Source organism: Mus musculus, chromosome 3 (genome assembly GCF_000001635.26).
Source record: "Mus musculus strain C57BL/6J chromosome 3, GRCm38.p6 C57BL/6J".
NCBI classification, from domain to species: Eukaryota; Metazoa; Chordata; class Mammalia; order Rodentia; family Muridae; genus Mus; species Mus musculus.
In genome coordinates this window covers 149,071,772-149,140,861 of record NC_000069.6, presented here as the reverse complement: position 1 = coordinate 149,140,861, position 69,090 = coordinate 149,071,772, and the positions used below count along the sequence as shown (strand labels likewise).

Genomic DNA, 69,090 nt, shown 5'->3' with positions numbered 1-69,090 from the left:
ACTATTACAAACTCCATCAGTGGGAGCGCCAATGAACTTGCCTGCAGGACTCCACCCCATCTATACTTCAGCTGCCAACTACCAAAGACAGCAAGCAGCACTCAAGACCAAGTTAGACTTACTACAGAGAATTATTGCTTTAGTGATCAACTGTACTTTGATACGAGATGTGAAACAGGACAAGTGGGCTGGCCAGATGGCTCAGCAACTAAGGACCACGCCCATCAAGCCTGATGACATGAACTGGATCCATGAAACCCACACAGAGGAAGGAGAAAACCTATTTCTGCATATTGTCCTTGCACAGTCATACCTGTACCAAGGCTTGTGTGCATATACATGTATATACACACACAGTGTGTGTGTGTGTGTGTGTGTGTGTGTGTGTGTGTGTGTGTGTGTGTGTTACGTGGAGGGGCAGACAGAGAGAGAGAAATGTAAAAAAATAAAACAACAACAAAACATGTAAAGTCTGGCACAAGTGGGTACTTAGCTAAAAGACCCTGATTGGTGGTGGGAGAGGACACAGGGACTCTCTAGGTTACTAGACTACATGATCCACGTGGGAATGTTCTACCTGATTCCTTCGACCAGTACCTCAGAGCAAGCGTTTATAAATATTTGCTGATGTGTGAATGAAAGCATCGGTACATATACTTTACCAGTAGGAAGAGAAAATTGGCAGTTACACACTTAATGATGACTTACACATCCGTGAGCAGCGGAATGGTGAAGGGCTGCGGTGGCGGGTAGGTGGAGAGAGCTGAGTTAAAAACAAGGGGAGGAGAGAGCTCCACTCTCTTTGCTTCAATACTTTAACCATTGCCATGATACCAAGCCAGATGCACAGCCTACTTCAAAGGTTTCTATACCCTTAGTGATTTTCAGTAAATGTTAGCTATTACTCTTATTATTATTATTGTTGTTATTATTATTATTCTAGAAATGGGTAATGGGTTCAGAAGTCATGCAAACTAAAAGCATATTCCCAAAGCACATCTAAGAATAAAAGCACATGACCGTTAAAAAAGCACTCAGTATATGTATCCAATTTATCCAACCAGCTTGGTGCCCTTAATGACTTTCTCTTTCCCCATAATCTGCTCTGTAGACACTTTATTAAAGGTTCCCTAGGCCAGAGTAACTGCTTTGTACCACCTCTTGAGTGCATCCAAGAAAGGCGGGCCTCTATTGAGTTGGGCTTCTCAGGCCTGGGGTGGGCACTGAGGTAGGTCAGGAAATCGTTAGGTATAAGAGTGATAATAATATCCATCAATCACAGAAAGTTTGCTGTGTCCTGCAATTCCACTGAGCACTTTATGCTCACTATTTTATGGACTCCTAAAACGACCTTACTAGCGTGAACAATGAACACATCCATTTTCCTCGTGAAAACTCCAAGGCTCGAAAGACTAATCACCCTTCCCCAAGTTCATCTGTCTCGTTCTGAGTGGAAATAGACAGCGAAGTGAATGGACTCTTCTTCACCACAGCCAGACAGAGGGGGAACTCACGGAGAAGTGCAAGTTCAACCTTGTTGTAGTGAAAGGGATTCAGAACGGGGAGTTATGAGAGACCCCAGAAACAACTCAGCTACAGTTTAGATTCCTAATTTTGATCATGTCCTGTCATGTCCTGAGAGTTGCCTATGTGGCAGGGCTCAACAAGTATAGATACTGTTGTCAAGGCTCTGGATTGTCACAAATTCCCTTGGCTTAGCTCAACATAGGTTCACAGCCTGGCTCTAGCCCACAGCTATGATTTTGTTAAACACTAAGTTGTAGAGAGCCATCATTGTCCCATTGAAAATTACCACTAATGGTTTGTCTTCTTGTCCTGTGATGATATTGGACCTGGTGAATACAGAGTTTCTGGAGTTTCCCCTACATCATTGTCTTCAGGATGTACATCAGACATATTTTCAAATATCTTAATATGTTAAGGACTTCTGAAACCACTCAGCATCATTGATATCTACAGCCAAGGAAACAAGAAGAAGGCCCACTGGATACAACTATCCACTGGGGCTGACCTTGCCATAGAAAGTGACTGAGGTGAAGCAAATATACTGAGAGTGTCTCCCGGAGTGGAATTATGAATATGGTAACAAGAGAACATAGTAGCACCTCTGCGTGTGAACTCCTAAAAGCTTGGAAGTGCAAACAATCAGATACGAATAACTAACCAAGGTTGATGATGCACATCTATAATCACAGGATTCTGGGGGCTTAGGCAAGAAAATCTATAGCCTCAAGGCCAGCCTAAGCTGCACTGCGAGTTTGAGATCAGTCTGGGCTACTTAATGAGATCCTATCTCAAAGAAACAAAACAATAAACAAAAAATAATGGAGCTGGAGAGATGGTCCAGCTGTTAAGAATACTTGTCGCTCTTCTAGAGGGCCTCACAACTACCTAGGACTCCAGTTCTATGAGAGCCAATGCCCTTTGCTTGCCTCACTAGACACCAAGCAGACAAGAAATAAAGATAATACATGCAGGTACAACACTCATATGCATAAGGGATAAGGAAGTGATAATAAATAAATAAATGCACACATTAAAATGTTGAAAACAAGTGAATAAAAGCAAGAACTGAAGATGGCAGAGATGCCTACAACACCAGCACTTGGAAGGAAAAGCAGTAGGAAGAGGCGTTCAAAGTCATCCATGGCTACATATCAACTTCCAGACCTTAGGCTTGCTTAGGTGACATAAGGTATTGTCTTCAAAGGAGGAAGAATGAAGGGAGGGAGAGGAGAGGAGAGGAGAGGAGAGGAGAGGAGAGGAGAGGAGAGGAGAGGAGAGGAGAGCAGAGGAGAGCAGAGGAGAGCAGAGGAGAGCAGAGGAGAGCAGAGGAGAGCAGAGGAGAGCAGAGGAGAGCAGAGGAGGAAGGAAGGAAGGAAGGAAGGAAGGAAGGAAGGAAGGAAGGAAGGAAGGAAGGAAGGAAGGAAGGAAGGCAGGCAGGCAGGCAAGAGAGAGGGACAGAAAAGGGAAGGATTTGATAACATATTATTTTCTAATGGTTTTATGCTTGATCTTATGCTAACTAGGTGCCTCCTCTTGGTTGATACTGATTGATATAAACATTTATTATGCCTATAGAGTAACTGCTGTTACTATTTATGTAACTATCCATGTAATCATATATGCTATATATTTTTATACCATCCCATTGTATAGACATAAGCAAGAACCTGGACTCATCATAAGACTGTATGTCTGCTATTTCCTCCATAGAATAGTTTCTAGCCCAGACAAGTTGAAGAGAATTCTTGCTTACTTCATCTAGCACTTCAATCCTTGCCAATCAAATAGTGCCATGTGTCAGAACCACAGGTATGACAACACAGTTTTAGGTGGAAAGGGTAATGGTCCATTGCTTACAAATATTTAGATGTTATATTAAATTTCTTTACCTCTCAAAGAAATACCATGATGTCTCTTAGCTAAGGCTGAAAGATCATATATATATATATATATGTAATTTAGAAGATAGAAACTATATCACAGACTATATATCACTTGCAAAACTCATTAGAGAGTTCAGGAAGGAAGTTAGCCTTATGTCTCCCAGGTAGAGAAAGTAGATCTAACAGTAGAATTTATCATGCAAGAGAGACCACAAGTTCACACATTTCTCTTAAGACTTTGACAGCTTACACCTAGGGTCAAACCTTCATTTATTGGCTTCTGGTTGAAAAAGACATTAAGGATATTTTGAAAATAATTGGTAATAAACATAAAGGGTGACTCATATAAGCTTCAAGGAAGAAAAATACTGCCCACACACAGAGCCCAACTCTGCATTTCTTCTTGGTATTAGATATATCATATTAAATGCCTACAGGGATTAACAAACATATCCCCTTAACTTATAAAATCAGGTCTGACACTATCTAAGACAATATTTTCAAACTAATGGTTGGTACCCTGAAGCACATTGTTAAATCAATTTAGTGGGTCATAAGCAGTATTTCTCTGGAAAAGGGAAGAGAATAGATTATTGAAAAAATGGAAATATTAGATTGGAATAGAATATATTAGGCTATGTAACACTGTTAGGTAAAGTTAAAGTTTATGTTAAGAATATAAATACCACATCTACTTCTCTTTCCGTATCAAATAGAACAAAGGAAGCCTTGGAATAGAACAGCTAATAGATAAATATTTTTTGGTTAAATAAATACATACACATAAATGGATATGTTTGGGTCACAATGTAAAGCATGCTTCCTACTGCTGGATAGAATGAATATTTTTAGAAATTTGTTACACATAGACATTCATATGCATACGTATGTACATATGCCAACATAATAATGCATACCTGAAAAATGCCATTAGCATACTCTAGTAGAAGTAGACTTGATACAAAGATCTTATATCTGTGCTTGTGTGTGCATGCATGTGTGTGTCTGTGCATGTGTGTAAGTACGCACATGTGCATATGCAGGTGTATGGGAGTGCCCTCACCTGGGCACACACATAAGGAAGTCTGAGGTTCACTTACCTAACCTTCTATGCAGGGTTCTTCCTAAACCCAGAGCCTACCTATTGGCTGGATCATCAGGCCAGAGGGCTCAGAGATCCTCCTTTGTCCATCCCCAACACTGGGGTTAAGGCATGTGTGATAATGCCTGTCTCTTAAGTCAATGTTAGGGATTCAAACTCAGGTCTTCACATTAGTGTAGCAGGTACTTGATGTGCTGAACCATCTTCCTAGTCCCCAGCGTGAGGTTACCATGCAAGATGACATACTGAGTGTTTGTTGGGTCACATCTACAGGGAGAGATGGGCAAGCGAAGGAAAGGAAGCAAAACAGAGCTGAGGGTTTAGAATCTGACTCCTCATCCTCCCCAATATCTGCCATAGGCAATGCTAGACATGGGGAGGGAGGGGGAGCAGGAGGGGGAGGGGGAGGGGGAGGGTAGGGGGAGGAGGGGGAGGGGGAGGGGGAGCGGGAGGGGGAGGGGGAGAGGGAGAGGGAGAAACTAAGCTCAGTGCCTGATTCTACCTCATTCATTTATAATTTACATATTAGCAGCTCAGCTGTAATTTTCAAAACTTAGAATACCGGAGTAGAATACCTTCTAAATAGGAAAAGAGACCATTTCTGTTCTTAATCATACACCTTGGGCTTCAGGTTTCTTTCTCGGCAGCTTTGCCAGATTATTACCTTTTCACAGAGAACCCCGCACACCCATCTCACAGGAGGTGGCATGCACGAGAAGTATGCGTTCAATGTGATCAGCAGCTGAAAGGAACTTTCAAACACACCAAGGCTTTACAATAAGTAAGTGCTTCACAACTCTCAAATTCATAATTGTAAAAAATAATTATATGAAATGGCAAAAGAAGTCAGTTTTGCTATTGGTGTGGAAATAAAATTTATATTTCTAAAGAAAATAATTTGACAGAATCTTAGCCAAGCTAACCAAGCAAGGCACTGTCCAATCTCCCTGCTTCTGTGTGTTCGCTTAATCTTAGATGTTTTAAGTATTCCGGTGACTAATATAAAAGGCCATATGAGCTGATATCAGAGACTTGTGGATCTGAATACATTTATTTTGAAGAATCAAGAAAAATGCCACTTATTCTCACTTTTACAGTATCTTCACATTATTATTGTTTAAAAAGATATGTGTGTAAGCATGTGTGTGAGCAGAGGCTGTGGCATATGTGCGGGGTGGAGGACATGTTTGGGGACTTGTTTCTCACCTTCTGTCTTGCTGAGCAGGGCCTCTCTTGTTTCTGCCCTGCTGTGTACTCTAGGGCAGATGCCCTGTGAGCTTGGGCTGACTCTGCTGTCTGTGCCTCCCAGCTTACCATGGGGTGTTAGAATAACAGGTGTTTACCACTGTTCCAAGACTTTTTACTTGGGTCCCTGGAACCATTTGCAGGGCAGGTAAAGCATTTCCCCTGTGCCTTCTTTAAGAGCCTATTGAGAATTTCGACTCTGCCAACACGAGCCCAAAAATACAGGTTTAATTACATCACCCACCTGTTACATCACTGTCTGGGATAACATACAGTTGAGAGCTCCTCACCCTTCCAATTAGGTCTCCTACAAGTTGCCACATATGACATTTGAATGATGCCTGTGCTTCTGTTTCAGTAACTGTCCTCCCACTAGAACCAGAGCCATGGTGTCCATTTTCACAGCCCCTCCCGCCATCCTCATTCCTGTCTCTGGACCTAATCTGCATCAGAGTTAGAGATCATAGTAGATTTACTGTTCTCTGACACATCTCTGGATGTTGAAAACAAATGCCCTTCTCTCCAGCCCAGCTGTGCCCTTGTGGTCTGTATTAGCATGTCTTAGGTTGTAAAATGCATGCAAATCCCCTGGATCTTGTTCAAGTGTAGATATTGATTCAGTAGGCTGCCTTAGAGCTGTTGATTCAATTCTGCATGTCTAACAGATTGACCGACTAGTCCTGAGCTGCCCGGCTAGGCACCATATTTTAAACCACAAAACTGAGTACTTTGACTCTCAGTTTTTTTCAGAATTGGCCAAGTATAATGTTTCAGCTGTCGATGGATGGCACTTGCCTCCAAGGCTGACACCTTGAGTTTGGTCCCTAAGATCCACACAATGGAAGGAGAAGACCTACGTCTTTGTGTTGTCCTTTGTCCTTCATGTGCATACCATGCTATGCATGTAACAGCGTGTGTGTGTGTGGGGGGGGGGGTGTGTGGGTGTGGGTGTGACATACACAGAGATAAATAAATAAACAATAAAATAAATAAACAAAATTGAATTGTCCAAATCTTGGAATTACTCAATGATACCTGGGTCCTATCCTAGGATATTTTGGTTTTGTGTCTACGAGGCACAAACTGACCTTGAATAGTTTTCGGTTTGTTTGTTTGTTTGTTTATACATATATGCTATTTTCTTCATCTACATTTCAAATGGTATCCCCAAAGCCCCCTATACCCTCCCCCTACCTTCCTCCCCAACCCACCCACTCCAGCTTCCTGGCCCTGGCATTCCCCTGTACTGGGCATATGATCTTCACAAGACCAAGGGACTCTCCTATTGATGGCCGACTAGGAAATCCTCCGCTACATATGCAACTAGAGACCCAGCTCTGAGGGGTACTGATTAGGTCATATTGTTGTTCTTCCTATAAGGTTGCAGACCCTGAGTTTTCGTTTTAAACATTCCCTGCTAGATTCTGATGTACAGTAGAGATTGAGAACGTTGGTCTAACTTCGATACTCACGTTGCTCACTTTCCTCCTTTATTGAACCCAAGTCTTGATGCCTGCAGAGTATCATCGTTGTTATAATAATTGTCGTTGTCACTTAGTAAGCACACCTACTGAGTCATACACCGGAGACCCTTCCCCTCCGTGACTACACATGCTCTTTGAAAAGATGTCCTTGATATTGACTCTACTTCTCTCCTTGGGTCTTTGAACACGAGCGGTGACATTCTTGGCTCTGATGCTTCCCATCCTAGCATGTTTTGCCTGTCCATGAAATACTTATTGCGAGTCATATAAATCAAAAATGAGTCACGCACTGGTATATTCAGCCAAGCCCTTTCCAAGCATTTCTTAAATATCAGGTAATATTCTAGAACCCGGAAATACAGAATTAAACAGAAAAGACCAAGTAAATGCCCCAGGACATTGATGTTTTTAATCCAGCCTGAGAGACAAATAACAAGCAAATGAATATCAGCTGAGTCCAAGTGATGATAAAATAAATTATGAAGAGAAGAAAATTCCAGAAAGTGAAGAAGAAATAGTGGGAAAGGCTCTGTGTGGGTGATTTGGAGTTTCTAAGGGGCAAAGAGAGGCCCTTGTGACTGAGTAGAGTGAACAATGAGGCTTCTGGGGAGTGTCAAGGTGGGTAGGGACTAAATTTCACCCGCCACATTAGACATGTCTTTTCATCCTAAGGCAATGGAAAGTCTTTGGGAAATTTTGGGCACACAATGTTAAAAGGACCGAAGTAGGTATATATAATTTTTTCATATCAAAATCTATTCGACAGTTTTTGCATAACCTTTCACTTGCTAATCTGCCTGAGACTTGTAAGGATATATAGCCACTGAGGTTTATCAGCCCATATCCTTCTCAATGCCTTTCAAAACATTTAGTGCTTAGGCAAAAAATAGCATCATGAACTCTATAGTTGCAATATTTAAAAAAAAAGAGTTTTGTGTAGGCTACATGTTTGTAGATTTCTTGTTCGGCATCTCTTAGATATAGCATGATAATCTTTCTTTAAATAGACCCATCAGATCATTCAGCACATCCCACTTGAATATCTGAAGGCCATTTTAAACCCAGTCAAATGACAGTCATGGCGTTTCTGCCAAATCTACACATCTTTGTTTAGTGAACAGAACCACTTTCCATCCAGTTCTAGAATAAACATTGAGTTCATTCTAAACATTGTTCTAGGTAAGATTGAGTTGACATTATAGACTCCATCTAAAAACCAATTTATTGTGTCACCCTGTCGCCTCTACTTCCAAAATGTCCCATCAGTTACCCTCTTTTATCACATCCACTGCTATGACCTTTGCACCACTGTGTGCTGGGGAGAAGGGAGCCAGAGCTAACCCAATCAACCGTTTTCTCTTGCTCAGAGCAACAAATGTGTTTTCTAGTGTCTTGTTTCCCAGCAGGCTGTCATCTGTAAGGTGACCCATGATGATCTTTGCGGAGCTTAACCATACCAGACTATTTCTCCACTTAAGACCACCAATTCCTCCTCCTTGTGAGGAGATTTATGTAGGCACTCGAACTAATTCTATGTAGAACAAGCACATGGTATTCACCAAAGATGTGGTGTGTGTGTGTGTGTGTGTGTGTGTGTGTGTGTGTTTGTTTGTTTGTTTGTTTAGAAATAAAGACAGTGTTGCACATGGGGTCTCAAGACAATAATTGCCTGGAGGTTGAGGTAACAGGATCCAGTGAGTTCGAGGTCACCATGAGCTGCACAGTAAGTTCTAGGCAAGCTCAGACTAGAGTAAGAGTGTGACACTGTCTCAAACAAAAACAAACACATGATAAATTAATTAATTAACAGGTAAAAGGAATATAAAACAAACTGGTAAAATGAAATCTCCCTCCTCAGTGATTTTTTTTTCAGTTCTATTCTGTGAGAAATGAAGAAAGGGTTGATAGTCAGAAATGAAGGGACTGGGGACCTGTCTGCACATGGCAGGTTCCTCATTTGGCACCCGTGTCTCTTCTTATATTTGCGTGACCATGGCTTTCCTCATGCATTGGCCTGCCTGCCCTGGCTGTAGCCTGGAAAGGCATGGGAACAACATAAGGGAATAGTGTCAATGTGGAGGAGACAGATACCCAACCCAGTTGCTTAGCTTGCTGGTGGAATGTTCTTGAGGTCACTTCCAATTGCTTTCACAAAGGAGTGTTATCCTGGGAAAATAGGCCCTGGTGTGCACAGCATTAACCTTCAATAGTACATCTTTCATTGACTTCTTTGACCTCATTTCTTGGTGCTTCTGGAATGACTTTCTAAAATAAACCATACATCAGGCCCCACACTAAGTCTGTTATGAGCAAAGACACGAAAGCCTAGGCCAGGGCACATCTCTTCCTTGTGTTCTCATAGATTCTCTGCCCTTGTCGCAGGAAGATCTCTGTGACATGGTGAGGCATCGTTCATATCAGTTTCCATCACCCAACATCACAGACTAGGAAACTTACAAACACACATATTTATTTCTCATAATCCTGGAGGCTAGATGGGCAGGAATCACAGTGCAGGTTTAGTGTCTAGCAAGAGCCCTATGCCTGCTCCAAACATGGAACCTTCAGGTAGTGTTCTCACGTGGCAACAATCATGAAGGAAGCTCTTTGATCTGTTTCTCTAAGAACACTGAAATAGTTCATGGGAACCCCTGAACTATACCATGACTTTGAGTCTTAAGATTTCAATTCACAAATTTTGAACTACACACACAGACACACACACACACACACACAGACACACACACACACACAGACACACACACACAAAATCACCCTGTAACATTAAATTTCACCCAGGATGGCCCATTCCTAGAGTCTCCCTGGTGCTTCAGTTCAAGTATTCATCTCTGTCCCACCGTTCTCACACGTCCCCGGTGCTGAAACTGAGCTACAAGTCCATAAGTTGATTGACTGTACGTCTTCTCTCCTCTTCATATTCACATCCATAAAATAAAAGATAATAAGAATTCTTAAAGGCAAATATTCTCTCTGCCGTTTTGCCCAGTCCACAAAGCAGTCCCTAGATGAATATGGGCAGTTAACATGTGTCGGCTGACTGACCTAAGGCCTTAATACACGTACTCGTCTCGTGGCTGTCTGACACTACACTAGGGAATTGCCTTCATATGCTCTATAAATATCAAATGAAAGAAGTACATCCTGGGCGGATGAGAGGTCTCACTGAGCAAGAGTTTTGCCCAGTGAACCTGATGGCCGAGGTTTAATCCCAGGATCTAATGTTGGAGGAAAACAACTCCTGACATCGTAAGCTGACATCCATACATGTGCTGTAGCGTGTGTGTGTGTGTGTGTGTGTGTGTGTGTGTGTGTGTGTGTGCTTTCTCTTTTACCCTCTCTTCCCCATGTGTGTGCGCGCGTACGTGCGCACACACACACACACACACACACACACACACACACACACATACTTTTCTAAGTAGTACATCTTTCAGAAATGTAAATTTGACCAGAAATAAAAAGTTTGAATACTCATGCCCAGGTGTTCAGATACATGTTATAAGTATCATTTACTTTTTAATAATTAAACATTTTTTATTGTTGTCTTTAAACAAACAGATGTCTTTCGGAGTAACATGGGAAATTCTTGTGGGCTTTCTTGATAAAATCCTTGCTCACTGTCCCTTGCTTTAGGGGTACTTTGATGGGAAAGTCGCAAGCCTCCCTCTGAGGGACCCAGCCTCTAATTGGAAAAGGAAGGGAATCCTTATGGGAATGGATGGCTACAAAAACTGTCCCTAATTTTTTCCCTAAGTTTTCCCCTGTTCTCAGGAGCTTTAAAGCCATTACCCATACTTCCCCATTTCCTGGCCCAGTTTTCCCCCAAACTGAGTTCTCTAGAACCATTAATTTATGTTCTCTGGAGACTAAAGGTAATCTGTGCTCAAATAAGAGTCAAAAAACACAGAATAAATGCCTCTAAGCCTTCTACTGTGCATCCTACATTTTCTTAAACCTGTTGTAATATATATATGTATATTTTGGTGTTTAGAAAACAAACAGCCTAACAGCACACTGCTGGCAGACAGAGAGGAGGCATTCCAACCCTGAGCACACAGTGGGGCAGACACCATGCTGGGGACTTCTGCTTACCTATGAAGTTGCTCCATGGTTATTTCTTTTGCTATCAATGAAACAGAACCTGAAAGGCAAGAGTTATAATCTGCTGTTCCTTTTTATTTGTTTTCCTGCTTTGTTTTGTAAAAACCATTTTAGGTACATGTATTTATTATTTACCGATTTACTTACTTATTAATTTGGAAGTCAGAGGATAAGTTTCAATTGTCAACTCTGCTTCTCCACCATGTGGGTCCTCAGCTTATTAACAAACGCTCGAGACACCATGGCCAAGCTCACTCTTACAAAAAAGAACATTTAATCAGGGCTGGCTTATAGTCTCAGAGGTTCAGCCTATTTTCATCACGGTGGGAATCATGACAGCATTCAGTCAGGCATGGTGCTGGAGGAGCTGAGTTCTACATCTTCATCCAAAGGCAGCAGGAGACTGGATTCCACAGGCAGCCAAGAGAAGGTTCCCCCTCTATACTGGGCAGAGCTTCAGGACTAGGAGCCCTCAGAGCCCCCTACACAGTGACACACTTCCTTCAACAAGGCCATGGCTATTCCAACGAGGCCACACATCCTAACAGTGTCATTTCTCAAGGACCATGCATGTTCAAACTACCACACACCCTTACCCACTGAGCCACATTTGTCTGGCTTTTAAAATGTCACTTATTTATTAGTTTTATATGCACGTGTGTGAGTCTGTGTGAAAGTATGTCACATTTGCACTCGTACCCACAGCAGTCAGGTGTTGGATCTCCTAGAGCTGGAGTGACATCTCTTGTGAGCTGTGTGACATGGGTTCTGGGAACAGACTTCAGGTCCTCGGGAGTCACGAGCATCCTTGCTCATGGAGCCATCGCCCCAGCCCCCAGGCTTTAGATTCTCCTGCAGGGTTTCATGTAGCCCAGAATGGTTTCGAACTAGCTTTGTAGCCAAGGGTGGCCTTGAACCCACAGTCCTCCTATTTCTACCTCCACAATGCTGGGATGACCGGTGCCCACCAAACACTCCTGCATTATAATCTTCCGTTTCTGAAGAGCATATCAAAACATAACTTAATTAGTCCTGGGTTCACCCACATCTAGCGAGTCACAGAAAATGATCCAGAGCTGTGTTTCGGATTCTCAGGGCTTTTTTCTGTATGCAACGCATGAGAAGAAGCTACAGTAATGAATCAGAACTCCCACGGACACTAAGCATCCTTTGCTGACATTTCCACTGGAGTAGAGAAAGGGATAAGGATGCTATATGAAATCTAGTTATAGTTTCTTCTTATTATTCATAAAATGCTTATTTATTAAATTTTTCTTAAAAACAATAATAATTTCAATAATTGAATAGAAAATTTGAAACTATGGATAATTTCTGCTTGAATATGTTCTATAGTCCACATATGGACCATTGTATTGAAACTAACCTTCCTTTCTGGGGCAGAATTTAAGAAAAGAATCATGGGCATATCTGATTCTAATTGTCAGCATATTAACTTATAAGTAAGCATGCAGGATAGGTGGGTGTATAGTTTGCTTACCTGGTGCAGCATATACATATACATACATATATATATATACATATATACATATATATATTCACATATTCACCGGCATATTGCCTAGATATTCACTGGAAAAATCAATTTTGAGACATAAGTATATAACGTTCTAAGTTTTAAAAAGTCTAAATCTTTTAATCCTCACATACGCTCCTCTTTCTCTCTTTGTTTTTTTTTTTTCCATTTTCCCAGAGAGACAGCTAAAACCCAGGGCTGCATAATTACAGTACTGAACATATGTCAATTCTATTGAGAAATACTAACTGGGAGATAAAGTTTTAATAAAAGAAAGGAACAGAACAATTGGCGCTACAGTAAACTAAACGTCACCCATGTGTTAGTTGCTTTTCTTCTCTCTGACAGAGCAATTTAAGGGACAAAGACTTGTTTGGACTCACAGTTTAAGGGGATCTCTGTCTCCCACAGTGAGAAAAACAGAGCAGAGTAGCTCACATCCCTTGGTGGCCGAAGCTTCCAGCAGATTCCCCACTAATATCCAAGCCTGGAAGCAGAAAGCATGAACACAAAGAACCAGAGATATTATTATGCTAAGGACCCATCCTAAGTGACCTTCCTCTTCCAGCTGGGTCCTAACCCCTACAGAGTCTATGGTGACCACAGCAGTGTCTCCAACTTGGCCTTTCAGGAGTTGTTCAGACTCAAACCAGGAGACAAGCGTGCATATCTCCTACCTCACCTCTGATCACATAGGTTTATGGTTACTTTCTATTACCCTGAGTACAGTCTGGAGATGTCCCTGTCTCCTCCTTGGAGTCTTCACACAAGTCACTTCAGAGTCCAAACTCTCTAGATTTTCATTGCCTGTAAAATGAGCCCACCACCGTGACTCATGTTCTTGAATCTCATCTTTCTTCATCCGAGTGTTCTGCAGTGTGCTACCTTCTGAACCTCACCTTTCTCTTTGCATTTTAACTTCAAACGTTTTAAAACACGATTACTGAAAAGTTAGTATAACAGAATTGTTTCATTCAGGATTTCTTGTGTATGTCTCATGACTTGGTAATTATCGAGCAGTAGTGGTCATTGATCTGAGATCTGTCCTATGTGGGAACAACCTGGAGGAGAGGGCTCAGTCTTCTAACGCTGCATTAAGGCGTTTTGCTCAGTCAAGTAAGGAGTACCTGAACCACAATACATATTCTGTTCTTAAAACAGCCTTTTCCACAAAGTAACAATAAAAAGGAGGAGAAAGGGGAGGAGAGGAAAAGGAGGAGAGAAAGGAGAAATAGGAGCAAGAGGGGCAGGAGGAAGGAAAACAGGAGGAGGAGGTAAAGGGGACTGAAAGGGAGACAGAGCCATAGGCCAATATCTGTCATGAGTATAAATATGAAAGTCCTCAACCACTATCTACCATGAGTGTAGATACGAAAATCTCAATAAAACATTAGTAAGTTGGGCATGGTGGTGCACACCTTTAGTCCTAGCACTTTGGAGACAGCCAGATGCAAGCAGATCTCCATGAGTAAGAGGCCAGCCTAGTCTACAAAGTAAGTTTCAGAGCAGCTAACGCTCTCTGGAGAGACCCTGTCATGAAAACAAAACAAAACAAAAACAAACAAAAAAACCTAAACTAAACTAAACAGTAAGTAGAATTCTACAATCTATAAAAAGTGTTGTATACAGAACCAAGTGGGATGTACCCCAGGTCCTCAGGCCCATTCATCATTCAAGAATCAATTAGTATAATATATCACACACACTGGCTAGGGGAGAAAAATCGTGCAATCATATCCACTGATGTATAAAAAGCATTCAATAGAACCTAACACTAAAAATAATTTAACTGTGAATTTAAAAAAGGGCTTCCATGCCTTAATGAAGAATAACTAATTTTAAAGCTTTAGCTAACACTGTGCATGGTGACCAGAATCCCAAAGCCTTGTTGCTGCACAGAGATAAACAAGGGAGGGGGAAGTACAAAAACAGAACAGTAACCAATATAAGAACCAGAGACAGGAGCAGAGATGGAGAACCGGGACTGTCTGACTTTAAGATGACAGAAAACTAATCAAAATCATGTGGTTTTAATAAAAACAAACAAACAAACAAACAATAAAAACAGGTAAATCTATCAGTGGTATCAAAAAGAATGCCCAAAGATAGACTCACATAACTTAACAGATCCCTGTCAGAGGTGAGACACATAGTCTTTTAACAAATAGTGCTGGGATAATTGAGCATCCTCATGCAAAACCAATGAGACAACCCAAAACAGTGACGCACAGATTCTACAGGCAGGTCCTACAGTACTGTACTGGCTAGTTTTGTGTCAACTTGACACAGCTGGGGTTATCACAGAGAAAGGAGCTTCAGTTGAGGAAATGCCTCCATGAGATCCAACTTTAAGGCATTTTCTCAATTAGTGATCAAGGGGGAAAGGCCCCTTGTGGGTGGGACCATCTCTGGGCTGGTAGTCTTGGGTTCTATAAGAGAGCAGGCTGAGCAAGCCAGGGGAAGCAAGCCAGTAAAGAACATCCCTCCATGGCCTCTGCATCAGCTCCTGCTCCCTGACCTGCTTGAGTTCCAGTCCTGACTTCCTTTGGTGATGAACAGCAGCATGGAAGTGTAAGCCGAATAAACCCTTTCCTCCCCAACTTGCTTCTTGGTCATGATGTTTGTGCAGGAATAGAAACCCTGACTAAGACAAATTGGTACCAGCAGAGTGGGGTATTCCTGTGACAACCTGACCATGTTTTGGGGAGGACTGTGGAAGGACTTTGGAACTTTGGGCTTGAAGATCCATCCGTTGTTAAGAGCTCTGTCGGATGTTGTGTAGGAGCTTGGAAGATAATGTTGAGAACACTGCAGAAGATGGAGGTCTGGTTTGTGAAATTTCAGAGGGAAAATTAAAGACTTTTCAGGGCCATTGCTGTTTTGAATGTGAAGATTCTGTAGTTTTGGTTAGCTGGGGCTGAAGAATCAGCTGTGATTAACAAGATACCAGAACTACTAAAGCAAAAACTTTGCATTACTGGGACTATTGATGCTGGTTAGCTGGAGCTAAGAAATTAGCGGTGATTAAGAAGAGACCAGCATCATTGAGGTGACATCTTCTGGGAAGTGTTTTCTGAGAGCACAGTGGCTGTGTTCCAGATATAGCCAAAGTTGTACCTTGTGCTGTGGCTGGACTTGGTAATGTGTAAGGGTCACCCAGGTGGTACTGGTTTTGAAGGCATGAAGGAGTTGAGCAGAGCAGCTGAGGCTTGGCACTGTGAGAGGCCATGGAAGGCCATTGGTGAAGGTCTAGCCTCAGTTGCAATTGATGGCCCAGGACTGAAGGGGTCATGCAGTGTTTTGGAGATGCCAGTACCATGAGATGACCACCAAGAGCAGCAGCAGCAGTGGAGTACAGGCATCTGGAGCCTAGAGGATGACGAGTGTGCTACAAAGGGCATGGCTGGAGAAGTGACCCAAGCCCTTGGAGGAGCCCAGAAGATCGTAAGTTGGATCCCAGACATTGGACGGTTGGAGATTGACTTTTGCTTTTGATTGTGGCTGTGCCCTGATATTTTCCCTCTTGAAGGAAGAAACTGTTTTAGTGGAGCCCACAGTTAAGAGACTTTTAATTGTAAGAAAGACTTTGGATTTTAAAAGAGATGGATATTTTAAAGAGATTGAAATTTTAAGAATATGTAAAGACTGTGGGACTTTTAAAGTTATTTAGATCTTGGGGATGAATAAGAATGTAAGGGTTGAGGCTTACTAGTGATGTGTTTGTGTGTCAAGTTGACAAGGGGTCAATTGTACTGGCTAGTTTTGTGTCAACTTGACACAGCTGGGGTTATCACAGAGAAAGGAGCTTCAGTTGAGGAAATGCCTCCATGAGATCCAACTTTAAGGCATTTTCTCAATTAGTGATCAAGGGGGAAAGGCCCCTTGTGGGTGGGACCATCTCTGGGCTGGTAGTCTTGGGTTCTATAAGAGAGCAGGCTGAGCAAGCCAGGGGAAGCAAGCCAGTAAAGAACATCCCTCCATGGCCTCTGCATCAGCTCCTGCTCCCTGACCTGCTTGAGTTCCAGTCCTGACTTCCTTTGGTGATGAACAGCAGCATGGAAGTGTAAGCCGAATAAACCCTTTCCTCCCCAACTTGCTTCTTGGTCATGATGTTTGTGCAGGAATAGAAACCCTGACTAAGACAAGTACTCTCAAGTGATGGCAGAGCTACGTGGACAGTAGAAAACTATCAAAAAATAATTTAAGAGAAAACTTAATAGCACAAGAGTTTGTTGATTTTATTTTTAATGCAGCACAAAAGAGAGAGGTATAATCTATAGAATAAAGGATTAATATGCCTGATCTGATTACAATTAGATGCTTCTGTTCTGCAGCAGATGCTGGTCAAATACAACATCTGTTAGATACTAATCTGGAGTGTCCTCTAATGGCTCATGTGTTATATCCTTGGTCCCCAGTACAGCAGTGTCCAGATATCAGAGACCAGCAAGAGGTATCCGAATCAGGACTTCTCTTATCAGCAGATTAATCAAGCATAATGCTATAGCTTCATAGGCCACACAGAAGTAGGGCTCAGAAGAAGTGCCCCTCTAGGAGGCAGTTCTCTCAGGGCTAGTGAGTATGAAGAATTTTCTGTCTCTGGTCCTTTCTTCATTCTCTGTCTGTGACTCCTGGCTACCATGAAGTGAGCAGAATCCTCAACCAGCCCAGCCACCATGATGACCTGCCTCAAAATATCCTGACATTAATGAATGTGGACTGCAACCTTTGAATCCATTGATACATTTTGTAATGTGTCGGAAAGATGTGGCAGAAAGGGGTGCCTTAGAGGGCCCATGCTGAGCCATCCTCCCCCCACCCAGGTACCAGCCGTATGACTGGTCTTGTATAAAATGAAGTTTATTTAGGGCATGAAGAGGGGGATATGAAGGGAGTAGAGAAAGAGAGGGGACAAAGGAGGGGAGAGGGAGGGAGGGGGAAGGGAGGGAGAGAAGGAGGGAGGGGGAAGAGAGAGAGAGAGAGAGAGAGAGAGAGAGAGAGAGAGAGAGAGAGAGAGAGAGAGAGAGAGAGAGAGAGAATCCTGTTATAGCAATCCAGGCTCATATCTGGCTATGCTAGGTAAGTGTTGGGCCGAGTCTAGAAGAAATACTAAGGACCAAGAGGTCTTTGCTCCCCTTTAAACCACTTCCCTCAGACATTTTGTCACAGTAGTTGGAAGCTGACAAACACAGAATGCTTAAAGTGCACAGACCAAAACCACTTCATCAAAAAAGTAGGTTAAAATTTAAACTCCTCACTAAGAAAGCTCTGCAGGTGGCAAATGGCCACATGAAAAGATACTCTACAGTGTGTGGTGTGTGTGTGTGTGTGTGTGTGTGTGTGTGTGTGTGTGTGTGTGTGTGTGATTATTCATTGGTCCGAACTCAAACAGCTTTGAGTGTGCCCTTGATGTAGATTGTGGACTGAGTGACAATGTGTATCGAGGTTCAACAGTTGTAGCAAGTACATTGCACTCATACAGGCTGTCGATAGCCGGAAGTCATATGTGTAAGCTAGGAGGGTGGGGCAAACAGGGAATCTGTGGATTCTGCTGTTTGCTGTCACTCAAAGTTTGCTCCGGACATTAAAATCTGTTCACAAGTAACAAATAAAATCCTGCATCCCTGTAATCTCGGCACCCATGAGGCCGAGACAAGAGCACAGGAAGCAGATTCCAGGATGGCCTCCAAAATACAAAGGTAAAAGAAAACTGAAGCGGCAGAAACGCCAAAGGCTATGTACTCCTCTTATGCTCATGTCTGCGGACTCTGGTTTCCACGATGCTTAGCAAATGGCTACTTTCCATTTAAACATCTTTGTTTTCATCAGCGTGTGATGTCCATGGGCGGAAGCATGCTCCATGCTGCACACGTGGAGTCTGTTCTCATCGTTTCCCTTTCACAGGCCCAGAGATAGAATTGTGGCTTCCAGACTGGCGAAGCTGCTCATCTTTACCTGCTGGGCCACTGGGCAGCCTTTTCTCTCTCTTTCTGAATACATGAATGCATTCCTATAAAACACTCAATACCACAGTTCTAAAGTTTCCAGTGGTGACCAGCACTCTCAGAGAGACGGGCCATCAGTGGTACCCACTCTGCATGTGTCTGCTAGAATTTGTCTAGACACTTTTGTACTCGTATATACATTTGTAAGTCCATAATAGGCCATAGCAGAGAAAGGTGTGTGTGTATACTGGGGGAGAGGGTAGAGAATAAACCTAAGGCTGCATGCATTTTAGGTGAGATCTTTACCTTAATGCTACATTTACAGCCCCAAAGCACTGTTTGGTTGTTGTTTAATTTTTGAATATTTTAGCTTACTTTTATAGATTTGGGGGGTGTGTGTGTCTGTGTGTGTGTGTGTGTGTGTGTGTGTGTGTGTGATTGAATGTTTTGCCTGGTTATATTTATGTGAACTATGTGCATGGCTGGTGCCCACAACAGTCAGCAGAACGCATCAGACCTCATGGAACTGAATGTATGGATGGCTGTGAGCCACCAGGTGACAGCAGGAATGGAGCCTGTCCTATGCAAGGACAGCGCGACTCTTGACGGTGGAGCTAGTTTTCCAGCTCCATGGTCTTCTTTAATTTTTAATTGATTTCTATTTGTGTGGATGGATGGATGTGTGCTTGTCTGTGTGGGAAGCATGCGCATGCAGTCCCCATGGCAGCCAGAAGAGAACATCAAATCCCCCGGAGCTAGAGTTCCAGGCAGCTGGGAGGTGCCGTACGTGAATGATGGGAACAGAACCTGGGTCCTCTGCAGAAGCAGTGAGAACTCTTAACGGCTAAGATGCTGCTGCAGCCTGAAAATATCAGTGTAGAAACCTCACAGGAGGTACTAGCTCTCTCTCCAATTCAGTCCCGATTGCCTCTGTTTTCTCTAACTGACTTGATATGAATATTATTCGGGGAAGGTACTCTTCCTGTGGGATTGTCTTAATATGTCTCCCCTTTCTATACATTTCCCCCACTAAGGTAAGGTACTCATTGGGCACCTAGCATGTCTCTCTTTAGTCACATACTTAGGTTTCTTTCTTTAAATACTCATGGAACTTAATTTTAATATAAGGCCCACTTCATTCTCCAAAGTTACTGTGCCAAGAGACCTATCTGCTCTAAGAGATTTATACATCTAAAGAATGATTGGTTACATTTTTAAAAAGTCAATAAACAAGTTAATGTAAGGGGTACACACGTTATTCCAGGTTTGAGGATGTAGGTCAGGTGATAGAGTGCTTCTCCAACATGAGTGAAGTCTTGGACCAGTCACTAGCAAGGAGCATAACCATATAACTGAGTGGAATGCTATGTGCCTCCAACCCCAGCAGTGAGGAGTCGGAGGCAGGATCTTAAACTCGAGGTCATTCGTAGCTGTATAGTGAGTTTAAGGCTAGCTTGGCTACATACAGCTCTCTCTTAAAAAAACAAAAGCACTTGTTTATGCTGCTCAGAGCATCTCAGAACCAGCAGCTTTCAGAAGGCAATGCAGCCCAACCTGCTCTGAAAGGCAGTGAGTTCCAGAAGCAGGGGAGGTGAACTCTAGACTCCCACTGCAGCATGTATTCCTAGAGACTGGATACCATGGAGGCACAGCTGCATGTTCACAGACTAGCCCTCTCTTCCTCCGAGCCCATAAGGTCACTCAGACATTCTGTGCATAGCCCGAGAGGGCACGTCCTGAGTTTTCTCATTGGGGAATAGTCATCGAGATGGTCTTTGAGCCTAATATCCAGTTTGCTGATGTCTGATGCAGCCTGTGTCTCCACACCTTCATTGGGCCTCAATTTTTCTTATCTGTTATATGGAGTTAAAATGGCATTACCAGCTACCAGAGGGACAAAATGCAGATCCATGTATGGAAGTAGTTCTGTCAACTCTTAAATGGAGGTTATAGTTGTTAAGGAAATCTACTAGTAAAGTATTATTTCAGTCCACCGATAAGCCAGACACTTGAATTTACCTTCCAAAGATGTAAGAAAAGAAAGTAGCAACTCAATTGAGCAAATAGAAATGGGATACAGTTCAGTGTTGAGTGTTTGTCTACCATGTGTGAAGCCCTAGGTCTGACCTTCAGCTGCATATAAAACAAGGGTGATGGATGACACAGACCTGGGATCCAGCACACAGGAAGTAAAGGTGGCAAGATCAAACCCAGTTACTAACAGTGATTTAAGGTCAGTTTGGGCTATATCCAACCTTGTCAGTGGTGGTGATGGTGATGGTGATGACGATGATGATGAAGATGATAAACAATAAATAACTGAGCATCATAAAGAAATACCAGCATATTCCAAAAGGCTCAGATAAAATCTTTTTATTCTAAAACTCCACATCCTTTTCAGCATATAATATTTTCATTATTTTACAGTATATCAAGAATAGGAAGAGCAAAATAAGTGCATTTAAAATTATTGTAATTAGGGACTGGAAAGATAATTTAGCCATGAAGAAAACTTGCTGCTCTTGCAAAGGATATAAGTTGTGATTCTAGTTCCTAACTTGGATGCTTACAACCACCCCTAACTCAAAAGCTCTGGGAGATATGATGCCCTCTTCTGGTCTTCATAGCCCCCATGAGTGTCTATGCGTGCGTGCGTGCGTGTGTGCGTGTGTGTGTGTGTGTGTGTGTGTGTGTGTGTGTGTATGAACACATCTGCACATACATGCATACAAGCATATAAATAAAATACAAGCATGCAAATAAAGCTAAACTACATTTTTTAAGCAATTTGAGTTTCCCTTCTATTTGAATGCAAACTTTAGAATGCCATGAGAGTCTGCCTCATTTAAACATGAAAGCGTCTAAACCATCATAATCAAATTAGTCATAATGAATACTAGTCCAGGGTTCACTCCAACAAGACAGCATGATGGGGCATTCCCTCAGAACTCTGACTTATCGCAGGATGACAGCCCGAACTTGCTATTCCATGCAGTTTCCCCAGGCTGGTGCCAGGACACATTCTGGGGAAAAGCGATAACTGTGCACTTTACATCTTCATGTGTTGCAACCAATAAATCTTAGTCCTTCCCCGAGCACAGCCTTGCTTTGGGGTAAAATTGCAACCACTGATCTGCAGTTCAGCTTTGACTTAACTTTATGCCTTCTCCCTTTTCATGTAACTTCCTCCTGTTCCAGTGTGGGTCAGTGGGTGGCTGGATGCAAAGAAACCGAAAGGGAGGTGTGATTGGATAAGATACTACTTAGGGATTTCTGCTTTTAAATACAGCCTGAAAGACAGGGATTGCAGAACAAATGCTTGTTCTACCCCATGAGCTGTGATGAGATCGGAACCAAGGAACTTCTAATTGAACACTGAACTTAGAATCACCTCTACATCAGGGAAAAGAGGACCATGCAAATTTGAAGTATTAGAGACAGATACCCAAGGAGACAACACCTTTACACTATGGATCCAGAAAATGAAAGACAGACAAGGGTCACAGATGAAAGTCAAATAGGACTCCAAGCCCAAGGCCTTCAAGTTCTGCTGCCTGTCTCAATCTCAGCTCCAGCTCCTCCTTGCACATTGAGAGGACATGGCCGAACCCAATGCTGTCTAAATCCTTTGTGTTTACTGCAGCAAGACAGAGAAAAGATTCACCTTTCTCCGAGAATACTGGACTCAAGACCATGTCCAGATTTTGTGGATAATTATACCATGTCCAGAGGTCCTGGATAATTATAGTTAAAATGTGGTGTACCAACAACGGATTGCACTTGACAGAGATAGGGGACAAAAGAATTAATGACAAAAAAATGAAATTTCTCATCCTGCTTGAAGGAGAGACTGGCCATGGTAATGTAGGAGATGGAGGTGGGGGCTGCAAACCTCCCAGGACACAGCTCCCATTGAGACACTTCTATAATCCTAAATTTTCATTCTATCCATCCCATTACTAAATGGGTAGTACCAAGAAGCAGATATTCCTAGGCACCACTGCTTGAAAGTCTTTGGGGGGAAAAAAAACAAACTTTACAACAGCAAGTTTGACTAGGGATGAATAGCAATTGGAAAGAGTATTTGCCTAGGATACCAGAAGCCCTCCAGGGTTGACCTCCCAGCATAAACCAGGCATGGTGGCGCATGCCTGTAGTCAAAACTCTGGCGGGTTGATCAGCAGTTAAAGGTTGGCTACGTATAGAGTCGGAGGTCAGCCTAAGCTACATGAGACCCTGTCTCAAGATGAAAACAAAGCCATAATTCTGTTAGGAATGCAAGCAGGCTTCACCAAAGAAGCCATCCCCACACTCCCTGGACTATTGACTCTCCCTGCTGGATCGTCCCTTGGACCACACAGGGTCTGGGCCACATGGCAGGGTTTGTCCAGACCAGACTCCAACTCTGGCATCAGCCCCATTTTTATCAACAACGGGAAACTAGTGAGCCAACCTAAGCTGCAGAACTCAGGAAGTTTGTCTTGGACCGGCCTCTCGTTCCACAGACCCCTCCCCCTCTTCTGGAATGTTCTCCTTTGCCTAGGGCTCTGAGATCTCCATGGGCCAATTCAAAGGCATTTAAGGTACATTCCACCTGCCTGGGTCTCTCTCATTCAGAAACCACTTTGTCTCAAAGTGAACTAAGGAATTCCTTTCCAGCTTCTCACTGTGAAGATCTCTGGTTAGATAGAATTTGCAGCTGAGTGAGTCACCCAGAAACAGGATCACCTTGCTTCTCTTACCCCCCAAGGGTTTACATTTCGAGAGATCTGCTAACTTATCCTGCAGGAAATCTCTTAGTGTGTGCAAAGTTATTTTTGGTCTAGAGACCTTAGCCTTCCCTGGGCACTCCTTATTCCCCACACTAGCCCCAACTAAGTGTTTCATTTCCATTTTTTTTTTTTTTTTGGTCTTTAGACTTATCTTGTTAACTTACTGCATAATAAACTGGAAGGATTTTTTCCCTCATTTTTCAAGAGTTCTATTTTTAAAACCCGTTAACTCTTTCTGAGCTGGGACACGTAAGTTGTGTATTATTTACTCCTTGCCGCAGCCCTCCAGGGAGGTTTATCAAGAGCTCCGTTTTACAGAAAACAGACTCAGAAGCATTAAGTCACTTAGCCTGAGGTCGTGATAAGGAGCTCTGAGTCAAACCCACGTCAAAACGCAGAGCCTCTTTCTCAACCAAGAGTGACATAATAGAAAAGCACCTGGTTGGAAAAGCCAGGTGTTGGCTGAGAAACCGAGAGAAGGCAGCATGATGTAGGGCTAAGGTGACAGTGAGCAGTGGTTACTTCCGGGATTACAGGCGTGTGCCTCCATCACACCCAGTCGATCGAGGTATTATGGATGGAATCCACATCTGCCTTCCCAATGCTGGGCAAGCATCCTACCAACTGAACTACATCCCAGCCCCCATTTAAAAGTTATGTCACATCTGTATGGTTGCCCCTGGTGATGAGAATATAGTGTGCACCCTTTACGAGGATACACAAACCACTTCTCTCAAAGTATAACATGTACATATGAATTCTACAAAAGAACAGGGTTTACCATATTCTCTCTCCTCTCTGGTCCCTCTTTTCCTCTCCCCCTCCACCACGCCCCCTTGCTCCCCTCCCTCTTCTGGTTCTTTACTCAAGCTCTTACAAATACTTATTAATAAGCTTAGAGCACAAAGATGGCACGGTGGAGATAGGCTTTGTTCATTGATAACCTGAACGAGCTAAGTAGAAATAAGCCTAAAGTGTCTAAAATGCTTTCCAACTTCTCAACGCTCAACAGGCTCAACAGTTGTACTCCTTCCCCTGTTCCGAATCCGGTTGAGCACCAGTTAGATCCGCTAATGCCGTCTTAATCCCTCCTTATCATCTGGGCCATTTCCCGGGTATTTGTCCAGTTCCCCGCCCCCACCTCTGCATTCTATTTTCAGGTTCCCCCTCCCATCTCCTACCTGGCGTGTGTCCCAAGAAGTGCTTCAGTTGCAAAGCAGAAAACACTGACAGTGCACGATTTAAATGAGCGGGGTGTGCCCCGCCACATTTTCATTAAAATTACAGAAAAATCCAAGCTGTGTGGAGTGTAAGGGAGATCAGAATAGAGTCCAAAGTGCTACCAGTACATTTTCTAGTCTTTTTTTTTTTAGCTCAATAAAGCAGCTGTCCTATATTTGCTAAATAGCTTGGAAATTGTTGATCGTGGAGAGCAAAGATGTGCACTGTGGATTCCCCCCCCCCCTCTTCATATCATTTTAGAGTTCATTACTACCTACAAGAAAGAAGGAAAAGAAAATCAAACCATTACAGCTCCAATCATCTCCATTAGAATCTGCATAGCAAATCAAGAATCTGTTGCAAATGGCTCCAAGACCAAAGATGCATCACATAGCTTTGCGAAACAGATTCATACATTCCTACCCACAGACCAAGTGGGACCCTTGCATAGAGCAGTATTTTCATAAGCGAGATTCACTGCAAACATATACAAAATAATGCAATAAAGATGTTATTCTGTGGAGAGAAAAAAAAAAAGAGAAAAGATCTAAAGCAAACATGCAGCATTAAGAATGCCAGGACAATACTGGTTTTCCGAGGACGCAGTTGGCCTCCCTTGAGAGTCCAGTTGGAACAGGAGAATCCTTACATATGAGCATGTGTCACTGTGTTTTGGCATCTGTTTGAAAATCGCAGTGCGTCCCTGTCATTAACCAGAGATTCTCATCTCAGTCTCTCCTAAGTTTCCTGTACATGGCAAACACACAGACCTGTGAATCAGAGGTAGTATCAGATAATAAAAAAGAATCTTCAATATTTGGGGATCCAACAGGAAACCAACTAAACAAACTCAGTCCAAATGTTGATTCAGGGCTCCCAGTTCTCCAAATTAAGCCTATTTTTATAACTCTGCATTTCCAATCCAAAATCCATGGGAGTCAATTTCTTGGTTATTCAGCATTTTGGGAGGAGGTCTCTGTGTGTGATGTGTATGCTTGTATGTACATTCATGTGTAGGTCAGGCCACATGCAATGGCTCATGTGAAGAAGTCAGAGAAGAGCCTCTTGCTATTTGTCTCTGGGTACAGTAAGCTAGCTTGTCTGCAAATTTCCCAGGATTCTGCTGTCGTTATCTCCCATTTCCCCAGAGACTCAGAGATTATAGGCATCCATCTCTGCACCCAGTGTTTTATGCGCCATGGCAACCCAAACTCAGGTCCTCACATTTACAATATAAGCACCAGTAAACAATGTCTGTTTTATCTCCAGCCTTGAACAGAAATGACCAAATCACTCTGTGCACACTGGCTTGCTATTTTTCCGTTTCCCTTTTAATCTTACATTTAATTCCAGAAATAATAGGTGATTTTTTTTTTTTTTTTGGCTTCTTCGAGACAGAGTTTCTCTGTGTTGCCCTGGCTGTCTTCAAACTTACTCTGTAAACCAGGCTGGCCTCAATCTCAGAAATCTGCCTGCCTCTGCCTCCCAAGTGCTGGGATTAAAGGCGTGTGCCACCACTGCCCCAGATGGTCACATTATTGTAAAAGGATAGAATCATATAGAACACAATAAAAATGAAAACCTATTCTTGCTTCCATTTCACAGCACAACATCATTGGATACCTGTGGATAACACTAGACTTTGTAGACAACTGAAAAGTATATAAACTATATAATTATAGTACATTATTTCATCTCATACATAGAACTTCACTAATAACAATAAACAACTTAGTTTTCATCCTGATGTGCTCTTGACCCATGGGTCTCATTATTTTCCTTCCAACACCATGTTCTCCTTCTTCCCTATCACTCCACGGGCAGCCGTGGGCAATAGAGCTTGGTTTTGCTGTGGTCTTGTTACTTCACGTCCTCGTTTCCATCCAGTCCTTTCTCTATTGCAAATTTGTTAGTGACAATGAATTACTTGTCTTGAGTAGATACTTCAGTCTGGGTTTTATTGACTCTTTTCGCTTGGTGTTGTCCAATGCTTTTCTCCGTTCTCTGTAACTACTAGAAATTAATAGTGTGAGGAGACTTAGCCGGATAATTCTGTTAGAGGCTTACTCATTCCAACTCAATGCCAAATGTAAAGATGGATGGATGAATGACCATGTATGTATGTATGTATGTATTTGAGATTAAAAATGTTTGTGTGTGTGTGTGTGTGTATAGGTGTGTGCACATGTGTGTGCATGTGTGTCCATACATGTATATGCATGAGAGTGCGTAAGAGTGCAGATATACACTTGCCATAGCACACATGTGATAGTCAGGGGGCAACCTTGGGAGTAGATTCTGGGTGTCTAGCTTGTTTGAAGCAGGATTCCTTTGTTGTTTTCTGCTGCGCGTGACAGGCTAGCTGGCCTTCAAGAGTCTGGGGATCTTCCTGTCCCTGCCATCGGAAACAGAAGCACAAGTGCTGCTACTACACAAGCTTGATGTAAATTCTGGAGATTTGAACTCAAGTCATGCTTAGACATCAGGTCGTTGTTTGCTTAGCAGCTCCTCAGCCCACTTCACTGCCAATCAGATCCTCTTCGTCAAGATGCCCGTCTCACAACTGGTCTCCCTTTGTAATCTAGTGTATCTTAAAGATCCCTCCACCTCATCGGGTGCATCAAGGATTACTTTGAGTTCTTGCACAGAAAAACAAGCATTCTGTGTTTCTTCCACTTTTGAGCATTTCGGTTGCCGTCATCTTTGCTAACAGTGCTACATCAAAACCTTATGTGGAGACCTTTTTGCTTATTGGTGAAAGTTTATAGAATAGCAAGTCTTCCAGACACCCCCCCTTTTGTTAGGACTCTATCAAGAGGCGTGACAAAGAGGAAAATTCGTTTGCTGGTGGAGCCATTAGACAATCTTTTTGTTTCAAACACATAGCTTCCTCACACAGAAAAGGGACAGAGGTTACAGCCACGGTGTCCAAAATGGGAAGTGACCTACCACAGGAGACACCAAACACCTCCCGGAACATTGGGGTGAAGAGGGGAGTTACTTTTAATTCATAATTATTGAAGCATTTCATTTGCAACATTGGGAGGGAAGTGTGTGCAAAGAATTTGTTAATATGTGTCAGGAGACTCAAAATACTTACTCAGTAAAGCTGTTTTGCGGGAGAGATATATTTATCACAGAGCGTGTTTTCTCTCTGTTAAACTAACCATCTGCTAAATGTTTCCACCTGAGTGACATGTCCTTACCTTAAACTCAGCCTGTAACCGTGCAGTCACCCTCCGTCCCCTCAAGGTCCAACTTCTTTCCTTGGTTTTTGGAGTAACATTAATGACATCAGCTGTGTTCCCACTCACCCAGCCTCAAACCTTGACTCACGTGCTGGCTTCACTGTCCACGGTGAGCTGGATGAAGGCTTTACATCTGTCTGCCTCTTTCCTTCTCCACCCCCACTTTGTGTTCTGGGGTTCATATAATGACGGCTGCAGTAAAAGTCTAATTGGTCTCCACTCACTACCGGCCCTTTTAAGCTGAGCCTTTTTAACAGATGAATCTTTCTTAAGTCCCGGCTCTGACCAGACCTCGGGCCTGTTGTAACCTCGAGTGTCCCAGTGAACTAACTACAAATGTCAGAGCTTCTGCGTATGGAGGACTTTCAAGGTTCGCTCACGGCTCCTTCCCCTCCCCCCTCCTTTTCTGTGCTAGTATTAGTTCAACAGTGTCCTTCCTTGGAGCCTGACTTAGGGTGAGGCAGGTGATAGGTGTTATTTGATTCTCAACACACTCTGGGGTAGCCATGTGATAATGAGGGAGGCTCTAGAACCAGAAAGTCTGGATTCTTTCCAATCCCTATCTTATCAACCTTGTGACAAGTGACTCAGCAGGTGGGTCTGTCCGCCTCTCCTGCATCCGTCTCTTAACATCTGTGGTTGCTCAATAAGTGCCTCTCTGCTCGTTTCCTTATTTTGAATATCATTCTTACCCTTGCCATTTCCAAGCAAGGGACACAGGCTCTGAGGTTACATCGGGTGTCCCTGTTCCCGGAGCTAATGAGTGGCCAACCAAGAATTCAACCCACAGGTCTGAGTACACAGCCCTTGCTTGTTGGAGGAGACCGTCACTGTGTCTGGTTTCCAGGCTCGTCTCACCTATTCTCCGTTCCCCTGGACTCCAAATTAGAGTCCAGGCTGGCTACCCACGGTTGCCCCAAGTGCCTCCCGGTCTTTCCTTGTTTCCTTCCTTTCTTATGTCTCACCTCGCCTCTGAAAACAGTTCATTCCTCTCCGTCCTCCTCAGCAGTGATCTCAGCTGCCTGAAATTCTCATGGAGGTAAAAGGTCGCCTTCTGCGTGACCCCAGTCTTGACCTTTCCTTCTCTTCTTCCATGAAAGGGCAACTGTCATCTGCTTCTGCCTGAATGGACATGTCCTTAGTGCTTCTTGTCACACGTGGGCCACCTCTTGTGCACATAACTGCATCTACTGCAGGAATCAAGATACTGTGTGGAAGTTCCCCGACCCCCACCTGAGATTGCTCAGACTGTTTTCAGAGCTCAGAGAAGGTGACTCCTGGCTGCTGGACACAACTGGGAGAGGCTGAGTGGGTGGACCCTTGTCTTCACACACACCCACAGCCCTTCAAACAGAGTATCCCCTTTTCATTTCTTTTACACATTGAGAAAAATGTCGAAATGCATTCCCACAGTAAATGACAATTGTCTCTCTTTCACTGGGTCTCCAGTGTCTGGTGGGAAGGGAAATCGTCTGTCTTGAATATCTAGCTCAGGCAGGGCTGAGCAGCTACTTATCTGAGGCAGGTCTATGGAGGAAGGATGCAATATTCAGCATTTAAATTATCCTGTCTCAAACATTTGATCAATTCTGCCCATTCCCCGACACAGGCACTCTCTACATTTTAAAGATATAAACAAACATAGACGGCTACCTCTCCGAACACAGGAAGTCTACGTTCACACAGACAATGGGTGACAGAAGTCAAGATCCTATCATCTGGCTCAGATTCTAAATTCGGATGGGCCGAAGTTCAGATGCCTGTCTGCTTCTCACGAGCTGTGTTATCTGGCAAGCTACTGGGTCTTTCTGACTCCTGTACTAAGAGGCACTGTTGTACCTTTAAACACTACTAGTAGGATAACCCACTGCAGACCTGATGTCTGGCTTTCAGGCATCGTTAGCCATTGTTTCCACTGTATAGCTCGATCTATTACAACATTTTTGAACGAGCTCTGGGCATCCTAACCCCTGAATCCTCTTCTGCCACAGGGATTGCAAAGCAGCCTGCTGGGATCTGGGCCACTCAGCCTATGTAATTTTAAACTGTTCAGAGAGTTACACATGTTTATTAGGGAGGGAGCGCTAACATAAACCAGGGACCCAGCCTGGTTTTATTGCACAGGGCTGTGGTTTGAGAGTCTGTGGCCCTGAAGAACTTGTAGGTCGAAACCCAGTCCCCCGTGTGACCATTACCTTTGAGAAGGCAATTAAGTCAGAGAGTAAGGCCCTCAAGAAAGGCATTATTGCCTTTATAAAAGAGCCACAAGTGTTTGTTTGTCCCTTTGTCTGTATGAGGACGCCGGAAGCACACGTCTCTAAAGAGCAGCGTGAATCTTCCTCAGACACCAAGCCTGTCAGCACTTTCATCTTGGATTTCCCAATCTCAACTACTATGAAAAATAAATGGCTGCTGTTTATAAGCTTATAAGCTGCACAGTCTAAGGCATTTTGTTATAGCAGCTCAAACAGACTGAGGCTTAGGGCATATGATAATCTAATGGACCTGTCCAGCTACAACATCATCTGAGATGCTCCATTTCGGCTCACTCATCTCTGGGCACCAGGCTCCCAGCTCTCACGTCTGCCAGATCTGAGTCAGTTTAAGGAAGTCTGTGTGTGTGTGCGACCAGGGAAAGCATTGCCTGTAGGAAAATCTCACATACATTCTGCATGCGTTCATAGGTAACCACAATGGGATATCTCTGTTTCAGTACTTTCTTAGGTAATGTGGGGAAAAAATGTCTTATGAATAAGGCCAAAAATCATGGGCTATCCCCAAAATATTTAATGCTTCAAAACTGCAAGGTTAAATAAAACCTATAATAATCATTATATCTTCTGTAGCTGTGTTACGACATTATTTTCAATAATAGATTGGTTCTTACTTGGCTGATTATTTGGTCCTTATGTTACTGCTTCTAGGATAGTTCAGTGGCTCACAATGCACAGAAGCAAAAATAACAGCAAGTGAAGAGGCACGTTGAGTCCTGAGAGAGGCTGCTGACAGGAACACTCTTACTCAGTGTGACTACAGACCAGAGTCTAGTCTTTAGTATTTATCCATGTCTTATTATCTGTTGGTGTATAAAATAATGCCCTTTAAATTTCTCTGCTGATATGCAGCTCATGGAATCAATGCATCCTAGCATATTGTGTGTCCACACACATGTAGTGTGTATGCTTACATGTATGTGGGGTATGTGTATGTGAACATATATAGACAGGCCAGAGTTTGACTTTGGGTGTTTTGTTCCATCACCTTTTACCTTATTTTTAAGGACACTCTCTCTGCACCTGAAGGTTACTGATTTTGCCAGGCTGGTGGTCAGTGAGGTCTCTGTCCCTAGCACCTGCACTAGGACTATAATTTATACCACTACACAGGGCTTTCATATGACTTCTGGGGGTCCAAACTCGAGCCCTCATGATTGCATAGAAGAAATTTTGCCAGCAGAGCCTGCAGGACCCTGAGGTCCCTCTAGTGAGATTTTTGAGAATTCAACAATGATTCTTTGTTTCACTTATCCCCAATATAGCCCACGATAAAAGCAATGGAAATGAAAAATGAACTCAGAAAAGAATGATTATGTAGGGATTTGTTAGTAGTTGCGCTCTCCTGATAAATTCTAGATTCTGTTCTTACTCGAGAACCCAGCCAAGATAACTGGTTGTTTTCAGTCTTCATAGTAAGGATGCTGACTTAAACCCTGGACCACAGGATGTGCAGGTCTATGCAGAGCGCCCGCCGTATCACCAAACGTCTCCTCCTAAGTATCACTTCCTGAGGACCTCGTGGCTTGTAAATGGCATCACAGTTTTCCTCCCTTACCTGTCAGTGGGTCACACTGATTCTCTGCTTTCTAATTGAATGCCCTGAAACCGAATTTATCATATTAGAATGTGTAAAACGTACTCCTCAATGGCTCCTTTTGAGTATTAACCAATGAGCTGTGAAATCAGTACTTATCAGAAAAAGCAGAGTGTCACGTCTAATGATGTGTGGCTTAAGAAAACATGTTTTTAAAACAAGAGCCAGCCGGGCGTGGTGGCACACGCCTTTAATTCCAGGACTCGGGAGGCAGAGGCAGGTGGATTTCTGAGTTCAAGGACAGCCTGGTCTACAAAATGAGTTCCAGGACAGCCAGGGCTATAATTTCATTAATTCCTTTCCTACCTCCAACCTCTCCCCTGCTTCTTCTTATGCTCTCTTTCAAACCAATGGTCCCTTTATCTTTAATTGTTGTTCTTGGTGGTGGTGGTACTGAGTGTGTGTGTGTCTGTGTCTGTGTCTGTGTCTGTGTGTGTGTGTGTGTGTGTCTGTGTGTCTGTGTCTGTGTGTGTGTGTGTGTGTGTGTGTGTGTGTGTGTGTGTGTGTGCTCGTTTCTAAATACACAGTACAATCTGTCTCTTTTCAGCACTGACCATTTAATATTGGAGTGGATCCCACAATTCTACATTTGATCAGTTAGGGTTTTCCACAGTGGTCTCTCTTGTTGCAGAGACGGTTCTTTGATGGCAGATGACAGCTACAGTTCTGTGTTTAAGAACAAATGTTTAGACTGAAGTTGGGGGTTGTGCTGGCTTAGTGAAGTATCAGTTGTAGGCTCTTCTCCAACATCCCAATGGTTTCGCTAGCCCTGGGTAGTTGACTTGGTTTTCAACACCAGAAAAGTATTCCCTCCTGTTGAGCAGATCATAAGTCCAATTACAGAGCTGTTGGTTACCACCAAGGTATGCATGCCACTGCTGCACCCTCACGGTTATTGCACCATGATGGTCCTTGATGCTGCTCACAGGCATCATAGCTGCGTAGGCCTGTTTGCTGCCTCCCACCTTTGGAAGGTTGCATGGTACCTTCTGATACCATGGAAGCTCCTCCTTAGGGAGAAAGATGTGTATGGCCGACCGCAGGCAGGAGCTTTCTGGGTCCTGTGACTGCAGTGGTGTCTTTAGAAATGATGATTTTTACTTCTGCCTCTGGGTGGTAACCAAGAGCAACAGCTGTCACCTGTAAAGTTTGTGAAGTCCCTTAGGCAATGCTGAACAATTCAAAACAGTTTCTCTTGCCTGGTGGTAGGGTTTGTCTGTGGCTTGGAGGGATATTACCACCCTAGATGAGAACATGCTATTCAAACTATTTATCTGGGTAGTTAATAGTGTAACTCCTTATGACCTTTCCTGACATTCTTCCTTCTGTTTGCCTTCCCTCTATATTTATCTTCCCCCTTCTTCTCTAACTAGAGCCCCATTTCCCCTATTTCCCCCTTCAGAACACTTGTACTCTGCTACTCTATAGTCCCACCACTGCAAAGTCCCTTTCACTGTCCCGGAAGAATTTCCATTATTTCATTTTATACCATTATGTCAATACACAGATGCATATTGTCATACTGCAACCAACCTTTCCTCAGAGCAAGGCCCAGAACAGGGGTTCAGGATGGGAGGGGGGCGTCCACTGTCTGTCTCTTCCTTCACCTTTGCTGGACCTGAAGAGGAACAGCAGGATCTGGGACAAATGCTGTGGTTCTTGGTCTTCTTCTCTCTGGGTACCCAGCCTGTACCCCCCATACCGCTGGGAGTCAGGAACTAGAGTCGGGGGTTCACCCTATCCCTCGAGCAGTCAATGCCAGGCAGGAGAGGAGCCAGAGTCTGGGACTAGAGAACCAAGGGCTGACTGAGAGTGAGTGCTGAGAATACCAGAGGGGCTGGAGAGGAGAAAGCCTTCCTCAGGAGTCTTAGGTGCAGCTCTTTAGTTGAAGGTCTTCCTTGTGGCAATCCATAATGAAGCATGTCTTTGAGGCAATCCTTTGCTTGTACATCCCGGGGTTTTGTTTGTTTGTTTTGTTTTGTTTTGTTTTGTTTTGTTTTGTTTTCTGATGGTGGATATAAGTGCATACGTTTTATTCGGGGTGACCTGGGCGGATTAAATACCTTCTGTGGGAAGGAGTACTCAGAAAACAAAATGCTCAGAGCTGTCTAGATACCTCATTAGTGTGGAGAAGACCTCCAGGTCTTAATGCTACGTGACTCAGTGCCCATAGTCCTCAGCGGGGTGTCAGAGTTACATGTTCCAGGACAGGTACACAGACAGGGAGTGGCTCTACTCCTACCTGCATCAAATCTCTGAGATTCCTGGGGTCTGAGCTCACTCAACCTTGCCAGTTCTTATGTCTGTCTGGTAGCATGGTCCCGCATGCCCTAGAGCATACTAAGTCACTCTCTGATGGTTACCATAGTCACTACAAAAAAAATTCAGATCGACTGTGTTCTCTCTCTCCCTCTCCCTCCCTCTCTCTCCCTTCCCCCTGTGTATGTGTGTGTGTGATGTATGCATATATACATGTGAATATAAGTGTATGTACATATAAGCACGCATACATGCAGACCAGAGATTGATGCCATGTGTCTGCTTAGATCACTCTCAATATTATTTTGTCGAACCAGGAGCTCATCCATTGGCCAGGCTAGCAGGCAAATGAGTTCCACAGACTCCACCCTTTCTCTGCCCCACCCCGAGGGTTACAGGCACGCTGTCAAGCCTTAGAGGTTGCTGATCCAACTCAAGCTTGCATATCCATCGAGCCATCTCTCCAGCCGCATAGCTACACTTCTAAGAGTTGGTTACCAAGTGGACGTTCCAGCAATGAATTAGATACAGTCTCTAGCAGTTAGAATTGATCTTTCCTGCTAAGTCAGCCCATTGTAGAAGGAAGACTCCCAGGTCTAAGGGAACAGGACAAAAATGCAGGTTTTAAGTGTGTCTCCTTTGGTAGACCTGGTTTGTGTCAGCACTGTAAAAGTTAAACTGCCTTGGCTCTTGTATATTACATCTCCCAGAGTTGTTTGTTTTTCCAGAAGTTAATGATCCGGCTCTGAGTAGTCCTCCACTCTGTGACCTAAGACAACTCACTGAGGGCGCAGGCACAGTCTTTGACACGGCCGTAGGTTTTCTCTGTGTCAAGCTAATAAAACCCGTAACCTTACCTTTATTACTGTTATCCCCTCACTAACAACAATACCTTTGCAAGGAAGGAGACGCCTTGCACAGAGCCACATACAACTTGAAGTTCTAAACTGGCGTTTCCTGAGTTGCCAAAGAAAGATGTCTTGTGAGGATAACACATGGAGTTCCCAGGCCTTCCTATGGGCCGACTTTCTAGATTTTAGTGGAACTGGGAGGAGGGGTGGGTGGGACTTTGAAAAAATGTCAAACAGAAAACTCAAAAGAAAATAAACTCTGGCGGTGATCAAATGAGGAATATTAATGGCCAAACAGAGAAAACTCTCTAAATTTGTGATCAATATTAATTTGATCAAAGATCATTTTGGAGTCTACTTTGGATCAAACACTCCATGATTTAATAATGGATAAAATGTGGTTGAACCTTGGAAGGCGTGCAGTTCTAGTAAGAGAAGGAGATAAACACGGAGTAATGATTTACTATTACAGGCAGAGTTCAAGGTGAAGTTATGGGATTATAGGAAGGCCTTCCGAAGCTATTAATACATTATAAATGAGGTTTCCAGTTAAAAATTAAAGTTTTCCTCTATTTAAATATTTCACATTGCATTATTTTAATACATATTTTATTTATTTAGTGTGTGTGTACTCAGGTATAGGTCTACATAGTCTATGGTATGTATATACATACCATGCATGATATACCTTTGAAGATGGGAAGAAAACTTTGAGGAATCAATTCTGTCTTTCTACGTAAAGGTCCAAATGATATGACTCGGGTTGTCACAGCCAGAAGCAAGTGTTTTCACCCATGGAGCCATGGAGCCAACCCTTTAGCCAATGCGTTGATCTATCCCCACCTCCAGATCTCAAGACCACCTCTGTTGCTTCTTTAGTGCAACAGATTGAAAAATAAAATATATTAGGTGTGTCCAGATTTTCCAAACATCCCATTTCTCCTCATTATGTCTCTAAGAAACAAACATGAAATCATCATGTGATACTACTGCTTTTGAAGCAATGGCAATGCCAAAATAGGCTGAAGGGAGGGAGGGTCAAGAAAGTCACACAGTACTCCAGGTCCTTGGCCCTCTAGCCATAGGTTTATCATACAATCCAATTTTCTAGGGACAGTCCCAGTTTATACCAATTGTTTGATGTAACTAATAATATCTTCCCCACACACTTGAAAAGCACTGCGTTCAGGCAATCATTTGTATGGCTGCCTGTGTATTTTCCAAACTCTGTTCAGAGAGTTGAGAACCATGTGTGTCCTCTGATCTCTACCCCTCCTGGCTGTCTATCCTCTCATACTCTGAATATAATTTTGAATACTGAATGCAGCATACTATCTCACCATGATAGAGTACGGGAGAGACAGGACTGTGGGTACAGTTTAGTTCAGCACGTTAGTAAAGAAGGAGCAAGATGACTTGCGTGCCATCTGCCAATAGTTCCTCATCCAGTTTTTCAACTAAGTGGTAAATGTAACTCTGTTGTTTTGTTGAAATTAGGCCTGGGCTCTTGCAAAAGGGCCTGAGCAGGTGGTGGCCTTGGGCCATTTGTTCTGGTTACGACATCTCCATTTGCGTGCTGCAGACATTTGCTGCCCATACTAATCATTAGAGTCAAGTGTAGAAGCTTGCTGAGAGAAGAGAATGCATGGTTTACGAATCAGATCCTTATGTCCATAGTCTTCCCTTCACATGCTTTGTAGAATATGTCCTTCAATGATGGTATATAAATACAGTAACAGTTGTTCAGTATGGTTTAGACACTTGAGGGAGAAGGAAGGGTGCCTATCTTGCTTTATGTTATCCTGTGTTTACAAAGCAAGAAGGATCATGGGAAAACTGCTTCCTGCTGCTCTGTAATTTTATTGATGGCTTAAAGCATCCCAGCCGCAAAAGGAAATTCTGCATCTTGATGTTCATTTTGCTTTTGACTTAGCGTTTTCTTTTGTAACTTCTGTTTCCATGTTGTGTATGTCTGGGAAATCTTTGTATTTTATACAATGCTCACCAAACAGCTATATAGCCAATTCCTGTAGAAATATTTATCAGGGCTGGGGAGATGGCATTTCAATAGTCAAGAGTCTTACTGTGTAAGTGTGATGACCTCATTGGACCTAATTTGCATGTGAAATCAGGAAGAAGCCTGGATGCCCTGTAACCCCTCATCAGAGAGGGAGGAAGCTGAGACAGGCAGATCCCTGCAACTTTCAGCTCAGTCAGTTTATTCAAAACACAGCCAGCCCCATCCACGCTCAATCAGAGATTCAGTGTCAATATCTTAAGCCAGACGATGATGAAGGATAGTATCTGGTGTCACACATACACAATCTATCTAAACACACACACGCATGCACATGCACACTCACTTGCAAGCATGATTATATATACACACTATGTACATAGACTCAGACACACAGTATTTATAATATAAAAATAAAAATGAACAGACATCTTTACCTTATACCTTTATTGTATCTTAGATTTTTAAAACATATAGGACACTAAAACCCACCCCAGATTTTAATAAATAGTATGTCCTCGTGTTTTCATGATCCTAGTACACTTTCAAATCTCCGTGTGTGTTTAACCATCCTGGGGAGGGATTCCTTTAAGTCTCAGCCTAGAAGCCTACAATCCCCATTTCATTCTGCTTGTGGTAGTGCTGGCGTGCTTCCCTCTGAAATAATCAGCGCTGCTTTTTCCACAAACAGCATGTAGTAATTAGAACACGCGTTCCGTGAATGCTGCTAAACCTTTTTGTGAATCAAATTCTTTCAATTCTCAAGAGTTTCCCTAACCAGGCATGGATTCAAGAAATGTCTCATTGATTGCCTTGCTTACCAGAGAGTAGGAAAAAGAGCTGTACTGTCTCCTCAGTCTGAGAAACGACACGAGGGCACAGAGCACTGAGACAGTTTCAGAAACAGCTTTTCTGTTAGCCCCTGAACAACAGGACGACATTATCTCCTCTCTTTACACCCTCTGGTCTCAGAGTATCTGTCAATATTATGTCTTTGATTAAGTTCATCTAATCTGTTAATTATATGTATCGGACTGGGAGTTCAGCCTGAAATGGATTTAATCTGGGTAAATCCGAGGCTCTATTTATTTATTTTATAGGTATTTGAGCTGCTATATTGTAGCCATTACTGAACTCAATCCCGGAGATATACTATGAATGTGAGCCAGGCAGAGGTATAGCATCTACTGCTCTTAGTTTGGACAACAGAGTCAGTATTCATGTTAGAAGCACACACTCTGATTCCTACTGTGTCTCCATGTGAGACACAAACCTCTGAATGAAAGGTTACATCCAGGAGCCTCTAGTATTAGCAGCAATGCAGTTGAGCCTTTGCAGAGAGATGGCCAAGGCACCTTCCTTTTCTAGCTTGTCATGGCTATGACTGACTTTGTCAGGATCCTGCAGAGTACTGAGTTCCTGTCAGTCACCTCCAGGACACTGTGGGTGGTTCCAGGTTGCCATCTTTCTGCCTTTCTGACTCATAAAAGCCAAGTCAACAGAACCAAGAGGGAAGTTCGGTGGATGGTCCTCCGAGTTCGGTCCCGTCTTCCCTTGCTGTCAGAAGATAATGTCTCCCCACTAAAGCTAAATGTTGTCACTAACTAAGGCTGTGGGAAACCCTCCCTAAACAATCAAACTGATAAGCACTCGGGCCTAGTGACATGCATGCCTGGCTAAAATGTAATGTATCCTTTTAAATCAATTTCGAAACAGACTCTCCAGGCAAGGCAGCTACTGAACGTCACGACAACCACTAACGTGCACTTCAGAAACAGCAGGATGCTCCATGCGGTGCCAAGATGACAGAGAGGAGATGCCAGAAGACTGTGATGGTGACACGGGTGTTTGTAAGGAAGGCTCTGTTAGCTCTAAGGAAGTAGTTTCCATGGGCTACGATGTACCACGGGCCCCTTGGCAGCTCTTCTCTCCAGTTTTTTTAAAAAGTAGTTAAAAGAAGGGAATTGCTAAAGGCAACGGAACCTTGATGCTTTTTGACAAGGTATAAGATCATATCCGTGAGGATAAAACTCTCTGTCTCTGTTTTATTTCTTATCTTTCTTTATCATTTAGCTGTCCACTGGCATCTCTGGACCAACTGATTCTTCTGGGCCAGCTATTAAAGAATTTCTCTTCCCCCAGTTGCCTGATGGAAACACAGTCATGTAGATGCTTCTGTGATGAGTGAACTTCTAACCCTGCTTAAAGCTGGCACACTGGTCCCTGTTAGTGTCCAAGCAGAGTGTCTAGAAAGTCTAAACAATCCTTGGTTCACCCTGAGGCTTAGGGCATTATTTTCTACTCATGGGTTTGATGGTCAGGCATCTCATTATAACTATGTAATCAGGGACAAGGGCTGGCGAGCTGAACAACACTCCCCTAATTACAGCAGGAAGTACCTTGGCGTTTTAGGAGGCATCTAGTATAGTGTAGTCTTGTAGATGGAACAAATCCTCCAAAAAAGGGATGGGAGAAGGAAATGTGGAAGCCGTGGGAAAGAAGGAAGCCACCACTCCTGTCTGAGTGACGTCAGAATGCAGAGAGACGGCTGCTTCTTTATAATATTACCAAGAAGTGATTGGCTAGCCCGAGCCTTTGATGGCCTGTTGAGACCAAGAGACACTGTAAGGGCAACAAAGAGTGGGCTTTGTTGTGATCACCAGGTTGGAAATCTCACAGGCAAAACCTGTCTCTGTCTGGGTGGAAGCTGTTGCGTGGAAAACCAGAGAGGAAGTATTTAGTGTGACCTCTCGCACACATCATGAGAATAATTGACACTATAGTTTGGGTTTATTTTTAAAGTACAATCATTAGACAAACTGCTTGTCACACCTTTTTGTTTTTCTGGAAATCTTTCCCTTCATGCCCTGGCGTTGACCATTAGTCCTCCAATTATCTTCCTGCATATACTTAATCTCTTGTAGAAGGAACCTTCAACAGAACAGTTTATGCAGAGACAATTTCACACAGCTGTGCCACAGTGGCTATCAAGTGGAGCACTTCCTTGCAACTGTCTTTCGTCTGTCAACAAGTCCATGTCACCTCTGGCATATGTTACTCTTTTTTAACCGGTTGCTATTATTCTTTATTTCAATTTTAAAAAAAAAGGACACATACCTCTAGATACCAGCACATTTGAAATTTATGCTAAGCTTTGCATTCCTACTGTTCTTTAAAGTAAGTGTGGATTTTTGTTGTTGTTGTTATTGATTTTGCTTTGGTTTTGTTTTTTTTGCTTTTTGTGAAGTCCATCATTAAGGAAAGAACACTGTAGCAATACAAAGGCATATTGAATGTAAAATTATAAGTTAATGTCCAGCACATATCTACTCTTAAAATATGATAAATAATAAAAATTAGCACCTATTGCATGGCTATAAGGCCTGCTGTATATTATTTATGAGTCTCTACTGTAGGATTTACTTTTTCTTACATCTAATCATTTATTCTGCATGGGGAGGGAGATGCCTCTGGCAGTGGCGCCCACGTGGAGGTCACAGTACAACTTTTGATTCTGTGCCTTTCTTCTACCACATGAGATCCGGGAACTGAACTCAGGTCCTCAGCGTTGGTTCACAGCCTTGGCCCTCTGAGGCAACTCTCCTGTGCTGCTGGAATATGTAGACAATTTTATTTACATACAATATCTAACTTTTTATAAATCATTATTGAAAAAATTAGGCTAAAAAAACTTTTTGGGCGTTTAACCAAATGGTTCTCCTCCAAAAAATAATCTTTTAAAATCAAACCTATGTATTTATGGTGGTATTCAGTGGCAATGCATGTTGGTAGCAATTGGTTAGCTTTGTTATGGATGAAGTGTTCGTTTACACCAAGTGTTCCTGGTGTTTCTGCCATGCCCCCTTCCTGTATGTAAGAGAAATCAAGCCAGGTAAAGGATTAAAACATACTTCCTAATTGGTGAAGCACACCTTTGCCACCACAGACTCAGTTTTAGACAACCTATTTCTACTGGAACGTCTCCCAAACACTTCTTATAAGCTGCCCATTCAGACCTGTCTTAGCTGAGATTTATAATTACTGGCGTTAACCGTGGGAATCCCACATTGTTCTCTGGAGCATGGGCTCCTGCGAGGGCTCCACCTTGCTTTGGTACTTGAGTTATTCCATCGGTTGTTTCCTATCATCTTGTACCAGGAAACTGCCAATCAAATCATTACTGTTCGTCTTCTGTTTCCTATCTGTCTCCCCTGCCCTGCCTTTCACTACTTGTAAGGTTTTATTTTGTTTTTGGAATTTGGGAAAACAGACAAAAGAGTCCACCCAATCACGTCTAGAGAGAAAATGTATGGGATTCACGCTCGTTTGGGTGGCTCTGCTTTTTATAAGACTTTCAGAGTGTATACTTACATGACTAAGTGTTCATTCATCCAGTAAGCACGCTTGCTGCTTCTGCCTCCTAATGGGACATGGCCCTATTCTCTTAATGCTTATAGCTGGAGAGATAAACACAAAACATGTGATTATCCAAGTCCTTAATTACATTGACTGTAAAGAAGGCATGCAGGATGCTTGGAGTGTTTCAAACAGCCCAGACACCTGTGCTAGGTTAGGAAGACTTCCCAATTCACCAGAGATAAGAGGAGAATTAGCCTGGGTCCAGGGAAACAGCCTAAAAGAATGTGTGACATTTAGAGATTTTGTTTATTTCTAGAGTCTTCAAACTAGAGGAAGTGGGGGGTTTAAAAGATCTTTTAATAAATGGATGGCTGACTAGCATTGCCTTTAAAGAGCCTCCAAATGTTTCTCAGTGATTGAGCTGCACTCGGCTCACTTTCACCTTCCTCTTTTTCCAGGGCACAGAGGAACTGGGTTCTAAGTGCCCCGTGTGTTTTCTTTTTCATTAGAGGTGTGCTCTTCTGTGCCTGGAATCATTGGTGCTGACTCACCTTGAGGAAAACTTCCAATTCTAGATTGTTCCCTCTTCACAGTCTGATTAGAGAACACAGACTGTCGTGGTAGGAGCTCTACCTGTGTATGTAGGGAAGCGAAGTGCCCTGTGTCACTGTCTGACTCTGGCACAGAGTCCAGAAGCTCTGAGGAATGGGAGTTGAAGGAGAAAACTCTCCCGAGTGAGAGGAGACAGAGAGAAGTCTCCTTGTGAGTGGGGATAGAGAAATCTCCTTGTGAGTGGGGACAGAGAAACCAGGTAACAAAGAACAGGGTAACTGGGCCAGCATCTACATCTAGCCAGCCAGGGGCAACAGGAAGAGAGATGGAAGAAATATACAGTAACAAAATGATTTCACGAAAACATAAGCATTGTAGCTACAGGTTGGTTTTAATCCACCACACTTCATAGCATTACAAGGTCTGGGCAAGAGTCCCAATAGAGGCTCTAGATTAGGGCCAACACTAACCTCCTACAACCTTGTGTTCCATTCTGTATGTTGCCTTTTCCATTCAGTCACATCATCAGGGCCAGCTCTGGAAAGAAACCCCAGCTAGCCCGGGAAATGGCCACCGGGATGTTTTAACAGGAACTGTTTTTGCCTCAGTCCCTCATTAAGCAGTGCTGCCTTAGGGACTAGTGCCACTCGGAATGGTTTTAAACTGAAGGTGCACAAGTTTAAAGGAGAGAGCTGCGCATCTTTTTAAATCCATGTGTCTTAAAACTTAACGTGTACCACAGTTGTACCGGGATCAGTTAGAATCCAGGTTTGGGGAGATGGTAGTGGCTGAGTTTCTGAATATTTTTTTCAAGATTTTTTTCAAGACAGGGTCTTACTATGTAGCTCAACCTGTACTAGAACTAATTACGTAGTCCAGGTTGACCTCTAACTCACAGCTATCCTCCTGCCTCTGCCTCCAGAGTGCTGGGATTAAAGTGTGTACCATGATGCCCTGTGAGCTGAAGTGTCAACTGGCTCTATAAAGGTGTGTGTGTGTGTGTGTGTGTGTGTGTGTGTGTGTGTGTGTGAGTGTGGGAGTCTGTGTGTGTGTGAGTGTGTGTGTGTGTGTGTGTGTGTGATTGTGTATATGTGTGTCTGTGTGTGTGTGTCTGTGTGTGTATGTGTGTGTCTCTGTGTGTGTGTGAGTATGTGTGTGTCTGTGTGTGTATGTGTATTTGTGTGTCTGTGTGTGTGTCTGTGTGTGTGTGTGTGTGTCTGTGTGTGTGTCTGTGTGTGTGTGTCTGTGTATGTGTGTGTGTTTGTGTGTGAGAGTGTGTGTGTGTATGTGTGTGTGTGTGTGTGTGTGTGTGAGATATGGAGATTTAAATAACGTGTGTTTAAAACAAAATCACAATCCAGGCTTGCTGTTCTGTCCCTTTAAACCTCGGCATCTGGGAGGCAGAGACAGGAAGAATTCTGTGAACTTGAGGCCAGGCTGGAATACGTTCCCAGTTCTAGGCCTGGCAGGGGTAAATCATGGAGACTCTGTCTCAAAAATTAACAATAATAATAATAATAATAAATTTGAATTTTACAGCAGCCTGAGTTTAAAAGCTATGGTTTTAGATGTATTCTTTAGAATCTTGTGTCAGACTATGCCCAACCCTTCGTACCCACTCTGCCTCCACTCTTATCTGCTGGTGGGGCCTAGCATCAGCTCTTATCTTTAAACTGGGCTCTCAAGTGTTGCTTGCGGAGCTTCCTGCAGCCTTCTAAAACCCTACAGATTCCTAAGATACATATTAGAGCAAATGGAAGACTAACTGTCTCCTGGTGTAGAAAAGAGTTTTTGATTAGATTTAAACAGCTGTCATCTCGGAAATTTCCCTCTCTAAATCATTCTCTGCTTTCAACAAGCTCTCACGGGTCGCTCTCTCTTGGATGGCAGCTCCAGCCTGTATCCTTCTAACTCAGGCTAACTGCGTCCTCTGATAGGAAGTGATACATATTTAAGGACATCTTTGCTAGCTCGAAAACACTTGGCTTCGAGAAATTTTACTCAGTATCTTCTTTGCTGTAATGAGTATTTTTCCTTGTAGCCCAGCAAAATTCAGCCACATAAAGGACGGTGGTGCCTCTGGCGACACAGCTCAAAGCCATTTTGAAAACTGCGGGGGGGGGGGGGGATGTTACCATTTTTCATTGAACCTAGATGAGATGTAATCTAAAATATATGCTTTTTAAAAAGCAGCTCAGACTTGTGGGAAACGGCAATTAAAAACCGGTGGACATTGAACCAAGATTACATCATGGAAAACTGACTAATGTTTTAAGGGTAAACATATTCGCCAATGGTATCATTCTATATTTTAAAAATAAAATGTGAAATGCCCTCCTGTGCTTTGGATGAAGTTTCCCCTGGAGAATTTACAGATCGTAAGTGAAATGGCCATTTTCTTGTTAGTCACGATCAAAGTGAACTGGGATTGTCTAGAAACATGCAAGAAGCGATTACAGCATTTATGGCTCCGCACTGCACTGCTGGGCCACCCATAGGATTCAGCAGTGGGGACTGAACTGGCTTCGTCCAGCTTCAGGGAAAAAGCACACTGGACTGAGACCCTTATTTATTTATTTGCACATTTATTTGCTTCATTGAATAAACTGACTTTGACGGTGTTCCAGCTTTCAACCTTATTTATCTTACACAATCAGAAGGAAACATATCTTAATTCTGGCACCGAAGCAAAGACTATTCATCGTTTCAACTTTTCTTCTTGGCTGCATATGCCTACTTTCTTCTCCATTAAGCTGAGGTCCAGGGCACGTGCTGCCTGCCACTAGAGACCTTGTGGCGGTCCATGGTCCATGCTGACTCCAGAAACCATGTGTAAGTCCTATAAAGGGCAAGAAGGCTGTTTTTGCCATGGTATTGATGACTGCAGACTCAAGAGATGAGAAAGAGAGACATGGAAGGTGTCTGTGACAACTCCTACCATTCCTACCCCCATCCCAAAAGGTAACAGCCTAGACAGAAAGCTACTGAAGAAATCCCTTAAAACTTGCGACAAGGATGCTGAAGTACAGCTTTCCACAATCGGTGGCTTCTGAGGGGTGCAGGTGGGAAAGGACTGGAATTTCTATAAGGGGCTGGCCCCTGGGGCTGTGACCATACTCCAGTGAGTGCACCCCTACTTTTTAATGAAAATTTGTCCACTTCGTTCTGTGCAAAAGCATTCTTAGTCAGAATAAATGAATGATTCTGTGATGTGAACTTCTTTTATTCTTCTGTGATTTGGGGGGGGGGGGGCAGTGTCACCTTCTGTAGTCCAAGCTGGCTCATTCAAGCTTGCTATACTACCCAGGTTGTCCTTGAACTCACAATTGCCCCTGCCCGACCCCAGTCTCTAGACAGGCAACCACTGCTCACAGCTTCCCATGTGATCTCACAGTGACAAGTATTTGTCTTCAGTCTTTCCTACATTTCAAACTCCTGGTTATATTTCCAGGCTCAGTGAAATTCCTTCTCTTCCAGGATGCTCGTAGCTAACCCTTGAGTCAGAATCGCTCTCTCAGTCTTCTAAGAACAGTAGAACCCATGTGTGTGTCATCAAACGTTCAACAGGTGATCCTTGAGACGTAATCAATGGGGAGCAGAAATCACATATTGTGTCAGTGAGATGGGATCAATAAGTAAAGGCAGTTGTGAACCTGGCAACTGAATTTGATACCCACATCATATCATTTATCACTTCCCATATCACTTACATAAAGATGAAGGAGGGAACTGATTTGATAACATTGTCCCCTGATCTCCAAAGGCATGCCTTGGCATGTATAACCACATGTGCACATACATACTCTCATATACTCACACACATATACAGAGAGGGAGACAGAGAGACAGAGACAGAAACAGAGACAGAGAGACAGACAGACACAGAAAGAGAGAGAGAGAGAGGAGAGAGAAAGAGAGAAATATCTCTACTTCTCAATTAAAAAAGAAATCTAAACAAGACATACTGTCTTGAATTTATTTTCTCCAAAGAGTCTAAACTTATGTAACAATGGCATGTGGTAATCTTAGGGTTTCTATGTAAGTTTCGAGACGAGGTACCACAGTGTGGCGCAGGCTGTGTTTGCAGACCAGATTCACCGAGATCTGCATGCCTGTGCCTCCTGAGTGCTTGGTTTAAAGGTTTCTGCTCCATGTTCTTCATGTAGCCTTCGAAGGCATCCAAGCTTAAAGCACAAGGTTCTACGGAGTGAGTGGCCACTGTATTTCTTTTAGTAAGAGAGTTATGTAACTGGTTTTTATAAGATTGACAGAATCCTAACTATGCTTCGAATTTTAATTGTACAAACATTCTTTTGTTGTTGTTGTTGGTGGTGGTGGGGTTGTTTTTTTTTTTTTTTTTTTTTTTTTTTTTTTTTTTTTTGTTTTTTCGAGACAGGGTTTCTCTGTGTAGCCCTGGCTATCCTGGAATACTTTGTAGTCCAGGCTGGCCTTGTACACACACTCTTAACAAAACAAATTCACCTAATATATTTGCCCGAGAATCTCTCTTCCATACAGAAAAACATGTAAATTTCACCTTTTTTTTCTTGGTTTGTAAGATTTCATGTAGGACTTAGCTTTCTTGCTGTGAAAGACAAAATAAAACTATATGTTAAGGTCGAGTTCATAGAATTCACATTGTTAGCATGTTAATATACTTCTGTTCTTATTTAAAATTATATTCTTGTTTCTTTAGTACTATGTTACTCAAAGTAATATAAAATTAAAACATTTATTTAATGGTTACTTCCAAATCTTTCTCTCCATTGTGAGATACTATGGAAGACCAAGACAGAAGGGCAGGTAACGTTAAAAGATGCCATTTTCCTCTTCGAGTTTTAACACTTGTTAAAAAAGAAAAAAAGACAACAGTTCTACGTTTATTTTTCTGCCTTTCCTTTCTTTAAAGGGCATTTTCCCATTTTCTCTATGTTTAGAACATTATCAATAGGTCCCAAAGCATCAGAGGAAACACAGACCTTGCAATATCGGATCAAGAGAAATGGCTAATATGAAATCATCCACCCTCAAGCCAAAGCGGGTCTAACTGTCCCTAACAGGGTTGCTCACAGCTACCCAGCCATTACCACCTCAATCTGGACCCTGAAAAATGCAGGTCTAGAAAACAGTGGTGGGACTCAGGGCTCAAATGATCTCGAGAATGATCATGAGAGACCCTGCTCTTCAGTCTGAAGCCACGGGAATCATGGTGTCTGTCGCCTACAGCAGAGCTGTAGACTCTGCCAAACGGAGCACTTGCCGTACAGACTGTCCTGAAACTGAGGTTCCACGGTGGGGTGGAAAAATCCCGACCCAGAAGGCCAGACTCCCCCTGCGATGGTTACACGAGAGTGAGAGAGTTCTGTGTGCCTTCAGTTGTTTCTGTTTTTGTTTATTCCTAGGTAAAAAAAAGAGACAACAGACTGTAGCAATTAGGGGAGCGAGAACCCTCAAAGTCAGGGAGAAAAGCAGAGCAAAGGCTTACTCTCCCAATCTTCCAGAAGGAAGGAGAGGAAAAATGAGCTGCAGCTTGGCAGATTAAATGCTGCATGTGGGTTTCAGGAAGGAATTTTTGTGGTAAGGGGCAATGGAAGATAGCGAGCAAACAGTACAAACCCTCATGAAAAAATCAGACGCTACCACCAGAGGCACATTGTAGAATAAGGAAGCCTTGAAAGGCAGGGCCATGTATTTACCATTTTGCTTGATCTACATATCAAAAGCATCCTCCACTGTATATAGAAGATCCTTGCAGGAAGATGTTTCATAGGAAAAGGTAAAATAAAAAGAGAAGAAAGGAGAGAGCGCTGGAGGCTATGTCCTTTCTTTTCTTTTTCTTCTTCTTCTTTTTTTTTTTTTTCATCCTGGATTCTTCCGTGAATCTCAGGCCAGGGCTGTATGCTCATGCAAACCAATGCCTTCCCAAGTCTCCACAAATGCAAGAGACCCTGAAGTGAAGTGACAGGAAGAGATGAAGGGCAAGCAGAATCAGCAGGAGAAATCTGGTGGCCCGCGCCATACAAAGAAAACGCCCCGCCCCCTGTTTAATGACTGCTTGTGAAATAGGAGCCTTCTGCACCAGTCAGGGGGAAACTTCTGCTCAGCTAATCTTAGACCTATTTTTATTTGATAATATAGCTTCCTAAGTATTTCCAATCAGTCATATTGAAAAACTGAAAGTCAAATTGCCAATGAGCTGAAACAAAGATGATTAGCTATTTGAAAACTAACATTATTCTATGCACATACTAGGCTCATCTCTAGAACACTCTGTCACAGCAAAGATTTCTTTTTAACGAAGATTTCACTCCTTAAAGAAAAAGAGCGGGACAGAAGTTTCTGCTTCCTGTAGGTTGTGTTTTACTTTCTTTGTGTTTGTTTTCTGGCCAGGCATCTTACTATCACTAACAGAATTTTAGACAGAAAGGGCATTTAATGCAGAATGAAGGGAATTTCGCTTGTTATAACAGTAACATTCAGGATTTACTATGATCTTAGACATGAGACTTCTTGACTCTTACCTGGAAACTCTGGCACTGTGTTGATCACAGCTCTTCTGACCATGGCACCAGGGTTCAAACCCACTCCCATGCTCTTGTGACACTCGGCAACATCTGCAGTTTCTTGAACCTAAAAAAACAGCACGTATGGTTTGTGTCACAATGTTATTGTGAGATTTGAATTAATTAATATGAAGCAATTTCCCAGGACAGCTCCTGAGCTGTTTGGGATGAAGCAGACGTCTTGGTTTCCTTTCCCCTAAGAGCCCAGCCGCCATGCCCGTCTGCCCTCCATGCTTCTCACTCCCGTCTTTCTTCAGCCCTCCTTTATATCACCTAAATCAAGCCCTGCATTGCCACTCCCCTTGACTAGGATAATGGCTGCTTACTTCTCTCTTACCCACAGACTGCACTATCCCTAACCCGTTTTTTAAATGTTGAAATCTTTCCTGGGAATAAACATAGTCAGTCATGCTGTCTTGCTGCTTACAATTTTCCCCAATGGCCATAAAACAAAATGTAATCTTCCTAAAGGAATATCCGGAGGACTTGGTCGTCAGGGGATTCAGAGCTGGCTTTTGCCCTCCTCACCACAGCCTCTAAGTAAGGAACTCACTATTCATGACCTACCTGCTGAAGATCTGCCTCTGAGCTCACTCTTCTTCGTCCCTATAGGAGACACTTCCCACCTCAGACAGAGAACAAGCATTCATTTCCATGACATAGCTGAAATGTCACTTCTTATATGTAGTCTTCTCAGACACATAGAAGAATGTGTCTTCCTGTAGGATTTATAATTATATACCTTATATCATACCATATTTCATCAATTACTTGTGCATATCTCTGCTCTGCACTGAACAAGCACCCTCCCATGTTTAGCATAAGGCCAAAAATGTTGTAGTATTTGGTAAGTATTTACTGAATTAACTATTACAAACAGCAACAACAACAAAATCAGCTCCTAGATTAACATATCCCAATTCACAAGTGGATTTTTATTTTCATGGTGTGTGTATGTGTGTGTGTGTGTGTGTGTGTGTGTGTGTGTGCAGTTTCTTTCTACACAGGTGAGTGAAAGAAACAGAATTGAAGTGCATTAAAGGAAGTCTGGAAAGCAGAAACAATCACTGCTAGTTTACATCTCTATATTAAAGGTGATTTTTTTTTATTTTCAATTGTGTATATGCATAGGGAAGGAATACTGAAATATGTCTGGGGATATCCAAAGAAGCTAGATGTATCTAGCCTGGTTAAGCCTGGTTAAGTTGGAGTTACAGGAGGTTGTGTGCTGGGAGACAGACTCAGGTCCTTAGTAAGAGCAGTATTTTCCTGGGCCAACTCTAAAGCTCCCTTGAGTCGATTGTATTGATTTAACAAGCAAATGCATTTTGACCCAAATATGCAAGCTTAATAATCTATTTCCTCTGCTAGTTTAGACATAGCACAAACACAAAGGTATTTTGTTATTTATAAAACATAAAAATTTTAGGTCATTCAATTCCTTGCTTTTTCTTGTCTTGTTTTGTTTTTCCTTTTTGTTTTTGGCATGCTATCAAAAAGGAAGGCCAGGGACAGGAACGCACAGCAATAAACTGACTCTTTCGTACAGCTTTGGCATTGACTCTGACTTCTCATTCAAGAGGCTCTGTGTTTTGTTTACCTCTGTCTTTAGGATGCTGAGAATATAACGAGAAGGGAAGGTCGGTGGTAGCCATGGTTTTGCTTTTGTTTTTTGTTTTGTTTGTTTGTTTGTTTTGTTTGTTTGTTTGTTTTGGTTCTGTTAAGAAAATAAGAGAGAAAAGCTGGTATGCAAAGGTAGGTTCTGGGCTCTGCTAATGAAGTCCGGTGTGTGCCTTGCCTGGGGCTGACCATGAATAAATGAGCTTTGCTGGTGATGAGATACCAAATAGAAGACCCTGTGTTTCTGGTTCTGCACTGTCATAGAGCTGCTATTATTCAGCATTTATTAGGTACCCAGAGAGTGTGAGGCATAAACATGACAAGGAGAAAACACACAGTCCCTAACCTCTAAATTACCACAGACAGATGCACAAGGAAGGAGGCAGACCTGGAAATTGCTTCCAAATGGCTGTTTGTAGGAGGGCTTAGAGAGGCGGAAAAACCCAAGGAGGGGCCGGCGGGCAGACAGGATGGCATGTATGGCAAAGGGAGGTGTGAGAAGAGTTAGTGTTTTCATAAAAGGGAGAGGGTAAGAGGTCAGGCCAATTTCCAGAGTCGTAAGGATCGAGATGAAAGATGGACTGGCAATAATGAAGACCCCGAGGGATGCGAAGGTTGGACTGGCCGTGTGGGTCTGTGTTGTCCTTGCTGGAGAGGAGATCTCCGGCTTCCCAGGTTGGTAGGAAGATAAAGGACATCGTGGATCCGAGTACCAAGAAGAGCTTGGCCATTTCTCAGCCTCAGTTTCCTCACTTTTGATTGGGAACAGCAGAGCTGGGCAGGAATGCAGTTCTAGTTATCTGGAAACCTGGATTCCTAGAATCACAAGTTCAAAACCTGCCTAGGGTACAGACAGACTCAAGTTCAAAACCAGCCTGGATGCTTAGGGTGGCCGGGTCTCAAAAGTGTAACAAAGAGTGGTGGCTCATCTGCTACTTCTCTGCCTGCTGTCTCTCTGTAGGGTGCTAAGTAAGTTGTTTCCTTCTTTAAAATGTACCTGTAAGAAAGGATGAGAGTGTAACACGGTGGCTGAGCGCTTACGTAGAGCGAACATACACGCTTCTAGAATAGGAATGCCCCTAGCTTCTGCCCCCAAGACCTGGAAAAACGAAACAAGACCTCAAAGAATAGTCCTGAGAATTAAAAGACAAGACTCTGCATCATTCTCCTTCATGTTGTTTAGGGAACTCAGTCAGGACACACTACATGCTTAGCCGTCCTCTGATGCCCAAGGTTTCTTGCTTTTCCTGATTGCCCTCAGGACTCTTAGAAAGAATAAGACTTGTTTCAGAAAGAGAAGATCAAGTTTAAACATGGAACGTTTCACTAGTAATTATGTAAACAAGAAACATGCTAAAAACCAAATTTGAACCTGGAGAGTAAATTGTTTGCTGTCATTAGACACAGCCCAAACAATAAAATTAAAAATAAAAATCACACTGGGAGCCTTGTCCTATGTATGGTTCCTGGGAACCTTCGAAGGCTCGTCTGTCTTTTCATCTTCCGAGCTCGTCTATATGATCTTATTTATAAGCAGGCTGTCAGTCATTTTCACACGGCCTTTCTCTGACGCTACCCCTCCCCCACACATGGAAACCCAAGGGATCAGTAGCGACTTAAAGGGGGAAAAAATCGTGTAAAGTTACACCAGGAGCTGCCGCGGTGCTGCCTCCAAGTGCTGTTCCCCTGGGCTCCGACCGTGAATGAAACTTATCTGAGTGGCCCAGTCCACTCCCACCCCTGCCAGATCTGCAGCCCTTTGTTAGAACGCGAGCGAGCGAGAATTGCCCAATCTCAGGGGGCAGCCAGTCTATAATGACCCACATTGTCGAAACTCACAGGAGTTCACTCTCGAGGAATGAAAACTCACAGCTCTTTTTCTATCTCTCTGTTGACAATGCAAAGTAGGTCTATGTGGTAAACCCCGTTTGTGCCAGGGATATGCTGGCTTCCTAGGTGGTGCAGATGGAGTTACAGGGTCGGACAGCTCGCCAAAAGGGGAAGTAAAGCCAGCATATTATCTCAGCACTTATAGGAAGGGCCTCAGTAAGACTATTTCCCAAATGTAGCCGTCATGAGCCTGGCTTGCCTGCATTGATGATTTCATCAGACCGATAATTAATAAGCGTGAATTAGGCTAATGAAATCAGATAGGGTAATGAAAAGCAGCCTTCTCGTTAGCCTCGCTTTTTCCCCCATTGTTTAATCTCTAACTGAGACTGAATTTGCCGCTCGGGACCTAATTGAGACTATTTGACTTCTAGTTGATTTTAAAGAGTCTCCGAGAGCTTTTAGAAAGAGGCAGGTATTAAAAAAAAAATAATTAATTAATTAATTAATTTTTAAAAAGCACGCTAAGACTCTATACAACGACACCGGGGACAATGGGAACAGATCAAACCGAAGCACCGCCAATGTGTCCTCCTGCTCCCTTCAAGAGGAAAGTGGAGGCAATAAAGAAAATGATAAAGAAGGTTTTGTGGGTGGTTTTGTGAGACTGGATTTATACGAATTGGTGATTCTCCTTCCTCTAGTTACACCCTTCTTGAAATTTAAAGTCTATTTTGAGTGTGTGTGTATGTGTGTGTGTGTGTGTGTGTGTGTGCACGCATGTGTGTATGCGCGAGGTTCATCGTGGTGGCGGTGGTTGTGGGGTTTCACGCGCCAGAGGACGACTCCCTAGGTGCCCCTCCACTTTGTTTATTGGGACAGGGTCCAGCCTGGAACTGGAAAAGTAAGCTGAGCCTCTGGTTCTAGTTGTCTCCACCTTCCTGGACCCGGGATTGTGTGCCCTCACCCCCTTCCCCGATTTCTAATGTGGTTCCTCTCCTGCGCCAGCACCTTATCCACTGAGCTTTCTCCACAGCTCAACTGCTTGAATTTTCTGACACACAAATTTTAGTAAATAATTAAACTCTTACCGTTCCCTGTGAAGGGGGCAAGTGCTGAAGTGCAGTCTAGGAGGGCGGGGGCAAGGATGGACATTTTGACCTCCGGAGTAGAACTGGGATGGCTTGTCCTCCATAGAACAGTGAACTCGCCTTCTCTGGCAAGAATTCACAGGCTGCCTCCTTATCTGAAATCTACAGAAAAAGCTGGCCCCAAGCCTGATGGGATTTGGTTTCTATCTGAATCTTGGGTTTGAAGGAAAGCTCCGGAACCCACAGAAAGGCACAAGGGCAAGGGGAACACGAGCTGCCCGCTTGTCCCTTCAAGGAGCCCAGGAAAGGCAGAGCTGTCTGGGCCTTGTTCCAGTGACTTCCCACGGACCCCTGACCCTGGATGAGTGTGTAAATGCAGAGAGAGAGAACGAGAGAGAGAGAGAGAGAGAGAGAGAGAGAGAGAGAGAGAGAGAGAGAGAGAGAGAGAGAGAGAGAACACGAGAGACAGAGAGAACACGAGAGACAGAGAACACGAGAGACAGAGAGAACACGAGAGACAGAGAGAACACGAGAGAGAGAGAGAGAGAGAGAGAGAGAGAGAGAGAGAGAGAGAGAGAGGCAGGAGAGCATCATTGGCAAGTGACTGGTTAAACTAGGCAGGATGTTTGGATTAAAAAAAATCACAGTATATTTCAAATCTGATAATATTGGATCTATTTTAAGATTACTTATCAGTCGGTTATTGTGCTAATAATCACCATTAAAATTAATACTACACTTTGGGAATTAGGCAAAGAGCTAACAAGTTTGCATTGACACAGAGCGTTCCAAAAGCAATCTGAGTAACTTGTTTCCGGAATGCAGCTGTGTACGTTTCCTTAACATCTTGCAGGTGGAGCCTAATTTTAGTTGAGCCTTGAGAAGGAGGGATTGTTTTCCTCCAGATACACACAGCCCCCACAACAGCAGCCAGGCAGGTGGGGCTCCACAGAGTACTTGTTTACATTCCTGCTTTTAGAAAACAGATGATTCATACTGCTAATCATACAGTTTCTATCTGATTTTAGCGTGTTTTTTTTTTTTAACAGAACAGTCTGGATTACATTTGACCTCTGATTCCTCAAATGTAAAACAAAGGCAATGAAATCGAAAATGATAAGAGAATGAGCAATGGATCCTAAATATAGCCTAGAAGCCAGTGAATAAACGCAAGCAAAATTTAGAAATACATCTGTTTGGCTACAAAAGCGTTTTAAAAAGCAACAGTTCAGATTCTGGTTGGCTCAGTAAGAATATATATACACACACACACACACACACATACATACACACACACACACACACACACACACACACACACATATACACACACACACACACACACACACACACACACACACATATATATATATATACACACACACATTTCTTTCTGCCATTGCAATAAGGAAACTATTAGAGGAAGCTGTTGCCAGGGGAAGAGAAAAGACATAAAGGAACAGGAAGAATGCTCAGTGGGGAAGAGGTCTGACTGCGTAAGTAGGCAAGTTGGTGACTCCAGAACCCACATAAGAAGCCTGCCTCATGCTTAGTAAGATACCATGGGTATTTAATCCTAGCACTCAGGAGGCAGAGGGAGGCAAGAGTCTCTGCGTTCGAGGCCAGCCTGGTCTACAGACTGAGATCTAGGTCAGCCAGGGCTACATAGTGAGACTCTCAAACAAAACAAACAAGCAAACACAAGCCAGGCAGAGCCTTGGAGCTGAATTCAGACAGGCAGCACCCACACAAGGGTGAGAGAAAGCATGTGCCTGGAACGAAGCACTTGGGCTTGGGGGAGTGCAGCGATGGAGATGTGAGAGAAGCAGAGGCAGGAGGATTGCTGAGGCTGGCTGGTTCCCAGGCTATCCAGAAACACAGAGCTCTGGGCTCAGTGTGTGAGAGCCGATCCCTGCTCTTCCCCTTGACCTGAGTGGGCATGGGCACACACACTGTACACAAATACAGAAGAAAATTAAAACAAAACAAAACAAAACCCTGAAAGGAAGAACAGTCCCTCACAAGCACGAACCGCTCCCACCTCCGGGGCTCAGGGCATGACAAGGGCTCACATTTGAGATGTGAGGATCAAGCATTTTGAAGAAGCAGATTATTGTTATTAACAGCACTGTCTCTTTGAATGTAGTTTTGCAAGTGGTTGAAGTTTCAAAGCACAAGCCCCATCCTTTCTTTAAGGTGTGTCGTGAACCTACTCTGTGCCTCTCTCTAGCTGTGAGAGCTGAGGGTAGGACCAGAAGCCAGCTGTGTGATTCTTCTGTTCTGTAGGGTGTTGTTGAATCTCCTGTAACCTTCATAGAGAGGGGGTGGCACCCGGTGCAGCTAGCTTTCTTTCAATTCAGCCCAGTGGAATGGATGGAATTTCTAAGTGTGCTGGTTAGAGACTATTGTTCCCAACCTGAACAGAAACCTCTCCTTGAATGGCCTCTTTGGCACTTTGGAGGTCACCATTCAAAGGCGTCATCTTGAAGTTTCTTAACCTGGGATGTCGTTTGCCTGAGATGTAAATCTTGCAAGTCGGAATGAATGTCTATTTTTCTCAGGGAAGGGTGAAGAACATTCCTGGGATCCCCCACTCCCAAAAGAAAGTCTGTTACTCCTGCTAACAGCCACAGCTTCCGCTTGCCAGTATAGCTTTAGCACAGTGGTCTGAGTGAGCTCCTGGCCTCAGTTACATTGTAACCTCTGTCTTCCTCTCGCAGTGAGTTGCTTTGCATAGTTTGCACTTTTGCCTGCCCAGGCTCCTCCGGGTTTATTTCACAACTCTTTTCCCTGCTGCTGACCTGGAGCTATGTTAAGCGACCATCTAAAAGAATGCTTTTCTAAACGATTGTTTCTGAGCACTGTTCTTTTAGTCAACATAGATTTGTTAAGCACCAGTTAATGTCAAGTACTTCCAGATTTCAGAAATAATAGAACACACTGTTGTCTTCTCCAGAACTTCCGGGGCTTTGGAGAAGACATGTATCTATGGAGAGAAACTCCAATCAATCCACTAGTCTGTGTGTAAATGGAGAAGATCTTCTGTGAGACTGTAATTTTTCAAAACAGCTTGTCTCAACTCATCTTGAGATAGAAAGGAAAGGATAGAAAACAAGGAGTGGTGACATTTGGCCAGTGGGACAAAGGTCAACTCCATCCCACCTTGTTTGTCCTCCTGCCACATGCCACCCCCATGCATGTCATGGGGGCTGGGGTGGCTGAATAGGCTTTTAGAGATGGCTGCAGGGTGGGGTGAGGGAAAAGCTCAGAACAGGGCAGGGGGAAACTGGTTGTGTGTGAAGCCTGGGCTAAATTCGAATGTTTGAGTGATCTAGTCTCACAGATGATATTCCATCACATATCAGATTGAGATTATGAAACTTTCTGGAGGGTAATCCCCTTGGAAGTCTTTAAAATGTGGTAAGACCCAACCTTCCGACAAAACCGCTTCCCAGTAGCCTGCAACCTTAATTTCCTCGTTTCTTCCATTCCTCCTTAACAAGGGTCCTTCCCTCCAGCTTAGTCACAGGGCTGAGAGATAAAGAAAAGGGGGCATATTTGACAACAGAAGCAAATTATTTTCCTTCTTTCTGGCTTCACTGACTTCTTTCTGACTTCCACACTATCGGTAACCGAAGCCATCCCTTCTACCATTTCCGATGTTTCCAGTCTTGTTTGCTTGAAGCCTCATCCACAGTGTAAATGTCAGCATGCAGCCACTCCTCACCACCACACACACACAAGGTTATATGGGCTTATGGCTTTGTTTGTTTGAGGTGGTGTTGCTTTCTTTAGTATTCTCGGTTAAAAAATCACAGAACTGGCAACCTGGTTTCTTCTTTCTAGATTTTCCTCTTCCCTGTACATTTTCCCTGCTCTCTTTTCTTAGACGAGCCTACTTTTCTTGCTAGATTCCTTAAGATTTACAGTAAACTGTGTCAGGAAGCACGTGACTCACTTCAGTTTTGCTGCTCGATGCATTCAGAGGGCTACCCTGGAGAGAGCTGTTTAATCTAAACCTCATTGGGTGGCCCGTCCCGGAAGCCTCTGCCACCGCTGATGAAATGACAGAAGTCCTCTCCGAAGCGCTTAGATGAGAGCTGGTTGTTAGAAAGCTGCTCCTGAAGAAGTAAGTTCTGATCGGCAGTGGGGCAACAGTCATGAGATTCTTGTGAAATGTTTGCTCTCTGAAGAGTTCACAAGCTGTGGCGAGTCTGAGCACTCTCCGTGAACACCCTGCAGCCCTGTCCACCCACACTGGCCCAGGTGCAGAACCTGTGAGGTCGCCGTTTGGCAGGGTCACACCAACCTCATGGGAGACAGACAGAGGTAAATCCTGTTTCCTGGCTCTCAAGGAAAGCAAGTCCGGTCAGTTCTAAGGCTGCCATGGGCTTATCTGGTCGTTATGCTTAGTTCCAGCATCCATTCAGGTGTTCTGAGCGTTCCCTGGGCTCAGTTCTGTTGAGTTTGTTCAGCACAGAGACTGAATAAGGCTTAACAAGGAATTAGTTAATTCCTGTAAGTGCATGAGAATCTTTATGCTGGAGAAAAGAAACAATAATTTAAAAATAAAGACTATTTTGATTGTACATACCAACATACTTGGATAATGTCTACTCTTTTATTTTTAAGGCTTTCAGTTAACAAGAGTTACTTAGATGGGGGCAAGGTGGCTTTCATATTTTCAAGCCACTTTCCCTCAGCCTTACATATATAAGTATATTTAAAACCAAATTAAATAATGTATTTTGAAAGCGCTTATATTCATCTTACTGCCAAGCAAAGATCCAATTACTCCAATAGATTGAATTTTGTGGAGAAGCAGAATTGCTAACCAGTCTGTACCCAGTGACGTCGGGCAGTTTCTTGAAGAACAGGTTATTGTATGCTCGGCTTGTTTTCAGATCATTGTAGGATCAAAGAATAAAAAAGGGCAACACAGGGCAAGGCAGACAAAGCTTGTTGGATGAATGAAAATTGATGGTGTTAATGATAATAGGATTGATTTATAAATTGTCTTACCTCTGCAACTTTCTATGTTTATCTTTTTAGTAAATTACAAAAGAATACTCCAGCATTCTGACTGGCTAAAAAGTTAAATCGAGGGCTGTAGAATGGTCACAAGTAACTTTTTTACCACCATACTTAACAAAATGTTAATTAAATAGAAAAAAATTTAAAATTATCCCATAAAAACTTGGGTACATGAAAGCTGAAAATGGCAACAGCGTGGGGCAGATTCAAGCCCAGATGCCCCATGCCTACCAGCACCAGAACCCTGATGCCAGGGCCTGGACTCCTATTCATTATTCAGAACTCACTTGGCCTTTTTAGGTTTCCTGTATCTGATCCTCTGGTGTAAGAGGATTTTTATAAGGCCATTCATTCCCTGAAGAGGGAAGCCTAAAATCTTTGTTGTTGTTGTTGTTGTTTTGTTTGTTTATTTGTTTGTTTTACCACAAAGTGCTCACACCAAAGCCAACTGGGCTAGCACATCGTTTCCCCTGCCCAGCATTCCATTCCTGCACTGGATGTGGCTATGTCCAAAGGCTCGTTGGCCTTCGCATCCTAGTGTGATGGGTGATGATCCCCAGAATGCCTCCTACTTCTCTCTCCTGAATAACTTTAGTCTTGATTGCTGCTTGTGATGTGCCTGGTCCTCTGCTTCCTCCTTGGAGTCTGTCTTCAGTTTCCCACCTGTCCCATGTCCTTTATTGAATGATGAGTGACGTAAGAAAGGAATAGCAAGAATCTGTTAATACACTGGCCTGTACTTGGCTGATTTTTCACTCAGGTTTGTGTCGGAGCAGCAACCCTGTGGCTTTTTCCCCTGTTTAAACTAAAGGACAAATTACCTAACAAGGGAGATTTGAGAATCCATCCCAGGCAATGAGGAAAAGTTATGGCAACCAATAGAAGGATTGTAGATTCCGGTTGTTAAATTCATTAGCTTTCAAAAATGTTCCTTGTAGGGTGGAGACCCTTCTCACCTGAGTGGTTACATAGCTTGGAGGAAGCCCTCGATTCAGTCCACAGCACTGTAAAACTGGGCAAATTGGCACACATTCGTAGTCCTAGGACTCTGGAAGAAGAGGTAGGAGAAGCAAGAACTCAAGGTCACCCTTGGATGATGCATAGGGAGTTCAACTCCAGCCAGGCTACATGAGAGCCTGTCATCACACACACACATACAGAGAGAGAGAGAGGGAGGGAGAGAGAGAGAGAGAGAGAGAGAGAATCCTTGCTTGAACAGAGAGCTTATGAGTCTACGTTTCTTTACCTTCTTTAGTTCGGTAAACAGGGAGAACATTAATTCAGTCTCAAGAAGGCAGTATTCTGCCTTACCCCAGCGGGAGACAAATTGGTACCTGGCAGGGAAAATTATATGTCAAAAAATGATAAAGAAATGATAAGAACTGGCCCCAGTTATCGATTCATTCCACAAATGTCCTTTAGGGCTTGTAGTGTTTTAAGGCTTAGTGATAAGGAGACGTGTAAACAAATAGGTGCAGTGTTTGTTGTGGGCACAGATGAGCATCTATACAGGGATGCAGAGGAGATGGCACACATGGCTGTCTGATGAAATCAAGTTGACTGCCTTGAGCAGAAGCCTAACAAAAAATCTTACACATTTTATACTCAATTTAGATAAGGCATTAAGAATTTTAACTCTATAAAATAAATTAGGAAGATGAGTCTCTCTCTCATAAGAGTATAGATCATAGAAGATCAGTTAAGAAATATAAGGTGTGCATTAAAAAGCATCGAGTGGTTGTAAATGAATAGGGGTGTATAGTCTACACGCTACCTGGATTTCAATCCCGGCTCCCTCGTTTGACTAACAGTGTGAAGTGGACATGTCGCTTAATTTCTTTTGGCCCAGCTTTCCTCATTTAGAGTTGAAATTAGTGTTAAAAAAGAAACTGGAAAATGTTTAGCACTGCAACTCTGACACACAAGTATAAAAGGTTAGCTCTTAGCAATATTACAGTTAAATATAGTAGAAAACAAACTACTAATTTTTTTAAACTTGAAACGGCTACCTCAACAACAAGATCATATATTTCAAAGCACTTACTAATGAAAACTTAGATAATTAAAACAAAAAGAACTCTCAGGCACAACGGGCCTTGCACTATTTATGCCTCCCCTTTTGTTTTCTTCTCCCTCATCTTGGATGATGAAACCAGACCAGACCAGCTCCCATAATTGCCCTTCTGCAAGCAACTGATGGGAATTTGGACTTCAGTTCTTGAGTGAGCATGGGCTTCCAGCTGCGGTGAATTAGCGAAACAGCACTGTGCCAAGAAGAACAGATAGCGCCCCCATAGGCTTTTATTTTCAAATGTAATTTAGATTTGTGAGTTGCAATTGTTTATTTTATTTTCACTTTCAAATAGGATTTTATGTAGCCCAGGCTAACCTCCAGCTCATTTAGGTGATATTCAGTTTCTAATTCCTTCTGCCTCTGGAGTCTGGGACTATAGTAGCTGCTGAGGCTCAAACCCTGGGTGTCATGCATGTTAGCCAAGCATCAATCAATTGAGGCTCTGACTTTGAAATGTTTTCTGACTTCTTCCTTACAAAACATCATTGTATGTGCCCCACCCCTGATACCCAACTGCCTGGTAGATATTTTAAGGAGTATCTTTGAGTTGTTTGTTTTTATTTTTGTTTTTTGTTTTGTTTTTTTTTTCAGAACAAATTCAATTTTTTACTTTCCTTCCAATAAATGCCTTGACTGTAAGTGAGCCTCAAGAAGCAGAAATGAATAAATATCAGTAAGTTCTAGTGCCTTCCCCAGAAAGTTATTTCAGATGAGCAGCTCTGCCCATTATGACCGTGGAATCAAAGAAAACAGGACAGTCGGGCAGACTCAGTTAATGCTGAGCTAGCTGGATTTAGGAGGAATGCAAGGTAGAATCGAGTTTTATATCATTCTCTAGGAAAGTTTACGCAGAATACATAAAGTAAAATAGAGCGTTTTGAAAACACAGCCCTGGCTATTACAAATTAACATTGCTCTATTAAGAACTAAACAACCTTAAGGTAACCCATCTCATCTCCTTTCCAGGAGAGTGTGGAACTGGACTCGGGGAAGCCATTTGATCAATATATGCATCCCTAGAAGCAGAATTAGAGTTTTTTCATTAAGAAGACAGCATCGAAGTTATTACAATTATGCCAGCAGGCCCCTTGCTGTGTGCAAAGCTCTTTCTGGGTAAACCCTCATCTTCTTGCACTTGGTATCATCAGTGAACAACATGATGAACAACCCACCGGAACCACCCAGATGCCTTTTAACAATGCCCAGTAAAATATGGTAGCAGACACATTGGTTAGCCAAGTCAGGCATCAAAAAAATATATCATAAATGATTAGAACAATATACCAGCACCAAAGACGAACTCTAGTGTGGATAGGCATACAACTCATTTTTTCCACTCAAAGTATTAATTCCAACAAGAACAAGACATGAAAGATTTGATTAAACAGAGTACTGTCTGAAAAAAAAAAAAAGACAGACATTTTAGTTCAAGTTCAGGAACGGAGAATATGATCACCCACCCCCCTTTGCAGCATGCATTTCCTGCCTCTATAAATGACTTGAAATAGAGGTCTGAGCAACTGCAGGACGCTTGTATTTTGCATAATTAGACCACATTTCAAGTAATACATTCAGTTCTGACTGCCACATTTAGGAGAGACACGGACAAACTGGAATCCATCCAACATGATGATAGGCCTTAAAAGCCATATCATATTATAATGATTAAAGGAATGTTCCATCTGGAGAAAAGACGACTTTGGGAAAAATGATAGCCATTTTCAAATAGTTGAATAACTTTCATGTGGAATAGGGATTAAATTTATCCTATGAAGCTTTCCTGAAGAAAAAAAAAATAACAGACCCACTCATACTAAAGAATAGATTATTCAGAAATGGAATGGTTAAAACTAATGAAGAGCTTTATTTAAAACAAGAGTGCAGGCTGGAGAGATGGTTCAGGGATTCCCTCGGTCTGCTGCTCTTGTATAGGACTGGAGTTCAGCTCCCAGCACCCACATCAGGCAGCTCTCAACTGACTATAACTCCATCTCCATATCTGATACCTTCTTCTAGCCTGCCGTAGGTACCTGCACACATATAACACCCACACCCACATGCACACACTCACTCCCCCTACACACACTCACTATATGTGTATATGTAAATATATGTGCATATGCATGTGATGTATATACATACATGTGTATTTAATATATACATGATATACATGTATATTAAATAAAACAAGAATGAGTAATCTAAGAGCTAATTATGTGTTCTCTTAAAGTTATCTGGATTTCTTTTACTTAGGAAACAATTCCCATGCGCACCTATGTGCATAGCTTATCACCCCAGTACACAGAGGGTAGCAACAGAAGGTTACAGGTTAGTTCATTTGAACCTCATACAATTTCCACTTATGTAATCATAAACATACCTGTAAAAGTTTGTTTGCAGCTATCAACTGAGCATCTTTATCTGTCGATTTTGAGATGGATATAAGGCAGCTTGAAGCAAAGACTATACGTACTTTCATAGAGTATCGGTTGACACTTTTGATATTTGAGATTAAATAACTTTTAAAATTGCAAGTTTGCCTACAGGAATTAAGAGGTTTGAGTACATTGCAATCTCAGCCCTAAGTCCGTTGGCAACACAATTCAAATCACATGTAGCGCCAGGCCTTCATGTTCACTGAGACGCTCATTTTCTAAACATTATTTTTATCATGATATATTAACAGATAATGTGTATGGTTGTGACATATCCAAAATTCTGCTTCTATAAATGTCTATACGACAGATACGTATATAAAAATCATTTTTAATATTCCCATCTATTATGCAAGTTGTATGGAGGTGGGGAGAAGAAAAGGATGAATTAGAGAAAGAAAGTTACTGATCTTCAAGAAGTTTATGGAATACTTTTTCCTCTTAAAAATGAATATTGTAACAATATGTTTGAATCCTAACTGACACATATGTTTGATTTGCAATCAGATAATTTAAGAGCAAAATGAACACGATAAGCAAGTACTTAATTGCAATTATTTGGGGGGGGCGGGACTCTGTCTTTTGTTTTGTAAATGTTTGCTGTAATTAAAAAGAAAGATTGAAATGGAGTAATCCTTTATGATGAAAGCCTTCGCGTTAAAGAATAAATATCAAAAGAAGAATCTCTTTCTGCTAACTGGTTAATTAGAAGAGGATGGTTTGTAAAAAGGAAACAAACAGAAAGCCGTCGAACTGCCCAGTCCGGCTCCCCGCAGCCCAATCCTGATTCAGCAAATAGGTATTTGCCAGTAGCAACGAGCATTGTGTACGACAATGACTGCGCTACTTAACTCGATACTGTTCCCACACCTCAGTGAGTTGAGCCCTGTGCGTGGGTACTTATGAAGTCACCGGGTGCCTGTGCGAAATATTAAAAGCAGAGAGGGTTAAGAGAGTTTAAAGACTAGTGGGACCGGCTACAGGATGACAGCCACGCCCACCTCTTAAAAATGTACTTGGCAACGAAATTCATGCCAATATGACACCTGTCTGCGTAGGAAATTCATGACGGGCCAGAAGGGCAGGCTTCGGAGGATCCCAGTAGTGGTGTTGTGACTGGTCTGGCCAGAAGCCTCTTCCGAAGGCTTACATCTCCTTCTCTTGGACCACTTGCCTCAGATTGAAGGGAGGTAATAAGTGGTGTTCTGTGTGGACCGAGGACTTCTGACAAGGTAAGGCTAGTTCAGTTCTTGTTTGGAGTTTACTGACACGTTAAATTTCCGCCTATACCTTGCCTATTAAATGTAGATTACTAGGACAAACTTGGCTGTGTAGTAAGCAGCCTGAACTGGACGGGCAGAGCTGTGTGGTGCTTTCTCTACCAAAGAGACAGCCAGCCTTGGCAGGAGCTGTCCGTGCCATTACTGGTTAATACGATGAAGAGAAAGGAGGAGGAGGAGGAGGAGGAGGAGGAGGAGGAGGAGGAGGAGGAGGAGGAGGAGGAAGAGGAAGAAGAGGAGAAGGAGGAGGAGGAAGAGGAGGAGGAGGAGTTTGGGGAGGAGGAGGGGGAGGGAGAGGAAGAAGGGGAGGGGGAGGAAGAGGAGAAGGAGGGGGGAGGAGAGTATAGGGAGAGAGAGGAGGGGGAGGCCTGAGTGGTAGGGAGTGATTTCAAGGAGACTTGTCAAAACGGGTCCTCTCCAGGGGCCCTATCGGAGGATTTTTGGTAGCTACCCACATCCAGAGGTTTAAATTTATGAATGAGAATCATAATGATATCTTAATTGCTCTGAGGATGTCTTTTCAAAAGAATTGTGGCAGAAATAGTTCCTTCCGAGGAAGCAAGAAACTAGAGGAGATGGCTTGATTGCAGAAGAGCCTAGGAAAGCCTTCTGTCCTAGGAGTTAATGTTCAGGGATCTCTTTGGCAAATAAGAGTCTCCGTTTCAATTCTGTTCTATTTGATGAGGACTCAGAACGTCTTAATCAAATCTAGCAGTCATCGCTGCTTTCTCTCTCATAATCTCCCTGATCTTGAATGGCCTGGGCCAGAGCTCTGGAAGGAAAACACCATTTGTTATATAGTCTTTTCAAAATTAAGACTGCGCCCATCAAGACTAATTGTTTGTTAACATCAGATAAACAAAAATTTTAAGTTTGATGAATTGTTTGTAAGCTCTAATCAAGTGGGTGGAGCCATTCAAGAGGGGAGGGAACCCACAGGAACAATATATATAATTTGTCCATGTTATTATTTCAGATAATTACAAAGCAAATGCCTAGAAGCTGTTCTTTATCTTTATACCATAAAGGGTTTGGGCGAAGCATAATACCACCGAGCCATTGTCAGCTGCTCTCCAAAATATTGCCGGCTTCACAATTGTCAAACATTGCCGTTCTTGAGAATACCAGAGACAGAAGTGTCACACTGAGTGTAGATAGATGACTTCATAGGAGGATGAGCAGGAGGGAGTGGGGGGGGGCAGAGAATAGGACCAGTTTGCAGTCACAGAGAAATCAGCTTTAATTAATTTGAGTGCCAGCTCTGTGTATAATTACCCAGCATGAGAGTTTGCATGCAAATGCGGAAATGCTGATTCTTCAAATACTTGCACTTGTTCATTAATACGCTGGGACTAAGCAGAGCTGGCAAGCAGACAGGGACTGCACACCGCCTGCAGGCTCGCTCCCATCACACTGTAGTTAGCAAACAGAGTTCAGATGTTTCCTCTTTCTGTAAATAATAAGCACGAAAATATGTATGCCGCTTTCATCAGTGACATACCTTGTTTTCGTCTCGATTAAAAAAGGATGTTTGGGGATTTTCAAAAACAGAGGCGGAAACAGTAAATGTCACGGTGATACTGATTTATGCACTGCTGGATTCAGGCCGCTTACGCGGGTTTTGCGGAGCTTGTCCTCAGCATTTCACAGGACTGTCCGACCTGATCATGCTTCGCAAATGGTGAAGTGACGTTCCAGTGTATATTTATAATTAAATTCAAGTATAAATGTATAACTAAACTCCAGGAGAAGCAAGTCTGCTGATCACAGCTGAACTGCCTCCTTGTCTCAGAATCTGGTCTCTGTGGCCAGCCTCAGCCAGGTCCGGAGGCTTCAGGCCAAAACCTGGCTCACTTCCTTGTGCAAGTATTTAATACCAGAGTCTCCACTCTGCTCTCTGGATCTTAACGGAGATCAGATACAAGCGCATTCCTCGGCATCTCGAAAACACCCTACAGGGACAATCTATCTAAATTACAACCCCAAGGGTATATGATACTTCCTTCAGAAAATGGTGTGGGGAAACACCGCTCCGGTGTGCGTGCTAAAGGTCCACATGTCTCCCCACCCTGCCACGGTTTCCTTGCCAACGCGTCTGCAAATGGTTATGATGCTCCTTCCGTGCCACACACGCCACAGCACAAGGGATAAACAACAGCGACACAGCCCCTGAGCCAGTGCTTCTGTTTTAGAAGAAACTCAGCTAGGTTTCCTTGGGAATCAGTTAGCATTCCTACCCCAGAAGTTCACCTTACACAAAAGAGTCTGTGACCTTCCATAAAACAGCTCTCAAGAGCCCCCTGGTAGACTGACTTATTTTCTGACAATCACTTAGCTCTGTTCTTGTATAAGACAGAAGGAGATGCCTCCATATTAAGGTTTGAGGTAAATTATGAAGAGCATATGAAGTAATCCATTAGGAAAGCCCAAAAGTCTTATGGGAAATATACTGAAGAGAAAGTTTTAAATACCATTTCCAAAAAGCCCATGGGAAACAAAAATAGGCACAGCCTATAGATTGATGTGCGGCTCTTCCCATTAGCCTAGACTTGTGGCGGGCAGAATCTGAAATACAGTTTTTCCAGAACTGTGAGCTGCTAATGCCCCGAGTTTAAACAACTTGAGTCCATCATGATCAGACATCCATGATCACAAAGCAAAAATATACGTGGATCCAGGGTAATTAATAGAATATGTGTGTTTAAAAAAAAAAAACAAACTGCAACTGGATTTTAATTTATTGTTCTTGTTATTTTTTACTTTTTAAGTTTTTTCATTTATTTATTTTATGGATATGAGTGCTTTGTTTTCATGTGCATCAGAAGAGGGCATCAGATCCCATTACAGATGGTCGTGAGCCACCATGTGCTTGCTGGGAATTGAGCTCAGGACCTCTGGAAGAGAAACCACTGCTCTTAACTGCTGGGCCATCTCTCCAGCCTCTGTTACTTTTACTATTTACTTACATATTTTATGAGAGTTTTGGTGCGTTCACAGGTGGTGTGTATGTACATGTATATGCATGTTCACATGCATGTGGGCACACATGTTGTTTGGATATGCATGCTTTTTTGCACATGTATGCAGAAGCCCTAAGTTGACCTTGGGTGTCTTTCCTAGTCACTCTTTATTTTATTTATTGAGGCAAGGTTTATCAACCCCAGCGAGTCAAGCTAGTGAGCTTGTTCCAGGTGTCTCTAGCTCTGACTTCTGAGTGGTCATGGGCAACCACTGCACCTACCCGGCATTTCACAGGAATGCTCAACATCAGGATTTGAACTCCCATCCTCAGCCTTGCACAGCAAGTGCTATCTATGTGTCTGCAAAATGGCTTTCCCGTACCCTAGTTTTGTGTTTTCATTATCAGGGCTTGTAAGGACATTTTATGTAAGTTGACAGTCCCTTCCCTCCCCTCCCCTTTCCTCCCCTCCCCTCCCCTCCCCCTCCCTTCCCTTCCCTTCCCTTCCCCTCCCCCCTCCCCTCCCTTCCCTTCCCCTCCCCCCTCCCCTCCCCCCTCCCCCCTCCCTTCCCCCCTCCCCTCCTTTCCCTTCCCTTCCCTTCCCTCTCCCCTCCCCTCCCCCCCCTCCCCTCCCCTCCCCTTCCCCCCTCCCCCCTCCCCTCCCCTCCCCTTCCCTTCCCTTTCCTTCCCTTCCCTTCTCTTCCTTTCAGTCAGGCTCTCATTAAATTGCCAGGCCTAGGCTGGCCTTGAACCTGCAATCGTTTTAATCCCCTAGAAACAGTACAAACCTGTATTACCAACTTTGGCTAACAACAACAACAGAAAGACAATTTGACTTCATTTTAAGGAGACAAAATATCCACCAATTCAAGAGCAATTAAAAGGGAGGCGAATCAGTAACGGGGCTGAACTTGAGTTCAGTGAGCCAAGATAGCTGCAAAGTAGCTTGTCTTGTTCTCATCAGGCCAAGAGAGAGGACTAGAGGGAGATCACAGAGACAGTCTGAGATGGGGGTGAAGAGTTTTAAGGATGCCTTTGATCTTATTGAGGACATTGGTGAAGTCATCTCCTGAGAATCGAGGGAAGGTGGACATCACACAATCATTAAAAGGACTCTAGCTCCCTACAGAAGAGAAGACACTGCAATTTACAATCTTTCCAAATGAAACTGGGTGGGAAGAGGAAGAGATGGAAAGTTCCTCTTAGAGCTTCCCTTCTGCCACAGTAAGGTGAGAACTGAGATAGAATTTGCCATTAGCGAGTGCGTGCCTCCTCCACTACCTCAGCTTCTCTACTTCCGGTGCACAAAGAAAGGTTTAATCAATTGTTCCTCTTGTCAACTACAAGGCCTGGATTGTGGGCAGGGGATCTATATATGAAACAAGGGACATAGGGTTTGTCTTAGGAAAACCCTACTACCTGCTGGCCTTCCTCCTGGTCACCTCTGGCTTTGCTGCAGGAACTGAGTGAACTTACAGAACCATACAGGAAGTCTGGTACCGCTCTTCCTTCGGTAGCATGCCTTCCTCCTTCCCAGATTTCTGTTGACTCAGAGCCCCCAAGGTGTGACGCTATGAACAGAACACCCTGAGGCTGGAAAAAACTTCGGAAAACTCCCATATACCACTGATAAGGAGAGCAGGCTCTCTGTCCCTGACTTCTGCTCTACTTGCCTGGGATGACCATTAACATTTAGAATACGTACGGGCGTTCAGACGCTTAGCTACTAGCTGTTCCGGTTTGGCTGTCTAAAGATAGGAGTGGAGGACAACATTCATTTAAATGTATGTCAGTGGGCCCAGGGCATCCTCTGGGTGTGACAGGCTTCAACATGGCATAACCAGGGCACAGACTCTTATGAGACTGAGGGAGGGAATGCCGTTTGAGTGGATGATTGTATCTGGTAGTTGAAAGAACAGAGGAGAAAAATGGCATCAGAGTGCTGCTGGTATACTACTGGCTTCTTCTTGCAAGGTCTTATGTACCCCAGGTTGGCCTCCAGCTTGATAAGTATCCTCAGCTGGCCCTGAATGCCTATTCCTCCTATTTCCACTTCTCAAGTGCTAGGATTTTAACTCTGAACCAAGACCCCCCAGAAACTACTGCTGCTTCTTTTTATCTCCCCCCACTCCCTACCGGTCTTCGGGTCTTCGTGTGTGGGCTCCTCTTCCGAACCTTTTCCAGATTCTAAATCTCAGGGCTCAGTTTACCTG

General features: G+C 43.1%; 1 long non-coding RNA gene across 8 annotated transcripts; it reads right to left on the bottom strand.

The window, feature by feature from the left end:
* Positions 1-44,559: 44,559 nt before the first annotated feature.
* Positions 44,560-62,493, bottom strand: Gm30575. 8 transcript variants are annotated; one of them, XR_003954581.1, is made up of 4 exons: positions 53,096-53,509; positions 49,122-49,273; positions 46,529-48,621; positions 44,560-45,564 (listed from the first exon to the last, which is right to left on the bottom strand). It is a non-coding gene; the product is annotated as a predicted gene, 30575 (long non-coding RNA). The 8 variants fall into 8 exon arrangements; XR_003954582.1 differs by lacking the exon at positions 53,096-53,509 and having other exon boundaries at positions 46,529-47,939; positions 48,513-48,621; positions 49,122-52,393; XR_003954584.1 differs by lacking the exon at positions 53,096-53,509 and having other exon boundaries at positions 46,529-47,389; positions 48,513-48,621; positions 49,122-52,393.
* Between the last annotated feature and the right edge of the window lie 6,597 nt (positions 62,494-69,090).